Genomic DNA, 72,089 nt, shown 5'->3' with positions numbered 1-72,089 from the left:
GACACCACGTTCAGTCCAACTTTCTAATGGCACAGATGCTCCGCACCTAGGTCCCTGTGTTCTTCTCAGAAGGCTTTTCCTCTATCTAGAAAGACAGGTGATAACCTTCCACAGAGGAATCCTTGGCAAGATCAGCTATGTGAACATTGTAATGCTGAAGGAGTCCCGGCTTATTTGGTATTTCTGGAAACACACCTCATGACAAAATATTGTGAGCAGAGGCTTTATTGATTATTAGAATGTCATGCTGTGCTTCATGCATTCATTTATCCTGTTATATACTCTGCAGTGTCCTAAGGCATATATCCTCAATCCTCTGAATATGATGCAACTCTTGGATCTCAGTGTCCTGTGAATAATCTAGATGATCTGATATCAGGTGATGTGTTCCTATGTCAGAAATTTTGGGCTTCCATCCAGCAGCATTTGAATAGTGTGCTCTTTCAAGGTGGCTTTTCCTCATCCAGAATCCACACTCCACTTTTTTCTTTTTCTTTCTTTCTTTCTTTCTTTCTTTCTTTCTTTCTTTCTTTCTTTCTTTCTTTCTTTCTTTCTTTCTTTCTTTCTTTCCCTTCCTTCCTTCCTTCCTTCCTTCCTTCCTTCCTTCCTTCCTTCCTTCCTTCCTTCCTTCCTTCCTTCCTTCCTTCTTTTCTTTCTTTCTTTCTTTCTTTCTTTCTTTCTTTCTTTCTTTCTTTCTTTCTTTCTTTCTTTCTTTCTTTCTTCCTCTCCTCTCCTCTCCTCTCCTCTCCTCTCCTCTCCTCTCCTCTCCTCTCCTCTCCTCTCCTCTCCCTTCCTCCCTCTCTGTCTCTCTCTCTCTTTCTTTCTTCTTTCTTTCTTTCTTTCTTTCTTTCTTTCTTTCTTTCTTTCTTCCTCTCCTCTCCTCTCCTCTCCTCTCCTCTCCTCTCCTCTCCTCTCCTCTCCTCTCCTCTCCTCTCCTCTCCCTTCCTCCCTCTCTGTCTCTCTCTCTCTTTCTTTCTTTCTTTCTTTCTTTCTTTCTTTCTTTCTTTCTTTCTTTCTTTCTTTCTTTCTTTCTTTCTTTCTTTCTTTCTTTCTTCTTTCTTTCCTTCCTTTCCTCCCTTCCCTTCTCTTCTCCTTCCTTCCTTCCTTCCTTCCTTCCTTCCTTCCTTCCTTCCTTCCTTCCTCCCTCCCTCCCTCCCTCCCTCCCTCCCTCCCTCCCTCCCTTCCTTCCTTCGTTTCTTTCTTTACCACTCTGTTGCCTGGGCTAGAGTGCCGTGGCGTCAGCCTAGCTCACAGCAACCTCAAACTCTTGGGCTCAAGCGATCCCTCTGCCTCAGCCTCCCGAGTAGCTGGGACTATAGGCATGCACCACCATGCCTGGCTAGTTTTTTCTATATATTTCTAGTTGGCCAATTAATTTCTTTCCATTTATAGTAGAGATAGTGTCTCACTCTTTCTCAGGCTGGGACACTCCACTTCTTTAAATGTGATTCACCACATCTTCTGAAAGAGGTTAGTGTAGCTGAAACTGATCTGTAGATATTACGGAACCTGCCTTCCTTGTGCTCAGCTGCCTGTGTTGGCCAGAGTGTCTGCCTAGGTTAGGGACGATGTTTAAGGGCTCAGTAGTTGTTGCCATTCTTAAATGTCAAATTTTAATTATTCAATAGGCACTATAGGAGGATAGGATTGTGAACTCCACAAATCAGGCAGTCCCTTAACATCTCATCTAAACTCCCCACCTGTAGCACTGAAACGGAGAGCAGGCTCTGCAAGATGGAGTGCAATGTTCTCCCTAGGGGGTGAATTCCTGTTGTGCCTTAGCAAACAGCACCTCCCGATGAGCTCCAGACCTGCTTTGCAACTGCCTACTTGGCGTCTCCGCTTGGATGTCTTAGGCCATCTCAAATTTAGTATGGCCAAAACTGAACACTGGATTTACTACCTTCCTCTGGAACTTCTCCAATCTCAGTAAATGGCTCCATTATTCATCCATTGTTCAGGCTAAAAACCTAGAAGTGATCTTGAATTTTCTCTTTTCCTCACATCCGAATCATCATCATGTCCTCTTGTCTCCAGCTACAAAATATATCCCAAACCTCAGCACCCCCGTCCTCTCTTACTTTAACTACCAAATTTCTTTACTTCTAACTTGCTTTCCTGCTACTACCCCTGCTGTCTTCTGTCTATTATTTAACCAGAAGCCGGAGTGATCTTTCTAAAACATTAATCGGACGGTGTCACTCTCCTGCTCAAATCCTCTGATGATTTCTCATCACATTTACAATACAACCAAAACTATGGGCTCTAGCCTACCAGGTTCTGCATACCTTTGTGACTTCATGGATACTGCTTTCCTTCTGAGTCTATTCTTTTTTTTTTTTTTTTTCAAGATAGTGTCTCACTTTGTCACCCCGGCTATCGTGCAATGGGGTCATCACAGCTCACAGCAACCTCAAACTCTTGGGCTCAAGCAATTCTTCTGCCTCAGCCTCCCAAGTAGCTAGGATTACAGGCGCATGCCACCACACCTGGCTAATTTTTCTATTTTTGTGGAGATGGAGTTTTGCTCTTGGTCAGGCCGGTCGCCTGAGTTTGTTCTAACTCGACTGGACTTCTTGTTGTTTTTTAAAATCGCCAAGTTCATTTCTGTCTCAAGGCCACTGCACTTGCTGTTCTTTCTACCTGGAACATCGTTCTTCTCTAGACGTTGGCATGGCTCACCACCTCACTCCTTTCAGGCCTCTGTTTCAATGTCACTTTCTCAGGGAGCCCATCCCTCACCAAACTTATCTAAAATAGCCCTCCTCCATTTTCTCTCCCATAACCTACCATGTTTTATTTTCACTGATAGCAGGTATCACTTCTGACATACTTAAGTTTGTGTTGAATGAATAAATGAATGACTTAGCAACGGTGGTAGACAGTGAATTTTCACCATCTAATGTTGTGCAACTTTCTAATATAATAGGATTGCATCTTTCCCCTCTGAATATTGTATATTTTCCTCAGAACATATTTTCCCCTGGCAGCAAAAAAGAAAACCTCAATGCTTTTGAAACGGACTCCAAACCAATCACAACAACATACAATTTCAATAACATAAAAGTATCAAAACGCCAACCTAGATCTCAGAAGCAGTAAGAATAATAGCACTGAATCACATACTCCCAGAGCATGCAAACGTCTTCCCCCTGCAGCAATGGCATTGCAAAATGTTACATGTAACACAGGTTCAAAAGGACTCAGGACAGAGTTGTAGCGTGGAAAGGGTGAGAATGCTATCAGGTTCCGACCCACAGGACCCGACCTCAATGAGAATAAGGACGCTGAATGCTTTGGATTGCTTTGTCTCGCTAGTTCATTTCCTGGGACGACAACATAGTAATGACTCACAGCTAGAGCCAGGGCTAGCAGCTCTTCCAGTGCTGCCTGCTTCTGAGTAGAACATTGACCCGGCAAGAAAATAGAGAGCAAAGTAGACGACAGGGAGGTGGAGAAGGGAAAGAGAGTGGCAGAGTGGGGAAGGAAGAGCAGAAGAGAGAGAAAGGGATGGGCTGGGGCGAGCTGCAGGGAAGGGTCAGCGTGTTCGTGAGATGCCATCAGAACTCTGCCTGGTGCTGCAGTCAGGTAAATGTAAAGGCTAAATTGAGAAACAGGAGAACTTCAGGGCATGGGGCTCCACCTGATGAGGTCTCTCTTCTTTCCTCTCTGATTGGTTGCTCCCATTTCTCCTTTCCTTTTTTTTTTTTTTTTTTTTTTTGCTTCCTTTGCATTTCCTCCCAACAAACACCCTGTTTATCCATCATTTGTATGGACACACTTATTGCCTGTAAAAGAAACAATAGATTTTCTTGTGCCCCAGGAAGATATAGCTCCAGATGTATGGACATCTGTACTTCTGGAGCAGCTTTGCTGAAGCGGCTGCTACTCTTCTCTAACCCCAGTTGATTGGGACATCCCAAACCACTTCTTGGTGATGTGATAGGGTTGTGAACTTGCTAGAAGGACCTTTCCCCTGGAGCCCTAGTTCCTCTTTCTGTCGGAGACTGATCACTAGGTTTGAGGTTGTTTTCTCTGCCAGGGCATTTCTGTCTGGCATGAGGAGCGAGCAGTAGATGCAAGTCACAGTCAGGGCATGCGTGATGGGATGCAGCATTTAGGAGGCCTTTGCCCAGGACCTGAGAGCCTGTGAGCTCCAAGCAAACTGTCAGTGTCTCCTGCATTAGTCCCACCATCAGGAAGGCGTGGTCTCCTTATGTCCAAGCCCCTTTGCTTGCTGTATTCCAATTCCAGCTCTGCCACTTTCTAACAATATAGGGATTTTATGTAAGCTAATTAAGATCTGTAAGTCTCAGTTTTATCTTCTGGGGGAAAAAAGACACTAATTTCTACCTAGAGAATTGTGAAGATTAAATGGGCTGCTTTCTGTAGAGGGCTTAGCTCTGTTTCTGGCATAGCATCAGCTATTGTTGTTACTACTACTAGGTAAGAGGTCATTGTGAAAAGCCTCTACTACCCATTGTTCTTGACTGCTAGAGGTTGCAGTTCCTATTGTTCTCTTTCAGAGCCTGCGAATTGTAACCTGTTAGAGCTTGGCCTAGCTGGGAATCTAGAGACCCTGTGGTCAGCAGGCTGGTGAATGGTTTGCCTATTGCAAGTCAATGTGAAGAAACAGGGCAAGGCAGTCAGAAGCAACAAACCCAAATTGCTGTTTGTTAGAGGAGTGGGCTTAAGAGTTTTGCCAACTCCGATTGTGGAAGGACTGAGGAAGATGCTGGGGTTTTATAAACAGATGTTTATATAAATTGGTGTTGATAGATCTTTTGAGATGAAAGCACCACATGGTAGAATTAATGCCCTTTTCTGCCCTTTTCCTACACTATCATAGGATTTTATTTTGTTACTTTTCTTCCTCTCAATATTTATCTAATACTACCTTCTACCCCAGGGGTCCTCAAACTTTTTAAACAGGGGGCCAGTTTACTGTCCCTCCGACCATTGGAGGGCCAGACCATCGTTTAAAAAGAACTATGAACAAATTCCTATGCACACTACACATATCTTATTTTGAAGTAAAAAAACAAATGGGCAAAAACACCCGCATTTGGCCCTCAGGCCTTAGTTTGAGGACGCCTGTCCTACCCCCTGAACCAGGTAATGCAGAGCCTAGATAGCTTGGTAAGGGTGTATGGAGTTGATATAATCGTCAACAGGAAGATTCCAGCTGTCTTTGAAATGGCTGAGAATGATATTTGAGGCCTTGTGGGGAAAACTTGTTCTGTTCTGGAGTCAGTGATGTGTTTCTGGACCTTTGGGTCATGCATTAAGGCAAGTGAGGCATCCCTGAGGGTGAGTCATGGGCCTCAGCTATCAGATGCCTCTAGTCTGTATTAGGCTCTTCCCAAGCTCCCAGATCTCATTTATTCAGGCCTCAGAGCAGGGGGCAGTGAGTTCTTCCTACTCCATTTCTAGGGAATGGGCACACACGCCATTGTACAACAGGACTGAGAGCCTCCAGGTCACACAGATTAAAAATTATGTCACAGAGAGGTATGTGCATAAAGGTAAACAGAAATTAGAAAGAAAATTTAGTAGATAATTTTCTTTCTTTTTTATTCTACTCTTACCACTCTGATATTACTTATGCTAAACCACTTAAAACTCAAGAAAAGAAAAAAAAACACACACATTCTGTCATCTATAATGTGTGCTTCTTTTGATTGTATTTGGAGCAGGAACTTTTCCAGAGCTGTTATCTCTGCTACTCTGAGTTATTTAACTAGCGCGTCTTTATTTATTTTTTTTCCTGAGACTTGTGATGTATGTCTTCCTTATCATTGGAAGCCTTAGGGGAAACTTGGTGACATACCAAGGCTAACTAGAGTTACACATTCACAGTTCAGGTTTCATAAATTCCTGGTTCCAAAAATCAAGTCCTGCTGATGAAGCAAGCTCCTGCTGGGGTTCAGAAGGGACATCCCAGAAAGAACATAGGTTTGAGGAGCTGTGGATGAGTCACTGACTTGAAAAATCTAGACAGCTTGTTTACAAAGGTTTTTAAAGGCAGGGTAAAACAACCATTGAGTTGAAGGAGAGTTTTTCCATTTCAAATGATATAGCACTCCGAGATGAAGGGGAACTACCAAAGATTTACTGTTTTCACTGTCCTAAAATGGTATCTTCTAAAGAAAGATTGAGATTTGGAATAGTTCATGAAAATAATCTGAAGGACATCATAATAAATCTGGGAAGTTATTTCCTGTTTTTAAATGGCATGGCCTGAAGTCTTCACTGCTGTAAAACTGAATGGCATGACTAACTTTTTATCTGCTTCTCAGAGTCCATTTATACAATAAATTCATTCCTTTTCTACTCACTCTTACCTAACCTAGATTAGTCACAAGACAGTTTATTGTGTAGTTGATCTGACCATCCACAAATCATTTTTTGCTGTTATCATCTTCTGTTTTTGTTTTACTTACATGCAACCTATATTCTCAAAGGAGCTGGGGCTTTTCCATTTAAGTCTACCATTTAGTTACTATCTGCCTTCTTCTGGTGAGTGTCTGAGACAACTGTGAAGGCAAACTCATTCATTCATTCAACAAACATTGATGAGTAACACTATTCTCAAGGACTGCACACTCTTAGCAAGAAAATAATTACATAAATAATTATACACAGTACACAAACAATTTAAGGCAGGATGTGGCGCAACAAGATAGGGGATCCTTTTCACCCAGGAAATGGAAGAAATGATTTTCAATATAGGAGGGGCATGCTACATAGAAAGAACTGCATGAACAAAGTCAGGGAGGTAGAAAAGCCCAGAATACATCTGGGGTAGGCAGTGAGCCATCAGTGAAGGTTTTAGACGGAGTAAGGTGCATGCTCTGAACTTCCATTTGGAATAGCAACAGTAACTACATTCAGAGAGGCTGCTGTGTCCTAGGCAGTGTTGTAAGCACTGGGAATGCCCAGCAGCAGGCAGAACAAATAGGCAAATCCCTGCCTTCATGGAGCTACCTTCGAGATGAAAATAACAGTCAATAAACAACAAGATAAATCAAATATACAGCATTTTAGATGGTTATAAGTACTTTGGAGAAACAGCTGGGAAGGGAGAGGGAGTGTGTGTTTGTGTGCTGTTTTAAAGAGGGTAGCTAGGTGCCGGGCGTGGTGGCTCACGCTTGTAATCCTAGCACTCTGGGAGGCCGAGGCGGGCGGATTGCTCAAGGTCAGGAGTTCAAAACCAGCCTGAGTGAGACCCTGTCTCTACTATAAAAATAGAAAGAAATTAATTGGCCAACTAATATATATATATAAAATTAGCCGGGCATGGTGGCGCATGCCTGTAGTCCCAGCTAGTCGGGAGGCTGAGGCAGAAGGATTGCTTGAGCCCAGGAGTTTGAGGTTGCTGTGAGCTAGGCTGACACCATGGCACTCACTCTAGCCTGGGCAACAAAGCGAGAGTCTGTCTCAAAAAAAAAAAAAAAGAGGGTAGCTAGGGAAGGCTTCACTCAAAGGTGACGTTCAAGCAAAGGCCTAAATGGAGGGCTTGGACCATGTGGGATAACTGGGGCGTGTACCCAGCAGTGGAAGTAACAAGGCTCAAGGCTCCCAGGTGGGGCTGTGCTGAGAGTGATAGGGGAACAGGGAGGCGGCCAGTGTGGCTGGAGCTGAGTGAGAGAAGGCGAGGAAGAGGAAATAAGGCCAGAGGCATGGAGTGGGGGGAGCCTGATCACAGCAGCCTCAATGGCCACTCTAAGGACTTTTGCTTCTATACTCTAAGATGGGAAACTCCAATGGAGAGTTTGAAGAGAGGGATGACATGATCTGATGTAGGATTTTTCGGCTGACTCCGGCTCACTGGGAGATGATTTACTGTAGAGATTCTGACTTAATCGGCCTAAGAAGGGGCCTGAGTATCCTAGTTTTAAAAGTGCCCCAGGTTAAGAACCATTCTTCTAGAGCTTGCAACGTGTTCTCACATTCATTACCTTAACCTGAACCTCTCAACAACCCTATGCAATGTGCAGAAGAGGAAACTGAGGCTAGGGAAGCTTATGTGACTTTCAAAGGCACACAACCTATAATGGGCATAATTAAGATTTAATCTCAAGTTGTCAACTCTTAGTCTACTGTGCTCTCGCCATCATAACACTGCTATATCAGTGGGACCCTTTCTTCCCATCAGTTTGCCATTAACATAGGAGTTTTGGTGAATTTATCTTATATGCCAAAAATATGCAGGTATTACCTCTACTAATTTTTGATTAATACTATCGTAATTCAGCTTTGATTCCATGGTCTGTCACCTTTACCACCCTCTTGGCATTTGATCATGTTACTCTCCTGCAAAAAAAATGAGATATATACTCAACTGTGTTCTGGCCTTGATATTTGGCCAACATCTGCTTTTCAGCTTCACTTTGAGCCTTGGCCTTTGGAAGGCCAAATTAATCAAATTTCTGTTTCACCTTCTGGTAACGCTAAACTTGGTATACCCTCTCCCAACCCGATCAGGTGATCTCACTGCGTAATCATTATATATAATCAGCATAACTATGCAAGTTATAAGAACAAAGGATGTTAGTGATATGGTTTGGATATTTGTCCCTTCCAAATCTCATGTTGGAATCTGATCTCCAGTGTTGGAGGTGGAGCCCGAGTGGGAGGTGTTTGGCTCATGGGGGTGGATCCCTCATGAATGGCTTGGTCCCCTCCCTGAAGTAATGAGTGAGTTCTCACTTTGTTCACGGGAGAGCTGGTTGTTTAAAGGAGCCTGACATCCTCTCCTCTGTCTCTTGCTCCTTCTCTCACTTTACGACACACCTGCTCTCCCTTTGCCATTTGCCTTGATTGGAAGCCCCAGACGCCCTCACCAGAAGCAGATGCCAGACCCCCATGCTGCTTGTACAGCATGCAGAACCGTGAGCCAAATCAACCTCTTTTCTTTATAAATTACCCAGCCTCAGGTATCCCTGGATAGCAACGCAAAACGGACTAAGACCGTTAGTCAGAGTCAGTGTTGGCATGTGAATATGCACTTTCAAATACAGGTATGCCTTTTGGATGTAACTCCTTATGTTGAAATGCTATTCATAGTTTAAATATCAATTGCAGAAATGATAGTTGTGAAAGTTGTTGATTTTATGCAAAAAGTTATTGAGCACTTTCAAATATTAATAGTTACATAGAGAAATGATTGAAAATGAATAGAATTACAAGAAAAGTTAGGTAAATTTAGGAAGAAAATTACATCCTTTTGAGCCACAAATGTACTTAAAATTTAATTAGTAATAAAAGGCATGAAGAAATAAACACTTATTAAATTTAACACATATTAAAACTCTAAATGAGAGTAATAATCTGAGGTGTGCATCTGAAAATAGTCACAAAGAATCTTCTCCAAGCATAGCACAACCGTCAGTTTCTATGGGGCTTCAGTGAAATTGATTCGTCTCCATTGGCCAAATCTTCAAGGCTAAGAGTTGAGGAGCAGAAAAACTTTACCTTTGTCCATTCCTATAGGAAAGGAAGGGAAGCTTAATAACAGGTGGTGACTATCAGAAGTATTCTACCTACGAGAGCCAGCCAAAAAGTATCTTGTTCCTCATCTGATTTAAGTTGAAAATGGACTTTTATTTTAAATGCAACGTGCAGTATTGTGACTGCAGAAACACCAATAGTACTAAGTTATTCCTGCATGATTTCAAACTTCTGAAGTTTGACTACTGTCAAACAAGAAATGATGTTTAACCTTCTTTGAGTTATATGTTTATTGTTATGTTGTTAATGTGTTCCTAAATTGCATGAGATTCCTAAAATTCTGATATTTCTTGGTATATGTTACCAGTTATAATTATAGTTATTACGACAATCAAATTTCATTGTCATTTGTGTCTTTAACCATGATCATTTTAAGTCTTGTTTCCACAGTTAATTGCTTGATTCTGATGCATTTTCTGAAAGCTCTTTACAAACAAGTAAAATCCTAAAGTGTTGTGTCTTCAAGGAGGTTTTTGGAAAGAGTAGAAAGGATTCTGACAAGCACTATTGAATACCAGGCTTCTGATAACTTTAGGATCATAGCATTTGGACTGGATAAAATTCTAAAAACTCCAACAAAGGGAATGACTGGTTTATAAAACTGCTAACCCAAGCAGGACAAGATAAGAATTATTTGAATACCAAGAAAATACTTTGCCAGATTTTCATGCTAAATCAGCCAGTCCTGAAATTGTTAAGATATATAATTTGAATAAGCTATGGTCCAACTCAAATTACCTATGATAACACATTTAATAAACAGTGCTATGCACCTAAACCAGGCGTCCTCAAACTATGGCCACGGGCCACATGCCGGTGTTTTTGCCTGTTTGTTTTTTTACTTCAAAATAAGATATGTGCAGTGTGCATAGGAATTTGTTCATAGTTTTTTTTTTAAACTATAGTCTGGCCCTCCAACGGTCTGAGGGACAGTGAACTGGCCCCCTGTTTAAAAAGTTTGAGGACCCCTGACCAAAACTGAAGAAACAAAATTGGTATTTAAGAGGATATAAATCCAAAGTTAAGTGGGAACTCGTGGAGAGACTGGATGACCACCTGGTCCTTCCTGAGTCCTTAAAGCTTCCATTATTAAAAGCTCTGTACTCTACAACTCAACATGGAGGAGATAAAATGATCCAAATAAAAAATGTGTGTGTGTGTGTGTGTGTGTGTGTGTGTGTGTGTGTGTGTGTGGTATGATGACTTGTAAATTGTTTAAATGGCTTATGCCCAATGTTTAGTTTGTCAAACCCATAATCCTGGGAAGACAATCAAAACTTTAGGTTTATTGTATAGAAGCTTTTCCATGCAAGCAGGCCAATGCTGTAACAGTAGTTAAAAGGTTATGTAAAACCATGTTTTCCTTATGGGGCATTCTGGAGAAATCTCCAGAGATTGAGGTACTTGTTTCACTGGACAAGTTGTAAAACAGTCAAATAAGGTATTACAGAGGCAAAGCTAACCGAATCAACTGGATTGCCTTGGTCAAAGGTCTTGCAGGCTGATGACAATCAGATTCACTTCCAGCAGAAAACATGTTAAGCCCTCATAAAATAGTCACTGGAATGCCTATGCCCATAATAATAGAACTTCATGTATCTTTTGCTTCTAAACACTGATATGACCAAATGCAGTGAGGCTTCAATGCATTATGCAAAAGTGTATTTTCACCAGGTGAAGGAAGCTTTTCATGACCCACTGCCTGAGGACAATCAAACCCTTCACGATCTAGAACCCGGATATTGGGTCTTCTGGAAACAATGTCAGAGAAAGACTGCCCTCACCACCCACACAGAAGCAAAACTTTGGGGTCTCAAACCTTGAGTCAATAATCTCACAACTCGGAAGGGCCCCTCCAGACTCCTGGAACTGTATATCCATTGGAAACCTTAAAGTAAAGCTAATGAGGGAAGTTTCTTCCCAGAAGCAGGTGGCATCCTAGATGCAGACAACTTTCCCAAGATCATAGATCACAATTTCTCTGCCATCATGCGACTCTAACCTCTCATTTTTTTTCCTTGTTTATGCCTCCGTGAACAATGAAACTAGAAAAGGGGCCGTGTGTGCACCCATGAGTATACTTTTGTGAAGAATTTCACATAAATCTTATGCTTTGATGGATAGAAGATGAAGTGACAATGTGGGCTAGGAATTCTAATGGTACCTTTATTGCTCCATAATCAGTCAAAAACAGAACATTGGACCACTCCTCTTGACATACATCATAGGTTAAAGAGAATATTTCCAGGAGACCTTCATCTTTCTGAATGGGCATCATTGTTAGGTTCCCTTTTCCATGGCATGGAGTAAATATAAATGAGATAATGATTAGCAATTTATCCCTCGTGATAGGCTCTATAGCGGATTCTACCGCAAAGGCTATGGTTGCACAACAGACTTCTTTCAATTCTCTCGCTAAGGTTGTGGTAGATAATAGAATTGCTCTAGATACTAACTGGCTGAACAGAGAAGAATCTTTGTCACTGGTGACACTTCTTTTTGCACTGTGGACAAATACATTTGGTATTATAGAGACTCAGTCACAGAGGATTAACAAATAGGCTGCTTGGTTAAAATGAGTAGACTCTTCATGTGGCTCATTCTTTGATCTATTTGATTTTAATTGGTTTGGTTCATCGGGACCCTGGCTAAGGAGCATACTCCAAACTCTTGGTATTATCCTCCTAATATTCATAATAGTAATTTCTCTGGTGGACTGTATCCTCTCAAAAGTTTTAAATGTTTGAATGAGGCCATCTGCTGAATGTCAAATGGTCACTCTTTGACTGGAACAACAAAAACTCAAAGAAATGTGTGATCATGAGGATACTGTAACCTATGAATGAGACTGGAAACCCCAAATTATGGTAACTGGGAGTAGAGCTAACCCCTAAGTTTGGTCACATTCTCACCTAGGTGAGAACCTGACCAAAAGGGGGAAATTGTTAAACAAAATTAAGAGAGTCTTTTGTTCTGGACTGAGCTCCTGTACTAGGCCCCAGTAGATCAGAGGGGTGGGGAACCTGCAGCCTTCTGATTTCAAGATTGTTCTTTCTTAAGCACCAAAGAAGGCAAGAAAAGCTTCATCTTTCTCTGCTGCACCCATTTCAACAAAAGTTTTGTGTCATGTAAAATTTGTATTCAGTCAAGGCTGCACTTAAGGACCTAGAAGGCAGGGTCACATAATCAAATTGAAACTGTAGGGAAGCAGATAGATCCCAAAACAGACGAACTTTTTATTTTTCCTCCTGAAAATAGGAGATTCTAATAAAAGAGTCCCCTCTGCTCTAACCCTTGACATCAACGCCTAAAGTGTTCGACAACCTCTTAAAATTGAGACATTGAACAAAACGGGGGAATTACTAAATTAAGTTAAAGCTGCCTCCTTTTATACTTTAAATCTGGGTAAGTGTTTCTCCGTACATAGTGAACTGTAATCTAACTGGATGTGTAAACAGACCGTAACTCACCTTTGTGCCAATCACTGAGTTTTGGCCAATCACAGGTGGTCAACTGTTCAAACCATGTTCAAATAAGGCAAATGCGAAGCTGTAAACCAATCCAGCTGTTTGTGTACCTCACTTCGGTTTTCTGTATGTCAAGTTCCTTTTTCCGTCCATAAATATTATCCGACCACGTGGCAGCCCTGCAGTTGTTCTGAACCTATTCTGGTTCACAGGGCTGCCTGATTCATGAATTATTTGTTGTTTGCTCAATTAAACTCTGTTAAATTTAATTTGTCTGAAGCTTTTCTTTTATCACTATGAACATTTTTAATCATAAAATAGTCATAAGTAAATTCTTAAATGAGTATTTAGATTTGTTTTTATATCCCAGAAACATTAATTTTAATATTTGTCATTTCAGCATTCAGACAAAATGTAAATCTAGCACACCTCTTCAAAATCCTGCAAATGGTTTTGACTTAAAATTAAATCCAAACTGCTTACCACAGCCTACAAGTTCTTACACAATCTGGCTTGGTCTAGTTTCCAGTTCCATCTATTGTTCATACTTCTCTCATCCTCCCACCGTTCACTATTCATGTTAGTCTCTCCTATCTGCTCCTCCAATTTAAGATTTTTTCCACTCCTGGGGCTTTTGCTTTGTCTTTCTCCTATCTTTCTGTATTCCTCCAATCTCAGGTCAGATATCGCCTCCTCAGAGGTTAATCCACCTCAGAGGTTAATCCACCACCAGCAGTAATGACATTGGCATGTTTTATTTCCTTCATAGCATTCATCTTTACCTGAAATTATCTTCGTTTTTCAGATGCTCATTATCTGTCTCCCAAATTGTAAATTCCATGAGTCAGGGACTTTGTCTTGCTCACCGTTGTATCCTCACTACCTAAAGCAGTGCCTAGCACATAACAGGTGCTCAAAAATAATTTGTTAAATGAACAAGTAATGTGATATTCAATAAGGATGCTGTCAGTTTTGAGTAGGTTCCCCAAAGGATGACAGATTAGGTGCAAGTACCCTTTCATCCCAAAGCCAAGTGTTACTTTATCATGCGAGAAATGCTAAGAAATTGTGACTTGGCATTACTCATCACTCACCTCCAGTCCATGGGGGAGGAAGGGACTAATGACTCATGAAGAGTATTTCTTTGGAGATATCTTATACTTACCCACACCTCCCACGGAGAAAAAAGAGATGCTTTCTCTTACCTCAAGCTATGTGAGAGGTGCTTTCAGGGAAACTCTTGGAGAACTTGATCCATGTCGCCTGGAGTCTGGGAGAATACAAGGACCTGAGAGAAACATTGGTAACGAGCTGCACTTTTACCAACTGCAGCTACATGAATTTTTCCCAGGGGAAAGTGTACTGAAGTCTGCAATTTACTTTGACAGGCACCAAAAATAAGATGGTTTAATGGGTTTATAAAGGGAGGGATGGATGGACAGTTATGGGATAAATCAAGTGTAGCAAAATGACCCCAGGGTTTGGTGGGAGAGAATTCTGCATGAAGGCATTTAAAAAAAGGGATTCCAGCTAGGAAGACTGCCTGGCTGTTCCCCAAAGGGATCAAGCTGAACCCTCAGAAGCCCAAGCTGTTAGAGAGTGGTTAAGGTGGAGGAGATGGAGATATGAAAGGTAGAAAACAAAACAGAAGTGGACTAAGCCACAGGGTTAGCCACAGGACTAAGTCTGAAGCAGTAATGGGTTAGGGAAAAGGAAAAGCTTTAACTTGGAATGAAGTTTGTGTGACCTTCATGAGGTTTTATCCAGGGCAGAAAAAGAAATAGTCTTGGCCGGGCGCGGTGGCTCACACCTGTAATCCTATCACCCCGGGAGGCCGAGGCAGGAGGATAGCTCAAGATCAGGAGTTCAAAACCAGCCTGAGCAAGAGCAAGACCCCATCTCTACTAAAAATAGAAAGAAATTAATTGGCCAGCTAAAAAATATATATACAGAGAAAAAATTAGCCAGGCATAGTGGTGTATGTCTGTAATCCTAGCTACTCGGGAGGCTGAGGCAGGAGGATTATGTGAGCCCAGGAGATTGAGGTTGCTGTGAGCTAGGCTGACACCACGGCACTCACTCTAGCCTGGGCAACAGAGTGAGACTCTGTCTCCAAAAAAAAAAAAAAAGAAAAGAAATAGTCTTTAGAGATTTTGAAGGGACTGAGCAATAAAAAATAATTTTCTACTTCTACCTTACTGAACCCTCCTCATTCAATAAAATGCACATGCCTAAAAAAACCCAAACCCTGGAAGAAAGGATCATGGTTTAATATATCACATGTTCGTTTATTGAATAAATATTTATTGAGGTGCTACATTTATTTAATAACACCTACTGTGTGCCAGGCATTGGTAGTGAAAATACAATAGTATATAGGACAAGCATTTGACATAAGTAGAAAAGTTTTTTGTTTTTTTTTCTTTTTTTTTTTTTGTTTTTTTCCTTCCTTTGAATTCAGCTGTATATAAGTAGAAAAGTTTTAAAAGTAACTGGGGGTAATAGTAACATTCTGTCTTGATAGAGATTTGGGTTACATAGGTGTATGCTTCTGTTAAGACCAGAGTTCAATATTTGGTTATAGTTTTTTTTCTTTGGATGTAAAATATACATATGACATGTGCAAGTCTTAAATATATGTCTGCTGAGTTTCGACAAATGCAGCAACTTTGCCTCCCTTCATTGTCAGCAGGTAACCTTGCCTCCTACTTCACCGAGGAAATAGAAGCTATTAGATAGGCATTCCGTCAACTCTCAGCACTAAGCATATAAATGTACAGGATTTGCAGCCATATCTATCTTTTCTTCCTTTTCTTCTATTATAGCAGACAACATGTCCCTACTTTCTTCCAAGGCCTATTGCTTCCCCTGGGTTTTTTTGTTCTTCTTTTTTTTATGTTTTATTTTTAGAGATGGGGTCTCACTATGTTGCCCAGGCTGGTCTTGAACTCCTAGCCTCAAGTGATCCTCCCTCCTCAGCTACCCAAAATGCTGAGATTACAGGTGTGAGCCACCATGCCCAGATATTCCCCTGGGTTTTTGTTTTGTTTTGTTTTTTTGAGACAATCTCACTCTGCTGCCGGGGCTAGAGTGCCATGGCGTCAGCTGAACTCAAACTCCTGGGTTCAATCGATCCTCCTGCCTCAGCCTCCTGGGTAGGTGGGACTACAGGCATGCGCCACCATGTCTGGCTTATTTTTTCTATTTTTAGTTGTTTGGCTAATTTCTTTCTATATTTAGTAGAGACGAGTCTCACTCTTGCTCAGGCTGGTCTCGAACTCCTGAGCTCAACCAATCCTCCAGCCTCGGCCTCCCAGAGTGCTAGGATTACAGGTATGAGCCACTGTGCCCAGCCTCCCCTGGTTTTTGTATTTCATCCCCTCCAAACTTCTCAGAGGCCTTTGCACTGTTGGATTATTCATCACATCCTGAACTCTCATCTCAAGGCATGAGCTTGTTCAAGTACTAATGCTGAAATCTCTCATCAGAATCCTAACACATGTCATTTTCTCTTCTTGAAACAACTTGCCTACTACTTCTTTACCAGTCATAACCCTGACCTTCCATTGCTACCATGGTAGAATTGAACTTCCTCTTTCATGACTCTCATCTCACCTGTAATTACTTGTTCTGTGTATGCCTTGCCCAGAAGACAAACTTGGTCTCTGCTCTCACAGTGTCCCATTAACTGCAGTATCTCCAGTATTTGGCACAGTACCTGGCACATTAAATACATTAACTATGTATTGTCGAATGAAATAATTCTAATTCATTCATATCATATGTAAAATGTAGTATTTTTTAAATGTCTTCATTTTCTTCATAGATTTTAATTTTTTTCCCAATAGTTATTGGCACCTTTTTAAGGATTACATTAAATAAGAAGGACATTGTGATATTTTTGTTCTTATCATTTGTTTTGATTCTACTCTTATAATGGATTTATTTACTTATATTAGACAGCCACAGAAGCTGTAACATTCTTATAATTTAAATGGATGTCTTGTAATAGAAGATTCACAATGAAAACTATTTCATCATCATAAAAATCCTATAATGTGGAAAGATCCTTGGAATTCCTATATTTAGATTTCCTTAGATCATTCCTCAGATGACAGAAGAAAAGCCAAAGTACTGTGGTATTTTTATGACTGCATTATTATTATCTTTTTACTCAGATGGGGCATCTTATGGCTAGAGACCACCAGTGGGGAGACAAAAATTCAGAGTTCCTTTTATCTTTCAATTGTGAAGGATAATGTTCATCTGTTAGTTTACATAACTATAATATATATTATAAATAACTTAGTTTTTTTGAGCAACCCTAAATTCATTCAGCATTCACTGAATCCCAACTAAGTATGCAACAGACACTAGGGACATAACATTACATTAATTGCATGTGTACGTAACATTCCAACATACATATACATTTTAAATAGACAGGCATATATAAAATTTGAGGAGGAAGAAGAATTAGTAAATAAAACTAAATGAGAGACCTTTATATATAAGTGTTTCTCCTTACAAACTGTTTCTACTGCCAGCCTTGATATGTCTTGCTGACACAATATAACTCCTTTTAGCAGGCCAATATACAGTATAGGTTGAGTATCTGAAATGACTGGGACTAGAAGTGTTTCAGATTTCAATTTTTTTTTTTTTTACATTTTAGAATATTTGCATTATACTTACTAGTTGAGCATTTCCCATTGGAAAATCTGAAATGCTCAATGAACATTTCCTTTGAGTGTCAAGTCTGTAATCAAAAAAGTTTTGGATTTTAGGGCATTTCAGATTTTGGAGCATTTGGGATTTCGGATTTTCCAATTAAAGATATTCAACCTGTATCAACGTAAGTACATCAACATAAGGTCTTTCCAGACGAGCCTCATCTTGGAGTCTCTCATTCAAATAAAACCAGACTAATAACCTAGACTAACTGAAAAGGTAATTCAGGTCTTTACTGAAAGCTCCTGAAGCAGGACAATGCAAATTTCTTTCTTTCTTTCTTTCTTTTTTTTTGAGATAGAGTCTCACTTTGTTGCCCAGGCTAGAGTGAGTGCCGTGGCGTCAGCCTTGCTCACAGCAACCTCAAACTCCTGGGCTCAAGCGATCCTCCTGCCTCAGCCTCCCGAGTAGCTGTGACTACAGGCATGCACCACCATGCCTGGATAATTTTACTATATATATTAGTTGGCCAATTAATTTCTTTCTGTTGTTAGTAGAGATGGTGTCTCGCTCTTGCTCAGGCTGGTTTCAAACTCCTAACTTCAAGCAATCCACCCGCCTTGGCCTCCCAGAGTGCTAGGATTACAGGCGTGAGCCACAGCGCCCGGCAGACGACGCAAATTTCTTAATATTCTCTTTCCTTTTCCCACCTGTGGATCTCCACACCAGTGCCCCAAACAGCAGCCATCTGTACTTTCTTCCTTCACTTAAGTATTAATAAAATTTAGCTTATACAGTTGTCCATAGGTATCTGCAAGGGGTGTTGGTTCCAGGGACCCTTGTAGATATCAAAATCCAAGAGTGCAAAATCCAGTCCTTTATATAAAATGGCATAATATTTGCATATAACCTATGCACGTCCTCCTATCTATTAATATTTTAAATCATCTCTAAATTACTTATAATACCTAATACAATGTAAATACTATGTAAATAGTTGTTATACTGTATTATTTTTAATTTGTATTTTATTGTTGTAATGTTACTTCTTGTCGTTTTTTTCCCCCCAAATGTTTTCCATCCGCCCTTGGTTGAATCTGGAATGCAGCATGCGTGGATACAGAGGGCTGACAGTACAGCTTTTTATATTTCTTCCTCATCCAGGAGCTGACTAGCAAGCAAGAACTTTTCAGGGAGGGTGTGGGTGTTGGAGGGTGTGTGTGAGGAGATGCCCAGAGGGAATCTGCCATGCTAAAGTAGTGTCTGGTTTCAAGGCAGTTTCTGCCTTCAAGGAGCTAATGATCTGAAGATAAAAGGAATAATCAATAAGTACAGTGGGGAAAGCAACATACTGGCCTATATAATTACCTGTTGGGTGGCATTATGCAGATCCTGGGTAAAATGAGGGGTCATGAGATGGGCGAGGTGAGCCTAGAGGTGGGCCTGGACCTGACAACGAATTCACTAATCAAAAAGTATCTGTGGAGCTTCCTAACGGAGCTTTTTCCAGTCATGCTGTCTGTGCATTTTATATATGCTTTTTTTTTTTCTGGGGCAAGACTCCATTATTTTTATCGTATTCTCATTCCTTTATAGCCATGACTCCCTTTATTTGAGTAACATAAGGAAGGAGCATATGTACAGTGGGCAGCTACAAGCTCTTCCCACATCACTAAGAGGTGGTTTCGGATCCTGAAAAGGTGTCTGAGGTCCTGGGTGTCCAGGGTCCCAAGCGGCCCGATATTCCTCCAGTTCAACAGTCCGGGCGTGGAGTGTGGTTCGGGGCACCTGCTCCCGGGCACTCCCACCTGGCCTCAGCCTCTAGGCCACCCTGGGTTCCTCCTACACTTGCTCAGGCCATTCGCCGTCACTCCGCCCACTGCCCCTCCGTGCCTCCTCCCTCTTCCTTTCCGCTCTGCGCGCTTCCATTTCCGACTACGCCTCTCGCCTATTACGGCTCTTCTCGGCTTCCGTCCCAGATGATCCCTCCCCGAGGCTGCCACCGCCTCCTCCATCTCCCGGAGCTGGAGCCGCCTCTTCGGCCAGTGGCGTAGCCAGCTCGGTGTCGCGACCAGCTAGACAGGGGCGGAGGTCCGGAACCCAATCTGGACCCGAGCGGGGGGCCATGGAGAAAGCGGCCCGAAGCGCTTTCCACACCAACTAGCGCGGGCCCGCTGCGGCTGGAGGCGCCATGGACCGAGCCCCTACAGACCAGGTACGCGGGCTCGGGCAGGGCCGGTCAGTCTGGGGGGCTGGGGGTCGCCGCTTCCTCCCTGGCCGTGCCCATGTCTCCGAGCGCGGCACTCGGGCAGCCAGAGCCCTCGGGTTCCTGCGGTCGCGGACCACCCCCACCCCTTGCCCGGGAGCCTGGCTGCACCCCGCTCTCCTGCATTGTTCCAGCTGCTGCCCTGGGCTTGGGGGCTTTTCCAGCCCTGTTCACCCCTCGGTCTCGAGGCTCACCGTTGGCTCTCTTCCCCTGTTGGGTGAAAAGGGTCAGAAGGCTCCAAGTTGTCCGTGCTCAACCGAGAGGAGGGCCTGTAACTTCCAGCAGATCTGCCCCCCTCCCCCCATTCCTTCCAGTTCTGGAACGTGTTTTCAAGGTGGAGAGGCGTTTTGAAGGCTTCTCACCCAGAAAGACCGTCTGAGAATGTGTGATAACTACATATGAAGGGGGATCATGGGCCTTTTAGATCTACGTTCAGTTGAGCATTGTTTTTGCCGTGGCTTTAGGGAGGTGTTCCTTTTAAGAAATAATGCCACGGTTTCCCCCTTGTCTTGTTTATCCAGTTATTTTGCAAAAACTGTAGTTAGTGTTTTTTAAAAATCGAGCTTATGTTTTAAGGGTGTAGGAGCATGAGTTCATTTCCGAGCCCGTTTTCATGTTTGCAGAGTAGTCCTATTAGTATTCTGTTTTGTTTTTCATTGCATCAGTTTCTTGATTGTCCATATTAGTAAGTGCTGGGAGGCAGGGACAATGATGATGTAAAAAAATATTCAAAATAATAGTTTTTCCCCCCAGTGCTTACCACTCTTAAGATCTCTACGAAATGACTTAATTTCAAATCTAAGTTTATTCGCTCTCTGTTCCCCTCTTTGAAGGGCTTGCACAGTAATGAATTAAGCAAATAGATGAAAGCAGAAGAAAGTTTAGCAATTTTTGCCAGTTAAATTTACAAATGGGTAATTAGCACCTGATTAAATGAGATAAGATTTCCCAAATTCCTGTATATATATGTCCATATTTAGTTGGAACTGGTTTTGATTTTGAAATCCGACTCTTAGCAGGCAAAGCACAGCTTCCTAGTTGTGTGTATTTGATATTACACAAGCTTTAATTAAAAAAAAAAAAAGCTTTATGTGAATATAGCTCTGAAAACACAAACGAGTTTTATGAAACAGTACATGTAATTACTAAAACAAAAATGATGTGGAGCCTTTTGGCCAATACACCCAGGCTTTCCTGTGACCCAGAGTATTCTATATGCAGCTGGTATCGAACTTAATTAAAAAAAACAAAAAAAAAAACTTATGAAGGTATCTATCAAAAATACTTGAGATTTCAAAGCCTGACAGATATTTTCCTTGAATCATTTCCTTGTATGTGCGTTCCTGCTAATGAAGGGGTTCAACATTTTGGTCCTTCACCAAGAAGCCAGAACTGTAACCAGTAATGCTACCATATGTATACTTAAGGTTCCTTTCATCCTAGAGGAAATGTAATTAACTATTTAGACGGTAACTTTTAGCATAGTTATTTGTGTGTGATTATCTTAGCAGCCAGTACTATGAGCGAATTATTTAAACTAGAGAGCCTCTTCCTCTTTCATGCCGTCTTTCCAAAGTCAACAACCTATTAAAACCGTGTAGAAATTTGAGACCTAGAAAAAAATCATGAAAAAGGATTTTCTGGTGAGATTTTTTTTCTTCTAGTACCTTCTGTCTGTTCCACAGCTTTAATCCTAAATGAGAGAATAACTTGAAACTCTTTCACTCTCCATGCACTCAGAAAAGAGATCCAGAAAAGTGATGTGACTTTGCCTAGCTAATGCTTAGGCAGCTAATTCAGGGGTGCATGGATGACCTGGAAGGAGTGTGCTTCATTTTATATATGTGTTTTTCTGGGGCAAGACTCCATTATTTTTATCATATTCTCAAAGGAAGGCTAAGAACCATTAACTTAATGGTAGATTAGGGACTGAGATTTCTCAACTTTGTGGACTTCTTGATTTCCAGTATACCATAATGTGATGGCTATGCTGAATTTCTGTTTTTTTTCTTCACAAAGTATTTGTTTTTTCCTTTTAAATCAGTGTTGACTTATATTCAGAATTTCTAGAAATGCCTACAGCATTAAAACTTACTCTTTATAGTATTGTACTGGTTAGCAGTTCATACAAGTTTGATTTTTAAAAACTACTGCTTAATACAGAAGACCTTTTGCATTTCATCTTAACCCAATTAAATCCTTGGGGTATTTCACAAGTGTAACTTAAAAAAAATCTAACTTTTTTTGGTTGAAGGCATTCCTGTTGCTGTTCTTGCAAATTACCTCTTTTTTATATATTAAATATTTTATAAAAAAGATAAATTTTGTGTATGTTGATCAAAATTTTACAAAGTAAGTTACTGGGAATACAGTAACTGGATAATCTTAATTGTAGTAATGACTATTTGAAAGAATGTTATAACCAGAAGAGAATCTTAGGAATAGTCTCTTTCAGCATACTCTTTTACAGAGTATTCTCTGTATTTAATCAAAACAAGTAGCTTAATTTTAACTGCCAGAATTAGATATTTTAAGAACAGCTATTACTTGGTATAATGCATTTTTTTCCTTAGAAACAAAAGCTTGTGTAAAGGGATGTGAAGAATAAATCATGGAGATCATTTTGTTTATAAGGCTTAGTGTTTCTATTTTTAGGAAATTTAGGACAGTGTTTTGAGATTTTTTTTTTGAAATAAACAATGGGCTTAGAAGTGACAACACTTGAGGTTCAGAATTTCTTTTGTGTTATCACAAGTAATTTAAATGTTGGCTTAATTTTAGTACATTAGCATTAGATAAGTTCTTTTAAAAGAATTTATAAAGTTATAGGTTATTGATCTCTTTAATTCTTAGAAAAACATGTAGTGAATATATATGGTTTCATGCAACTGTGCTGTTCAATAAGATTGAAAAATTGGCTTATTGTTTTCTTTAAATAATTTATAAACATCAAATATCAGTGCTCTAAACTACATGTATTCTAAATAAGTTACTATAGTGTTTATTATTATGTAATACTTATAGTTGGCCTTTATATATGGATATAAGTAAATTACCTATCTTATCAGATTTTAAAAACAATACTTTTAAAGTCAAAAACAAAGTGTAATATATACATGTTCATTTAAAGAAAATACCATTTGGGCATTAAAAAAGACATTTTCAAGCCTTTAGGGCAAAGAAGAAATAAAAAGTAGAATGATACATTATTGAAAAAGTAATAATAAAATATCACATATGAAAACCTATGGGATGTGGCTGAAGCTATACTCTGAGGCAAATGCATAGTCATAAATAACTTCATTGTTAAACAGTTTAAAAGGAAAATAAAAATTAAGCATACAAAGCAAAAACTTAGGGGGGGAACCTCATCAAAGGAAGAGAGAAAATAATAAATATAAAAACAAATTAATAGATTAGATAAACCAGAAACTAATATTAAATCTAGAAAACTGTTTTTTAAAAAAAGTACCATAAGATTTTAACAATATTAGATTTGGTTTGTTTTAAGAAAAAGAGGAAAATGTTTGGATAGAAAGCAAGCAGGCACAGTCTAAGTTAAATACTTTGATTTTTTCTCCTTGGTATTTCTGGAGTCTTGCAAAACTTACACATATAACAACTGCAGTTTGTTTTGGCAAGTGGTTTACTTTATTAATAAATATATGCCATTTTAATCAGAAAACAATATATAACCATCAGTTATTTCTTAAGCATTAATAGGGTTTTCCTTCAGAAGATGTTTTATCTTTGGCCATGAGATATAAAATATCTTAATGTTTTGAGAGAGCATATTTTTACCTTAGCATAAAATGTATGGAGGGTTTCCATGGTCATATTTTTCCTGTGGGTGTGTGGTACATACTCTAGAGTTTCACTGTGGGAGAGTGTCTCATTATGTTCTAACTTCAGTTTTGTTTTTTAAGTGGGTGTCATTTTTTTTTCTACTGCTTAATCTGGGAAAATATATTTGCATTCTTCTGGAGGTTTCATCTCTGAGGAGTTTAGTGTACATTCTCTGCTGTGTGCTTTGTAGTAATGTTTGCCCATTTTCTCCAAATCACTCTAGTACAGTGCTCTTTATGGAACATATGCTCAATGCATATTTGTTGAATTATATAGGCTCTCAATGATCTGAATGCATTTGTTTAATAAATTATTTTAAACAAGTCTTTATAGTTTCATGCTCTGATAAATTCTTGCGTTTTCTAGATTATTCATATAAGAGGTATTTTATTTATTGACATTTGCTTTAATATACCCAAAATTAAAAATAAGTGTGAAACTGTTTAAATATTTTTTCAAAGACATGTTTCTGGGATTATAGTTTTTTCATTAATTTGAAAAATTCTGAAATTTCTGAAAGATAATTTTGCTATTAGATAGTTGCTTTTTTCTTAAGCAAATAATAGTACAAGGATTAGACTTTTTTCAGTGTAATTTAGACTTATTGCATATTTATTTTCTTTATGGAGACAACTCCCTACTATAAATGTCTGATCCCTAAAAAATAGATCTTGGCAAAAGTAGAGATACTAAAACACAGAAATTCAAACTGAAGAATAATGTGTGAAGTAAGTAATCTAATTTTTTAAATTTTAAAAATAATATTTTATTGTCCACTATGTAAGACATGTTTCTTTGATTTCTGTACTAAAATAATTAAAACATTGCCAGAATCTGTTGCTTACTTAACATGTTAACTACATGGGCTTTATTGATTTTATGAATAGTTGGGGATCTTAACATTGCTTTTCAGGGCTGCTGCATTTTGATGTATGATACGGAAGGCCCCAAAGTCACAGTAAACAACTTTTGAAACTATACAGAGTTGTAACTATAGGAGAAAGTTTGCCAGCCTGTTCCTACTAGTGACATCTTCTGTTTGTGCAGCTGTTGATTATAGCAGCTTCGCTCTCTGTCTCTTTTTTTTGTTGTTGCAAAAAACAAAGAGTCATTTCAGTGTTTGAGAGTTTTATTGTTAAACTCTGGTACCTAGAATTGTACTTAGAATAAAACTAATACAAACTTTAATATTTAAAGGTATATACTGTGTATATGTGCAGTCATTAGTTATAAATTATGCATGGCACCTTTTCAACAGTGGGGTTGCCTAAGTTTATAAAACTCTTTTGTGTAAAGTACAGTGAAATTTGTTGCAACTTTTGACCTGAGCAAAAGTTTGAATTTGCTACCAAAGTAATTTATGAGTTGGCATTTGGGGGAGGGGTTGGGAAAAGTGTTATTTAAAAATTATTTATTTATAATTACATTATTATGATCCTTTTTTCGTTTTAGACTGATAATTTGATGTGCCTGTATTTCTTGTATAAAACAAAAACCTAATGTCTCCTAGTCCAGATTTATAAAACTGTTTAGCGAGTTCTCATATGTTCAAAGGGACTTTTTAATTTTTAAAGGAAATAATAAACATTATATTTTTAGTGCAGTTAAAATGGGATTTGAGGTTCTTATCTTCTTATGCATGTGTATGAACTCTAAAAGCACATTTCCATTATCTTTGGGTTATTGTTGAAAGTCAGCTAAATCAGCTTTTCTTTTCGTAATTCGGGAAACATTTATTATTTTGATATATTATGCCTTATGTAAATAAGTTTGTATTCTAATGAATACTACTGAGTGAAAATTACTAACCTGTTATTAGTGGGTGAAGGTGTTTTTGCCCCACTCTGTCTTTTTTTTTTATTTTTGAGACAGAGTCTCACTCTGTTGCCTGGGTTATAGTGCCGAGGCATCAGCCTAGCTCACAAAACCCTCAAATTCCTAGGCTCATGCGATCTTCCTGCCTCAGCCTCCGAAGTAGCTGGGACTACAGGCACATACCAACACACGCAGCTAATTTTTTCTATTTTTAGTAGAGACATAGTCTCATTCTTGCTTAAGCTGTTTTTGAACTCCTGAGTTCAAGCAGTCCTCCCGCCTCAGCCTCCCAAAGTTGCTAGGATAACAGGCGTGAACCACCAGTGCCCGGCCACGCCTCTCATGTTAAAATTCAAGGACCCAACTTCAGTTCACAAATATTTATAGGTATTATTACTACAGTTTGTCTACTTCAGATTTGGTTAATGTACAACTGTAGACTTCAAAGTTAAATCAGGTAGGGAAGAAGGATATTGAATTAATACTGTAGTTCAGATTTCGTCACCCCCCCACCTTTTTAACAAGCATTTCTGATCTACAGGGTACTGTTTAGAGAACCTAATTTTTCGGAATGAGGGTGTATATTGAGCATATCAAGTCTTGTGTTTAGATATTCTTGGATTCCTTACTAACTACTTTTGTGAGAAACATGCCTGAAATTTGTTTTGACAACTATACTTTGGTGGGAGCTTCTAATAAATATCACCCTAGAGGGTTTTTTGGGAAAAAGTTCTGGTTAGGACCATTGCTTTTAAGGTATAATTGTTTTGAATGGTTAAAATGTTGGCTTCCATTTCATTTACTGGTTTTATTAAAAAGTGTTTAATATCGTTTTAGACTATAATATTTATGTAGTTTTTTAATATTCTGCCCTTGCAGAATGTGCCTATAGATTTTTTTTTAAAATAATTTAAAATGTTAAAATGTGTTATTAACTACATGGAAAAGTATGTAAAATCAATGTACAGCTTAATAATCATTGTAAGGTACACACTTTGTAAGTTTTACCCAGTTTGGATATAGAATTTTGCACGGCATCCCAGAAGCTCTCCAGGTGTCTTCTCAATTACAGCTCCCTCTTTCTTAAGAGTAATTCCTATCCTGACTTTTATGGATCGTTTTTACTTTTCTTTATAGTTTTTATCATTCATATATGCATCCCTAAATACTATCTATAGTTTTTATATATGTTTTAACTCTCTATAGATTTTTTATAAGAAGAGATACAAAGTAAACTAAAATGAATTACATATTAATGGATTGTTTTAGTTTGCTGAGATGTCTACTGAGAAACTGAAGTTAATTCTTGTTTTCTTCCCCCAGTTTAACTGTGAACCACAAGTTTTTTCTCCTTAAGTATTTTTCATTTTAGACATTTTTCTTCCTTTTAATTTAATGATACTAATCTAATTTCCTGAAATAGGCAGAAATAGACTATTTTTTAGACTATTCAAATATAATTATCATTCGGAACTCTGAATTTTTCCCCTAACAAAATTAATTAAAACCACATTGTTTTCTCCAAAGAGCTACATTTCTTACTACCAACTTTATTTTTAGGCCCTGAGATATGACTTTTTGTACTCTCAATTGTTTTAACAAAAGCTTTGATAACATAAATGATTTTATTGAAATATAGTAACCTTTGATAAGTTTTTCCTTATTTTATTTGATGGTGTTGTCCAAATAACTTGATCATTCCGTTATTTTACATTGACATTGCTGTTCCTTTTGGATGTTGTTTTGTGAATACTGAGAAGAGACCCAGTTACTGTTTGTAAAGGCTGACTCTTCTGTTGTTAAATTGTAAATTTGTATTAAGTTACTTGCTCATTTGTTGTTAATGTATTCCACTTTCTCTTTGAAGAATGTCAAGCTATCAGCTGAGGTAGAGCCATTTATTCCCCAGAAGAAGAATCCTGATACATTTATGATCCCTATGGCTCTCCCAAATGACAATGGAAGTGTTTCTGGTATAGAACCAACTCCAATTCCCAGCTACCTGATTACTTGTTATCCATTTGTACAGGAAAACCAGTCCAATAGGTAATTTGTTTATTATTTTCTTTTTTTGGGGGGGTGGAGGTTTAGAAGTTGGCAAAGCGCACTTCATTTTAACTTTTAAATGTTAACCGTTTTCTGTTTTTTTAAGAGGAGTAAATAAAACCAACTAATGTACAATTTGAGAATAGTTAACATGAATCATTTTCTCATTCTTTCTAAGAGGAAATGGAGTTCTTTGGATATGTATATCTCCTATATTAAGTCATTGAAATTTATTTGAAATAAATCAACCCAAAGGGAGGAATGAAATATTCAGAAAGAGGTGAACAGAAACTTTTTTTTTTTTTTTTTTAAGACAGGGTCTTGCTCTTTTGTCCAGGCTAGAGTTCAGTGGTGTCCTCATAGCTCACTGTAACCTCAAATTCCTGGGCTCAGGTGTTTCTCCTGCCTCAGCCTCTGGAGTAGCTGGAAGTATAGCATGCACCACCATGCTCAACTATGTTTTTTTTTTTTTTTTTTTTGTAGAAATGGGGACTCACTATGTTGCTCAGGCTGGTCCCGAACACTTGGGCTCAACTGATCCACCTGCCTTGGCCTCCCAAAGTGCTGGGATTATAAGTGTGAGCCACCGTGCCTGGCCCTAGCATTTATTTCTAGACTCTGATTTTAGTTTAAATTTAGTGTCTGTGCCGTGGTCACAGGGTAATTTAGCAAAATACTTGCAGTTCAGGTAATGTGTGACCTAGTGGTTAGGGTATAACTTAGGATAGCCTTTCTAACCCTGCTTAGACTGTTTGAGTGATTAGCACTTCATTGGTGTAATTCATTTTATTGCTGTATAAAAGTACTTTCAGCTTTTTTGAAGAAATTTTATTTCTCTAGCACTACAGGATAAATGGATGAGGCAGCTAGTGGTTCTAGGCTCTGTCCAACTATCTCTGAGAGCTGAGGCAGTCAATATTTCTACACATCTATAACCCATTGTGGCACACTTAGTGTGCCAGCACACATTCTTTGAGAAATTCTGTATGTATGATATATGAGACCACTAAACTACTTTCTCAAATACTGAATATTCAAAATAATATTCTGTGACTCTTAATAAGAGAGTTTTGGGGAAACGAAGGGATCATTTTTAATTGCAGTTAGCATTGTATTAAAAATCTTTGACCTGTATTAGACAATATGTGAGGTGATTCATAAACTAAATTTAATACTATTCTTATACTTGACAAAACAGCCAAGTGTACAGTATGATAAACTTAATTTGTTTTCTGGCTTTACCAAACAGTCTTTGGGAATTCATGAGTAAGCCAGCCAGCCGATATTTTAGAATATTTTTAGGAATATGGTAGTGAATGTTATTCCATTTTGCTTTGTCATTGGAGCAGTGAAGAAAAGTTCTTCACCTCCACTCCCTAGGACCTCATATTCATCAGCAGCAACCTTTCTTGAGGGGGCTGTTGCTGGTGATTTATATGAGCTGCACTAGAAGAAGCTCTCGTGCTGAGGATAGGATGTTAGTGGACAGGCTTGCTTCTTTTCTTTTTTCCCTTGGACCTGGAGCCTGCTTCCATTGCCAAGAAGGGGAGCCAGGAAAAGAGCTAGACTTAGCCCAGTGGTTAGGAGAATATGGGAAGAAGAGTATGAGGCCTGGGAATGAGCTGAAGAATGAGAGGTGGAGGAATTAAATCACCCTATGTAATGATCACCTTACACAACGATCACCTGATTCTGTTTTTTTTGCAGAAGCCTGTCACAGTTGTGAGTATTGGGTGAGAACTTTGGACTACTGTTGTTGGCAGATCCAGCAGTTAGTTGTTTAACTTTTGGGCAGAAATATCTTGAGGAGGTTGAGGACAGAGTTACAGATAATAATGACATGTGGAATGCTGTGAAACCGTTAGCTTGGATTCCTTTATACTGTCACTTAAATTGTTATTTCATGTACATAGTGACCTCTAATAATAGCAGAGATGATACTAGTTTTGTCCCCTTTCCAAAAATCATGCAGCTACTGTTCTGTACTGTTTTTTCTTTTAAGTTAATGAGTTAAGAGATTTTGCTTTAGTATAATTTTTAGACTTGTCAATAGATTTGTTCTTTTTTGATTTGATTTTGCAGACAGTTTCCTTTATATAACAACGATATACGATGGCAGCAACCCAATCCAAACCCCACGGGACCATACCTTGCCTACCCCATTATATCTGCTCAGCCACCTGTTTCTACAGAGTATACATATTATCAGCTGATGCCGGCACCATGTGCACAAGTTATGGGTTTCTATCATCCTTTTCCTACACCATACTCTAATAACTTCCAGACTGCAAATACTGTAAATGCTATAACCACAGAATGCACTGAGCGTCCACATCAGCTTGGACAGGTCTTCCCATTGTCCGGTCATCGAAGCAGAAACAGTAACAGAGGACCTGTGGTACCAAAAGTAAGTGTCTGGTTTTGATTCTGTTGTTAATACTAGTATAAGTAATTTCCTACTTGTATTGGTTGACCTTCAGTGTTGAATTTACTATGCAGCATTTTGTTCAATAATGTAAAATGGTCAAGGCTATATTTTTTGTAAAATAATTTTATCTGTGTTACTTATTGTTACTCATGCTTGATTGGGATATGATTTATAGTCATACTCATGCTCCTTCAGAGAGTTTATATATAAATGTACAGAAATATTTCCAAACTATTTTAATTTAGTGATAAAAATTGCACGGTGACTCCAACATTCATAAAAGTAGTTAGTATGGATCCTATACTAGCCATGTTGAATGGCTATTGCACTTCAGGATACTTCAATCTTCAGAAGTCAGAAGGAGAGATTATGGAAAAGAACATTTGTGGTTCATTAGATCCCTTCAACTTCATTTTTTTCTAGCCTGTAAATTTTTAGTAGGAATAACATTTTGTTATTTAAGAGGTTATGAACGAAGAGTTTCCTAGGGCTAAAGAAAATGAAAGATAAATATGTGAAACTACTTTTATTCAGGACCAGCTTTTTAACTAAAGAAAAAAACGATGGCCTTCAAATCATAAGAACATTAAGATTTCATTTTAGATAACTGTTTTTTACTTAAAAGGCTATTTTGCCATTGAGGCCTTAATTTCAAAGCTAATCAGAATAAAAACCATGTTTCTAGTCAGCACTTTTGAGCTGATAGAAGAATGACTTCTTAGATGCATCTTAATGACTGTATGAGCAAAGAGTTAATGCTTTCCCCGGATTCCATTAGCCTTCAGTGAAAAGTCTGCTGCCTACTGGCATAATTTTTACAAATTAAAATACAAACAAGTAGCAGAGGTTACTTTGAAAAGCTTTTAGTCTTTGTTCATGGAAGTACTCTGGGTCAGGGAAATCCTTTTGGGAATTCTGAGAATGAAAAAAAAAGTATTGGAAATAAGATGACAGTGTATAATTTCCAGATGTTGAAGGAACATGATTTCTCAGAATGCATTTCTAGCGCTTCAACATAGGAAGTTAAAGAAGTTAAATTCAGAGTTCTGTTGTGTGAATTGCTCTTGAGCAATGAATACTCATATTTTGAAAAGTGAACGAAAAGGTCAGCTTTTTAATATTTTCCTTTTGAACTCCAAAGCAGAAATTATTTTCTGTGTCATTGTTTTCATGAAACTAAGATTTAGTATTAGGATAAGTTACCACCCTTTTTATTATCCTTTTAAAAATTTACAACCCTTTATATGATATGATTATGCTCCTGTTATTAATTGAAAAAATAAATGCAAATAACAAAAATGAATTCATATTTTATCAATCATAGCAGTGTTAATAGTTATTTGAAAAATAGTTTATAAATGTATGTATAATATGTTATTTAGCTTATTATGCTTTGCTGCAGATAATTTGATCAAACCCTAATACTGTAATCCTGTTTCCCCATGGATTGGAAGCCACTAATTTGGAACATACATTTAGATGTATTTTATGATAGATGTGTATTTTATAATGGTTAGTATGTTGAATGGGTTCTTTTCTTTTTTATAACCTAGCAACAGCTTTTACAACAGCACATAAAAAGCAAAAGGCCACTGGTGAAAAATGTAGCTACTCAGAAAGAAATAAATGCAGCAGGTCCTGATAATCGATCAAAAATTGTGCTTCTTGTGGATGCTTCCCAGCAAACCGGTACGGCAAGGGTTATTATATATACATCACTGATTTTTATCTGTTTTCATGTGTTGACTTTATAATTGTGGTCTGTATAACTTTATAGGATTCTAGATTTTTTTCAACCTTTCATTTGTCCTGCCACTGTGTGAAATTCTCTAGGAAGGATAAAATAATACATGTCCTAATGTTCTTTCAACTCACTTGCCAGTTTATGTACAACTTTGGGAAGGGTTTAAGGTTTCCTTTTCCCCTTGTACTAGTGGAGCAGTTCAGAAATCAGAAATGGAATTTGGCAGATACTATAGGAATTTGAGAGACTCATTTTGGTTAAAATCAAAATTGTACATGTTTTTATAACTAAATTAAAACCCTTTAATAAAACATCCTAACATTCTGTAACATCTTTATATGAAGAACTTAGCAAGTTATCTGTGCCTTATTTTAGCATAGATCTGAACCAAACCTATGAATGACACCTATATCCTATCAAATGAGTAAAAATTTTGAAATCAGAAATCATTTCAGAAATCAGTCAGAAATCATTTTGTCAAAAATTTTTAGAGGACCATGTAAGTTAAATAAAAAAGCATTTTTCTGATAATAGATAAAAATGAATATTTATATAATATTCTAGCTATTTTCCAGTTTATATCATGAAATTCCAATTTGTATCTCTGATCTCATCTTATGATCTGTAAAATAGAGCTCTACCTCTTCTCACTCACTGTCATTGACACTAGTAAAAAATCCTTTTTAATGATCCAAGACCAAGAATTGGAGCTATTCAAAGGCATAATTGCTTTTTCTCTCTCTCTAGTCTCTGCTCAAATAAGGTCTGAGTTGTGAAATGAATAAGGTGGTTTATGCTTTTTTTCATTTGGGCTATATCTTTTCTTTTGGGCATCTATTCATTTATCCTTTTACAATTGCTTAGATCCAGTAGGAACAGAGAAGGGATCTGAGAATTAGTTAAAAAACAATCTTGCTAATAGTACAGTCATTGTATGGTTAAAACATAAAGACATAAAGCTGTGAGATTAACAGACTGACAAATGCTTGCAATGGCTATGGAAAAGAATCACTATGTAATGTATTACAGAGTTTCCTGGTGTGGTTGTTTTTAGTCCCCATTCATAGTGAGCCATTTCTGCATACTTTTCATCCCTGGGAAGGCTTTTAAAAATGATCCTTACTGGCCAGGCACAGTGGCTCACGCCTGTAATCCCAGCACTTTGGGAGGCCAAGGTGGGAGGATCACTTCAGGTCAGGAGTTTGAGGTTGCAGTGAGCTATGGTGATGCCACTGCACTCTAGCCTAGGAGACAGAGCAAGACCCTGTTTCAAAAAAAAAATTATTCATACTTCTTTAGTTTGCCAAGTAAGTGACCACAAAGACAACTTTCTGAAGCATAAGAATTAGAAAATGACAAGATAAAGACATAATTTGAGTAGAAGATTATACATTCTATCAGTATTTTTATCCTTTAGCTTGTTTATAATTTCTGAGGATTAATCGGTATCAGTCAGAGATAGAATTAAATATTATAGTAGAGGAGGAATGCGCCTCCAATTGTAACATTTTTACTTTTGAACACAAGCTCATATTTAGTAATAATAAGATGGCTAGATATAAGATAATATATAAAAGTTAATTGCATTTGATTGTGCCACCAACAAACAAAATTTAAGAAAAGATGTCATTTACAATAGCAACAAAAATACAGTGTTTCTGGTAATAAATCTTAGAAGATGTGTGAGACATATAGGCAAAAAAAAGGATAAGATTTTATTATAGGACATTAAGAAAAACCTAAATATCATGTTCATGTAGTATGATTTGATATTGCAAGTGTCAGTTTTCCTTAAGTTAGTCTGTAGACTTGATATAGTTCTAATGAAAATTCCTTTGGGAGTTTTTGGGAGAACTTGGCAAATTAATTTAAAAATAAAGGAGTAGTTGTCTGAGAAGAGCCAAGACATCTCTGGAGAAGAACTTTTCCTCTGGATATTAGGACTTATAAAGTCATCCTAGTTCCTACGGGTTTATGTTATCAGTGTAGTATACAAAAATTGAATAGAACAGAGAGCACAGTAACAGGCCCCCACATGTGTGTAAATATGTATATGGAAAATGACAGAGATAGCATTACAGACCCCTAATTTATACCCCACACAAATCTATTTCAGATGGATTAAGGACTTAACTGAGAAAAACGATGGTAGAAGAAAACAGGCAGATATCTTTATGACTGCAGGGAGGGAACTATTTCTAAAATTAAGAATTCATATTTATTAAAAGTGCATGAAAGAACAAGTCACAAACTTGGGAAGGATTTTTACCATGCATATAAGTAACAAAGGATTAGTATTAGATATATAAAGAATTCATATACATCAATAAGAAAATGATCCTACCTTGCCCTTGGGGCCCCTGGGACACAGTGCCGGGGGACTGAAACAATTTTGCAGGACTATAGGAATTTCTTCTTTTGATCCAGTCATCCCACTTCCGTGAATGTATCCAAGTAGAACCTCCCCCTAGAAAGAGAAGGGACTCTTCAACTAAAGATGGATGTTAGTGCAGTGCAACGAAAACACTGAAATCTTAGTGGCCAGTAGCAGGTGACAGGTCATGAAAGGCACAGGTTACCCACTCAGTGGAATAATACAGAGCCATCTTACATTATAATTATGAAGACTTACCATAACATATAACATATATTAGCACAATCAAAATTGTATCAGTGTTAACGTAAAAATTATGAATGGTCAGAAATGTGAAAGAAGGAAAACTTCTAATTTTGGGGAGAAGATTGTAAGAGGTTTTTTAAAAAATGCCTTATTGTGATTATAATTTATGGAATAAAAAGTAAGAAACAGAAAACTCAGTAGAGAAACAGGCAAAAGTCAAATAATCCAAAAGTAAAATTAATAAGAATTTCACAGAAAGGAAAACATTAGTGCCTAAAAGCATCAGAAAAGATGCTCAGCCTCATTATTAAGCAGGAAAATGCAAATTAAAACTCACAGTGAGCTACCTTTTTATACCCTGCATATTGGGTATAAGTCTGGAAGACAGTATCAAGTATTTGGTGAATGTATGGATCAGTGGGGATATTTATAGCCTACTGTTTGAGTGTAAATTGTTTTAACCACTTTTGAAAATGATTTGGCATTATTAAGGCAAGTTGAATTTGTACATCCTCTGAGATCTGGCAGTTTTTGCCTTAGAGAAACTTTCCCATGCATACATGGGTTATACATTCTTATGTCTGTGTGTGAATGTTTACATCAGTATTGTTTTTAATAGCAAAGCCCAAAGCAACCCAAGTGTCCCATCAGTGATACAAAAGGTAAATATGGTATATTCATACAAAGGCATTCTAGATTCCAGTGACATAAAGGAATTACAGCCACATGCACCAGAATTTCAAAACCAGTATTGAGGTTGGGGTTGGGGGGAGCAAGTCACAGAGGAATATGGACAGTATGTTTTTTTTTAAATACAGTTAAAAACTTTCATGATTTATATTTTATTTTAGAAATACAAAAATCCATGGTAATCTGTAAAGAAAAGTAAGGGAATGTTACACGCAGAATTCAGAACAGGTAACCACTGGAGGAAGAAGAGAGCAGTGGTAGAAAGGTGCACACAGTGGCCTTTCAAAGTTTGGTGGTTTTTAAAATGGCTGATGGTGGTTTTACAATTTTAATTATACAAATATTTTTTTCTGTTTGATGATCTTTTCAAAAAGTTGTGACCTTTTTCTCCATTTACAAAGTTTGATATCTTTATTTTCTTACAGTCTTAATGATAATTTAACAAGAATTTATCAATTTGCCCATCACGTGTTGTCACACTTTCCTTGCCTTTGTAGATTTCCCGTCAGATATAGCTAACAAGTCTCTCTCAGAGACCACTGCCACAATGCTCTGGAAGTCCAAAGGCAGGAGGAGGAGAGCGTCCCACCCAACTGCCGAATCTTCCAGTGAGCAAGGGGCCAGTGAAGCCGACATTGACAGCGATAGTGGTTACTGCAGTCCCAAACATAGCAACAACCAGCCTGCAGCAGGGACTCTGAGAACTCCCGATTCTGGGACCATGAATGTATGTAACATTGCCTTGATTTCCTTTTTAGTCATTGACATTAGTCTTATCTTTGCTAAAACTTAAGTGTCTATTTTTGTTAACAAATTCTATAGTAATAGTAGGATAGTTAAAAAATGTATATTGTATATTTTATTGATAACAAAAGTATTCAAGTATTATAAGATTGTAATAAGCACATTTCACACTAGACTAAATTGTGAAATGTTTTGCAAAGTACATAACTAGACTAAATTGTGAAATGTTTTGCAAAGCACATAAATCGTACTCTTGGGTAGAAAATAATTTTTTTGTTTGTTTCTTTTTTTTTAGCATGTGGAATCATCTGTGTGTGCAGGTACTTATTTTCTACATTGTATTTTTGCTGTACCTTTGACTATGTCATAGTTTTCTTTTTAAGCATGAGGCTTGCTGATGCTGCAAAAAAATTAGAAATCTTCCAGAGATTGAAGTTAATCTGAAAGTATAGTTTTCAGATCAAATTGAGAAAATGCCAGCTGGCAGTATTCTGCAGGATGATACCGTATTACTAGGAACTGGAATACCACTTAAAGTTGATAGAATAATTTCCAATATTACATTTATAGTGACTAAATTTCAGTATATGAAATTGGGGGGCAATTTAGGTTTTGGCTTCTTTTATAAGTAAATCATATTTTTAAACTCATTTGTTATAGGTGGTGTAAATTGGTCCAATGTAACTTGCCAGACAACTCAGAAAAAAACTTGGATGGAAAAAAATCAGACATTTTCTAGAGGTGGAAGGCAAACTGAACAAAGAAATAATTCACAGGTAATTTGAATTAGGTTGGACAATATTGATTACAGGTGTGAGATGATTTATTTTAGATTTGCTAGTTATAATAATGGTCTAGTGATTATGAAGGACAGTATCCTTAATTTTTAGAGATGCGTCTTGAGTGATTTAAAAGTGTACTGTCGTGTATTGGTCCTCAGGGTGTTATGAACTGGGCTGCACAGCAGGAGGTGAGTGGCCAAGTGAATGAGCAAAGTTTTATCTGTATTTACAGCTGCTCCCCATTGCTCTCATTCCTGCTCCCCAACCCCTGTCCGTGGAAAAATTGTCTTCCATGAAACCGGTGCCTGGTGCCAAAAAGGTTGGGGGCTGCTGCATAGAATACTAGAACATATTCCTCCTATCTAGCTGTAATTTTGTATCTATTAAAGAACCTTTCTCAGCCCCCACATCTCCCACCACCCCTCCCAGCCTCTACTAACCACTATTCCGCTCTACTTGAGATCAACTTTTTAGCTTTCACATATGAGTGAAAGCATTTTGTGTGTATCTTTCTGTGCCTGGCTTACTCATGTAACGTGATGTCCTCCAGGCTCATTCATGTTGCCACAAATGACAAGATTTCATTCTTTTTTTATGGCGGAATAGTATTCCATTGTGTATATAAACACCACATTTTTCTTTATCCATTCATCTATTGATGGACATTTAGATTGATTCCATATCTTGGTTGTTGTGAACAGTGCTGCAGTAAACATGGGAGTGCAGATATCTCTTTGCCATACTGATTTCCCTTCCTTTGGATGTAGACCTAGTAGTGGCATTGTTAGATCATATGATTGTTCTATTTTTAGTTTTTTGAGAAAGCACCATACTGTTTTCCATAGTGGTTGTACAAATTTACATTCCCACCAATAGTGGATAAGAATTCTCTTTTCTCCGTATCCTTGACAGCATTTGTTATTTTTTGTCATTTTGATAATGGCCATTCTAATTGGGGTGAGAAGATATCTCATTTTGATTTTGGCTTGCATTTTCCTGATGAATGGTGATGTTAAGCATTTTTTCATATGTCTTCTTTTGAGAAATGTCTATTCAGATAATTTGCTAATTTTTTAACTGAAAAATTCAAAACTTTTTGAGCACTCACATGATGCCACATGTGATAAATTCTGCACATAAATACTTAACACAAAATTTATTTTATGTATAAAATTATAAAAATATTGTATAGGTTGGGCATGGTGGCTCATACCTGTAGTCCTAGCACTTAGGGAGGTTGAGGCAGGAGGACCGCTTGAGGCCCCAGGAGTTCAAGACTAGCCTGAGCAATAGCAATACCCCGATCTCTACAAAAAGAATTCAAAATTAGCCAGGTGTGGTGGTGTGCACCTGTAGTCCCAGCTATTTGGGAGGCTGAAGTAGGAGGATTGCTTGAGCCCAGGAGTTTGAGGTTGCAGTGAGCTATGATGATGCCCAGGCAACAGAGCAAGACTTTGTCTCAAAAATAAAATGAAGTGCAGTGAAGTGAACTGAAGTGAAGTGAAGTGAAAAGTTAAAGTAAGTGAAGTGAAAGTAAAGTGAAAAGTTATTTTATACAATAATAAAATTATTGTATAAAATTACCTTCAAGCTATGTGTATATGAAAACATGTGTATTTTATATTTAGATTTGGATCACATCCCCAAGATGCCTCATGATGTATTTGCGGATATTCCAAAATTTGAAAATATCCAATCCGAAATCCTTTGGACCAGAAGCATTTCGGATAATGGGTAGGGAACCTGCACCCTCAAGCCTACATGTGGCCCTCCAGATCCCCAAGTATGGCCTATCGACTGAATCCAAACTTCCCTTTTCAATAAAGGAATTTGTTCTGTGAAGTTTGGATTCAGTTAAAAGGATCCAGAAGGCTACATGTAGCCCTGAGACTCATGAGACAATCTAGTTTTATTTGATTAAAGACAAAAGAGCTAGAACAAGAATCATTTATATAGGATAGATAAACAAAATCTATAAAATGTTTACTTATGTGCTGCAGTTTTCTGCTGAACTCTTAAATGCTAGCCCTGCCAAGTTTGCAGTCTCGCTCTGTTACTTTTGGTAAGGCCACTGGAGAGGAAAGAATACTATCATAAAAACATTTTATCCCTGTCTCAGAACTGATTAGGAGTAGTCCAGAGAACAACAACAAAAAAATTGTGCACATGCATGTGGCATGATAAGTTTTATTTTGTAACTCTCTTTTGTCCATGAGAACTGGAGCCAGATATTAGACAATGTGTGTTTTCTCCTACTTCTGATGCTTTATTATCCTTGTACTTTTCTTAAGTATATATTTGGTGGATTTTTGAAATTTAGAATCTTTTTCATTTAAGTCAAAATGTTTTCCCTGTTTGCAATTTCTGGTTATTTTTAGCCTTTAAAAAAGTCTGTTAGAAATCAAATAAATATTTACTTATATTTTCTGCTACTTTTTATAGTATAATGTCTGAAGATATTTTTATCTGAGATTTATTTGGATTCGTGGTAAAACATAATGGTGTAGATTTTTCAAAGTAGTATACCAATTGTCTTAACATTGTAATCCATTATTTTCTTTGGTTTATGCTTCCATTTTAGTCATTTGCTTATTTGTTAATATGTGCTAGGCGCTGTTTTTGAGCTATTTGTTTTATTCCATTTATCATATTTTTGCATATATGGTCCTATGCAAAAGTACTGTACTGTGCTGTTTGCAGTGCTTTTGAACATTTTTTACTAGTGTTTAGACATTTGATACGGTAGATCATTTCTGTAGTCCAGAGTAGCATTAATTGTAAATGATGGAAAGATTCTCAAAATTAGAAATCTTGTAAAATGGCTTTTTTTATTAATAGGTTGAACAATAAAAGAGATGAAAAAGGCTATACAATGAAAAATCTCATTTTTATCCCTGACTCTCTTTGCCTTCTCCCCTCTTCTATTCCTATCCCAATATGATTAGTTTCTTACATGTTCTCCCAGAGTTTCTTCATGTCGTTATGAGTAAATACCAGTACGCATCTTATGTTTTTGTCCTTTTCTTACACAAAAGATGACATACCCACTCTGTTCCCTGCTCTGCTTTGCTCACTTAACAATGTATCTTGGACACATTTACATAATTTTCATATTACTACATAGAAGGCTTCCTTTTTAAAAAAAAAAAACAACTTCTAAGATGAATATACCCATGTTGATTTCTATAATCCTATTGATGGACACTTGAGTTGTTTTGCAAAGTGTTGCTGTTAAAGACACAGTATAGTGTCATTCATTCATTCATTCATTTATGAGATAGTGTCTTGCTCTGTTGTCCAGGCTAGAGTGCAATGGCACAGTCATAGCTCATTGTAGCCTCAAACTTCTGGACTTAAGTGATCCTCCTGTCTCACTCTCCTGGGTAGCTAGGACTATAGGCATGCACCACCATGCCTAGCTAATGTTTAAAAATTTTTGTGGAGATGAGGTCTCATGTTGCACAGGCTGGTCTCAAACTCCTGACTTCAAGTGATCCTCCTGCCTCAGTCTCCCAAAGTGCTAGGATTACAAGGGTGAGCCAACAGCACCTAGCCTGTAGTGTCATTTGGAATCAATTCCTAGATAGGGGACTGGTGGGTCATAAGTTAAATTCATGTATTGTTTTGGTAAATATCACCAGATTGTACCAATTTGCATTTTCGATAGCAATGTGAAAAGTGCTTGTTTTCAGACAGATTCAGAAATAGTGTGTTTTCAGGATTTTGTATTTGTGCCAGTTAGGTGAAAATGATGTCTTGATGTAGTTGATCATCTTTCCATATGTTTAAGGGCCATTTGTGTTTCTTTTTCTGTGAACTTCTCTGGTCATATCCTTTGCCTATTTTTTGAACCTTGGCTTACTTATTTCCTTTTTGGGGATACATTTTAATATCGGTTTGATCAGTTCTTAACAAATCTTAAAGTGTCTAGGAGCCTTTAATCTGCAATATGAGTTGCAAATATTTTGCTAGGTTTTCATTTTTATTTTTTACTTTGCTCATTATTATTATGATTACCATGCACAAGTTTGTTTTTTAAATAGCATTAAGAAGTTTATTTTTGTAAATTGACTTTATTGGTCCTTTTTTTTAAAATGACTTCTAGGTTTTAAATCATAGTTGGAAAAGTCCTGCCTCCCTGCTTCTAAGTTATAAAAGAATTCGGCTGTGTTTTCCTCTAGTGTGTTTATAGCCTTACTTTTTTACATTTAAATATCTTTATTGCATTTGGAGTTTTTCTGGTGTGAGATATATGTCCTATTTTGTATTTTTCAGGTGGCTGTCCAAATCTCCTAACACCATTTATTGAAAAGTTCATTTCTTCTTCACTGATTTATGATGATAACCATCTTTATCACTTATTAAATTCCCACATATATTAGAATCGTTTCTGGACTTTCTTTTTTTTTAACATTGGTCTCTAATCTATAAACTTAGGGAAAATCAACTACCTTTATGATGTGGCACAGCTTTCTATGCAAAAACATCTTCCTATTTTTGAACCATCTTTTTGTGTTCTTCAGAAGTGTAATTTACCTAAAATATTAATAAGTTTGTATGTATTCTTCATGTCAATTTCTAGTATTTTTACTTTTTTGTTATTATAACTGGGGTTTGAAAACCTAACTCTTTTAAAATTAATTTTGTGCGAGTCATTTAAATATATACATATATTTATTTATGAAGTTGTAGCTTTTGCTTTGCTTTGTTCCATGTGCCCACTTTCTATCAGTAAAACTTTTTCTTAGAAGAGCTAACAAAAAGTATTTAGATTTCATGAGGTTATTGTTTCATTCAGAAGCTTATTGGAATACTTGCAATGCATTTGTTTGACATGAACTTTGTTGGGGCAATTAGTTTGGAGGTTTTATTTTAATCCTGATGCTTTATATTTCCAAGTGTAAGAATCAATTTGCATTTGTTTTTAAAGAAAATTGTTTTAGTGTTTATAACACCATTGATGCATATGTACTAACTCTGGCAAGCTTGGGAAATGCCAGATGGTTCCAGGTCTTTGTGTGTACATGTTTGATTTCAGAGTCCCAGGCCTGTGTACCAACACCTTCTCTCCAGGTCTACTTTATATTCTGTTTATTGTTAGAATTTTTTGGTAGCTGTTAATGAAGATCATACTTTTCACATTTTTTATGTGTCTTGGTTAAGAGAGCCATTTAATATTGGCTGCATTGGGTACTTAAAAGAGGTAACTTGAAATGTCTTAAGATTCTTAGAATGCTTAATATGTTTTTTTCCTTGCCCTTATGACAGTTGAACATTTTGTACATTTGTTAATGGGATGTCCAAATCCATTCAGGCTGCCATAGAAAAGTATCATAGACTGGATGGCTTATAAACAATAGAAATTTATTTCTCACAGTTCAGGAGACTGGGAAGTCTAAGATCAAAGCACTGACAAATTCAGTGTTTGGCGAGGGTCAGGTTGATAGATGGTGATCTAGCTATGTCCTCACATGGTAGAGGGGGTAAGAAAACTCTCTGGGGTTCCTTGTATAAGGTCACTGGTCCCATTCATGATGGTTCTATCCTCATAGCCTAATTACCTCCAAAGGCTCCACCTCTAAATACCATCTTCATAGGGGGGTTAGGATTTCAACATATGAATTTTGGGAGACACACACATTCAGTCCATAACATAGGATACTAATTTATGTGATTGAATGAAAATTTTATTCTCTTAAATCTATTTTCTTGGAAATAAGATTTTTATTAAATAGTTTCTTCTGGGAATTCTGTTCTTGTTTTTTAAAAAATAAACTGCAGGTATCAGAAGACTTACAGTTAAATCAAAAAGTAATATGCACTTTCCTTCCAATGGTAACATCTTGTAAAACTATAATACAATATCACAACCAAGATACTGACATTGATACAGTCAAGATAGAGAACAGATTGATCACCAAAAAGACACTCCTCATGTTGCCCTTTCGTAGGCACACTCTTTCCTTCCCCACCAGCCGCTGTTTATCCCCTAGAATCCACTAATCTATTCTCCCTTTCTGTAATTTTGTTAGGAATGTTGTGTAAGTGCACTCATACAGTCCTTTTGGGATTGGCCTTTTTCACTTAAATGATTCTCTGGAGATCCCTGTAGTTCATTTCTTTTTGTGATGGACTGCTGACCACCATACTGTAGAATGGATATACCACAGTCAGTTTAACTGTTCACCCACTGAAGGCCATCTGGCTTGTTTCCTGTTTTTAGCTTGAATGAATAAAGCTGGTAATAAATGTTGATGTACAGGAAAAAAATAAGTAACATGCATTAATTGTCTCATTTTCATATTTTCCTTATAATTAACTTGTCAGAAGTTTTGACCTTTTAAAATAAACTATGCACTTGGTGAAAATTTATTGAGTTGTATAGTTTTGTGTACTTCTCTGCAAGTATGTTATGCTTGAATAAAATGTTGACTTAAAAATAATTAGATTTTCTTTTTCCCTGTGGGTTTACCTAGGTTGGATTCAGATGCCGAGGACACAGTACTTCCTCAGAAAGAAGACAGAATTTGCAAAAGAGACAAGATAATAAGCATTTAAACCCCAGTCAATCCCATAGAAGCGACCCAAATTCTGAGTCTTTATATTTTGAGGTATTTTTTCAAACTCTATTTGTTAACTGTTATAGCAAATACTTCCTTTAAGAAATTACTTTGTTTCATTATAAACATTATGATGAGTACTTTTTACGTCTTAACACTATCTTAACATGTGACTCCACTATTAGATTATAAATTACTCAGAATTATTGACTCTGTTTGTCTTGGTTATGTATTTAATCTAACATTAATTTTATTAATGTTTATTTTTATAAGTTTTTGTTTTGTGTGCTCATCATTTTGAGGTAATGTATAGAAATAGAACTTGATTTCCTGTGGACTTTATCTAGTATGAAACTTTTTCTCTTAATTTTTGTCGTTGTTGAGTCCATTTGTAAGGCTTTTCACATTTGAATAGTTCAATCCAGTTATCTATGCTGCCAGGTAGGAGGGTTTTGGAGAAGGAAGAAAAAGGGCTATTTTACTTTCCCTATGGTGGCAGACAGTTTATATCCTAATTGCACTGTTTCTGTTGTTCATTCATCTGACTGGCTCTTGTTGGTGGACTATTTGTATATGTAAAGTAATGTGCTCCAAATGATGCATTAAGGTGAATAGACACACTATCCTTAGAAAGGTTGCTGTGTAGTAGGGGAATGTACGCATGTACATACCTAATTGTTGAATGTGGCTTGGAGTTCAGAGGAGAAAAAAATCACTTTGGGTTTGTAGCTGGACAGGAATAACATTTGGAATGGATTTTAAAGAATAAGAATTTGGTTGTTAAGATATTTTTCACAAAACATCCCTGGTAACTCATTTTGGTTGGATTGTAGATTCTATAAAACAGGTTAATAGGTAGAGATTAAACTATAAAACTTGCTTGAGATCAGAGGATAGAACTCAATAATATGTTATATAAGTTTAGTAATTGAGCCTAAGGACTTGAGAGTACAACTCAATTATTTTATCAGGAATAGTTTCAGTATATCCAGACCTGGCAGTTGTATTACATGCATTTAATCATGTGATTAGTTCCATACTTATATTATTAATATTTGGTTAAAGATATGAAATACAGTTTTCAGTGTAAAGGAAGATAGATAGTGGTTAAAAATTCAAATAGAAAAGATTTTTAATTTTTTAATCTTTTTGACAGTTGTGTGTAGTAATGGGAAAGGGAATATATTAATACAATTTATATTAAACTGTGTTAAATCTTTTCCAAATTATCTGAATGCATAAAATTTGGTGTGAATTTCTTTTCAGTTACCTATCCATCTTAGAGTACAATTCTTAACAAAAATAGAATACTACATGCCGAAATCCAAAAGGTGGACATGTATGGATATGCCTCCATCCTTGAATAATCAAATTGGCTATGGTTTAGCATCTAAGAAATGAGATTTCTTTTTTAAGACTGACTTTAAATAGTTCAATAGTAGAATGCAAAAAATTACTTAAATTTTTTATTACTCTTAAACATTATAAAAAGGTGTATTTTTTAAGAGTTTACTTTTAACTCTATTTTACTTAAAATGTGAAACTGTTTCAGGATGAAGATGGGTTTCAAGAACTAAATGAGAATGGAAATACTAAGGATGAAAATATTCAACAGAAACTTTCTTCAAAAGTAGTAAGTGATTTGTTTTAAAAAGAAGCAAACGAGAACATCTTTTGAACTACGCTTATGTTGAAAAGAAATACTAAAGATAAGTACAAAAACATGTAGGCAGCATGGTATATACAAGAGACAGTATTTAGTTCTTACCTTTAATTTTTTTTCTTTTTTTTTTTTTGTGAGACAGAGTCTCCCCTTGTTGCTCAGGCTAGAGTGAGTGCCGTGGCATCAGCCTAGCTCACAGCAACCCCAAACTCCTGGGCTTAAGCGATCCCCCTGCCTCAGCCTCCCAAGTAGCTGGGACTACAGGCATGCACCACCATGCCCAGCTAATTTTTTGTAGATATATTAGTTGGCCAATTAATTTCTTTCTATTTATAGTAGAGACGGGGTCTCACTCTTGCTCAGGCTGGTTTTGAACTCCTGATCTCGAGCAATCCGCCCGCCTTGACCTCCCAGAGTGCTAGGATTACAGGTGTGAGCTACCACGCCGGGCCAGTTCTTACCTTTAATATTTCTTTTCAACACAGCCAGAACAAAGATACTTTCCTGTGAAATCCACACTTCTATTATTAGACAAGAAAATGCCATTAAATGACATCATACAACATAGAGTCTGTACTTAAATTTCCCCAGTTGTTACAAAATTTTATTTTGGAGGTATTTTGTTTTATTTCAGTCAAGGATCCAGACAAGTATTACCCATTGCATTAAGCAGTTTTGCCCTTTTTAAATTTCTCAATCTAAAATGGTCCCACTGTCTCGCTCTATTCTCTATGACATTGAATTTAAGAGTCTAACACATTTAGCTGTTGTTTCCTGTTCAAAAAAAAAAAAAAAAAAGAGTCTAACACAGTTACAAGGTGGAACATCCCACATTCTGGATCTTTTTTTCCTTATGACTAAATTTTAATGGGATCACTAATGAATGTTTTTCTGATTATCATAGTTGGATGATTTACCTGAAAATTCACCAATCAATATAGTTCAGACTCCAATTCCCATTACCACCTCAGTTCCTAAACGTGCAAAAAGTCAGAAGAAGAAAGCATTAGCAGCAGCCCTTGCCACAGCTCAAGAATATTCAGAAATAAGTATGGAGCAAAAAAAATTACAGGTATATATTCATTTTTATGAACAGGTATGATAATTTATTCACTAGATTTGTGGGGGGATGGATTGAAAGAGTGATAAATATAATCATCTTAAATTGCTGCATGTTCATCTGTAACAAAAAAAAAATGTTTTTCTGTTCACCTTGCAGGAAGCTTTATCAAAGGCAGCTGGAAAAAAGAATAAAACACCTGTGCAGCTAGATTTGGGGGACATGTTAGCTGCTTTGGAAAAACAACAACAAGCAATGAAAGCACGGCAAATTACTAACACCAGACCTCTGTCATATACAGGTGATGTAATTAGTCTGAGCAGTTTGCTATTTGGCTTTGGTAATTTTTTTTCCCCATTGTCTTAAAACAAAGAAGTTTATTCTCTCGTGGTTCTGAAGACTAAAAGTCTGAAATCAAGGTGTCAGTGGGACCACTTTCCTCTGATCCGCTAGTGGAGGATCCTTCCTTGCCTCTCTCAGTGTTTGGAGGCTACAGGCCTTCCATGGCTTGTGCTGCTCCAATCTCTGCCTCCTTCCTCACCAGCCTTCTCCTCTGTGTGTCTGTCTCCGGTAATATATTTTGGATATTGTTAATTATAAATTTAGGTTATTAAGTATGAAATGTCCAGTTTCCTTAAGTACTAAGTATGACAGTCGATATCTCTTGATATTTCACTTTGACACTCCTTGTTTTTATTTTTATTGTGAAAGTATATCCTTGCTCTTTCAAATACATGGTTTGGCTTGTGATTATCTTTCAAATTTTTTTTAATAGCAATTTTTGTGAAACCTTGGATAAGGCAAAAATTTGTGTTATTTCAAATATGAGTTCCATTGTGGAACCAGTGCAGTGCAGACAGCTCAAAAATAATTGAAGTGTTTGGGAAGGATGTAGCTAATGAACATACAATATGTTGATGGTTTGAGAAATTCCATTCTGGTGATTTTAATTGTGAAAATGAGCCACGTGGGTGACCGGAGATCAAGGTGGATAATGATGAGGTGAAAGCTGTAGTGGAAGCAAATCCATCTCAACCTTCACGTGAATTAGCAGCAAGGTTCCATGTTACTATTGCAACAATACTGGACCATATGAAACAAATCAGCAAGGTAAAGAAGCTGGATAGATGGGTTCCGCGTCAGTTAAACGAGCATCAGGAGAGGAATCATCTTGAAGTTTGCTTTTCTTTGCTGTCATGACATAAAGGCGAACGATTTTTATACCATATTGTTATGTGTGATGAAAAATGGATTCTTTTTGACAATTCCAGGTGTTTGGCACAATGATTGAATAAAGATGAAGTGCCCAAACACAGTTCAGAACCGAATATTCATCAGAAAAAAACTAATGTCCGTTTGGTGGTCCAGCTCTGGTATTTTCCATTATATCTTCATGAAACCTGGTCAGTCGATTATGGCGGATGTCTGCTGCAACAAATTGCACAAAATGATGAGGATGCTTGCAGTTAAGCAGCCAAGATTGGTCAGCAGAGACAGGCCAATCCTCTTGCAAGACAAAGCTTGACCACATGCACATAAACAATGCTGCTCAAACTACAGAGGCTGGACTTAGAAACTCTCTGTCATCCACCGTATTCACCAGACCTTGCACCAACTGGCTGCCATTTATTCCAGGCTTTGGACCACTTCTTGCAAGGAAAAATATTCATTTCTCAATAAGCTGTGGAAAATGCCTTTGGTGATTTCATTGCTACTTGCTCGTCTCCAGGCTTCTTTACTGCTGACATAAACAAATTACCATTAAGATGGCAAAACTGTGTTGATAGTTTAGGCACATACTTTGATTAATTATACTGCTTCTTGTTTGAAATATAATAAACCTTTTCATTTGAAATTGGGCATTTCATATTGAATGGCCTAATAGTTATATATATTTTTTTTCCAAGTCAGCTCAAACCACAAAATTTGAAATTGTCCATGTGTCTTCTCTTTCCATATCAAGTCCTTCAGCACATGCTGTCAATTGTGTCTTCAAAACATGTTCAAAATCTAACTACTCACCAGATCCTTTCCTGTCAACAAAGTAGCCCCCATCATTACACTACTGTAGTAGCCTCCTAGCTACTATTTGCCTTTCATCATCTCTAACCCCCTGTCTATGTTAAAAGGAATGATTTTTTAGAAATTTAAGTGGGTTACATCACTTCACTGCTCAGAACTCTCTAGTAAGTCTTCATTACACTTGGAGTAAAGCCAGTGTCCTGACTAGAGTTGCATCTTAACTGACCCTGTTTTACCTCCCTGTCCTCGTCACCGTTCTCTCCTGACGCACTCTGTGCTAGCTGCATTAGTTGTCCTCACGCACACCCAGAGTGATCCTAGCTAAGTGTCCTTGGGCTTGCTCTTCTCTTTTCCTGGAATGCTCTTTTCCCAGATGTCAGTATAGTTTGTTCCGTCAGGTTCTTCAGATCTCTGCTTAAATGTCAGTTGGTATACACTTTGAACCAACCAAATTTTTTCTTCACCAAAGGTTGAAATAAAAATCACAAGTAATTCGGCTCTCTTAACTGTTAAATTATCCCTTGTAAAGCTAAATGGCAGATAAGTTTGATGGAATGTTTTGATCAAATTGTGTGTGTATGTGTGTACATGAGAAAATAATCTGGCTTATGTGTGTATATGGGAAAATAATCCGGCTTTCTGTTGATTGAAACAGTAATTTCTATTTTAACAAACCTTGTCAAATTTAGAGCTCAGCAGTTCTTTTGTGCTCCCTCATTTCTTTTCATAGTCTTTTTTTTTTTTTTTTTTAAGGGAATGAGGAATAGGACAAAGAAAAGGGAAAGGCACCGGTAAAAATTACTACTGCTGAGAGGCAGAATTGAATTTTCTGTTTCTTCTGTTACTATGTGAAGGGACTGTTACTTGTTAGACAATAAATAAATAAATAAGTAATTGTGTAACTTTAATCCTTTGTGCAAAGCATTTAAACCTACAGCTAGTTATCCATCTGCTATAAACGTTCGCTTTGAGAAACTTAAGTAAAAATACTATTGGGGGTATACTAAGATTTAGAGTTATATGCTGTTGAGACGGGGAGAATAGCAGCAATGTCTCACTACGAGTAAAAACAGGTAATAAAACTGAGAGTTAGCAGTGTTCTGGAGGTAGTATGGCCTGGTAGCTGCAAGCAGGGGCTTTGGCGTCGAGCTGCCTGGGTTCGAATCCTGTTCTTCCATATATTTCTTTGGCACGGTACTTAACCTTTCTTTTCTTCAGTTTCCTTACATTAAAATGGCAGTAATGATAGTACCTACTTCAGGATTGCCTTGAGGATTAAATAAGATGATACATGTAAAGTGCTTAGAGTATGTGGGTAATAATCACTTAATAAATATTAACTAATATTGTGGAGAAGAGATTATTAACCTGTGATACTTCAAGTGGCTTATTGTCATTAATGCAACTTCATTTATTTACCAAATGTTAATATATACAAATGTAATTCTATGTGCAAACATGCTGTCAGGAACTGTTGGGATTACAGGGGTGATTAAGATATACCTTTGGTCAAGAAGTTTATAGTCTAAATAAGTAATCAAATGGCTGTGTCTTAGGAAAGATACCAGCAAAGTTTTATGAGCTTACAGAAGAAAGTGTGATTTCTTTCAACAAGGTGATATGGGAAAAGTGTTATAATGATTTCATAAAAGATAGCATTTGAAGAGGGAATAGAGTTGTTGACAGATAGAAATAAGGTTAACCTCTCATCTATTACCAGTGTTTAAAATTGGAAAGTGTTGATTACAAAGAAAGCCATTGGGAAGTTTAAGAAAAGGATGAGAGTACAATAGTGATGAAAAAGGATTGAAAGGAATTGGTAGTGTTTGGAAACAGGTCAAAGATGAATCCAAATTCTGGCCTGGAGGATTGTGGTAGTGGTAAGAGCTACGATGATACCACACAAGGTAGGGATCATAGAAGAGGAATTTTGTTGGGAAGAACAGATGGCTGTTCCTATTAATATTTTAGATGCTGGCAATGGAGATCCTGGTGCTTCCTGTTTAGCATTTAGTTATGAATGTGTAGTTCAGGTTAGAAACTTAGTGAGTTTCAAATAGGGATTGTTGAAGCTGTGGAAATAAGGTGGTTGGGGGAAAGAAAAATTAGGGAAAATGTGTTCAAGGATGAAGCCTTTTGGAATGTTCAGATTTAGAAGACAAAAGAGAGAAGAACCAGAAAAATAGGTTTGAGAAAGAGTATGAGTAAGAGAGTGTAATGTCACGGAAGGTGAGAATAGAATTTTGAGGAAAAGGATGTAGTCCTTGTTACTAAACACTGAAGAAAATGAGAATAAAGTGAAGATGCAGTGAATTTTACTAGGCGATTGCAATGTTATATGTGATCTTGACAATAATAAGTTTCAGGAAAGTGGGTAGGGCAGGGGCCAGATGGTAATGATTTTGGGAAATGGCGATGAGAGAAAGAGTGTTCAGAAGTTTCACAGGGAAGGAAAGGGAGTGATGGTACCTTTGCTTGAAGGGAAGCCAGTCAAGGGAAGGGTTTTGTTGGTTGTCCTTTTTTTAACTCTTTTGTTTCTTTTAGATAGGGGAGATTTTGGCTTGTTAGAGGAGGTCAGAGAAAAGAGTCAGAGGTCAGGGAGGAACCTGAAAGATGCAAGGGAATAGGAGAGCAAGATGGTAGAGGAATTGATATGGGATATTAAGAGCAGCAGTAGTTGGTGAGTCTTGGATAGGAGTAAGGATGTCTACCACCTCTTTTCAGGTGGTTTTATAAGTTTATGTTGGATAGCATCTTCTCAGGCAGGAAAGCTCGTTAGAATGAGAGGATTGCGATTGGAGACGTAAGGATGGTAAACGATTGATGGTAGCCACTGGAGAATGAGGTTATCAACCAAGCATAAAAGAATTGTTGCATAGTACTGAGAATGCAGCTGATGAGGGAAAATCATCATTCTTCACTGACGCTGAAATGAGGAGAAGAGTGATAGGCTACATATCTTTTATATAAGGATGAATAGCAAATTAAATAGGAATAAGGAGAGGTGCATAGTTTTGAAATTTCAAAGGAAGGATGATTCTAACTGAGGACCAATTGCAAAAAATGAGTCTTTATCTTACAGAGGCTAAAAGGTAGATGAAAGTTGTATCTGAGGGGCACTGCATAGCCATGTGCTGCTCCTACTTTTATGGTGTCTGTTTTTTCCATGGGAAGAGGATGTTCTTGTTTTTGTAGGTTTATTACTGGAAATTTTGAAAGTATGTGGAATTGGCCATAATAGTAAAACTAATGTTTTTGTTTGTTTTAGTGGTTACTGCAGCTTCTTTTCACACTAAAGACTCTACTAACAGAAAACCTTTAACAAAAAGTCAGCCCTGTTTGACATCCTTTAATTCTGTGGACATTACTTCCTCTAAAGCGAAAAAAGGAAAAGAGAAGGAAATTGCAAAACTAAAACGACCCACAGCACTTAAAAAGGTAAACCAAAATTTGGAGATGTTTATTTTACAGGATAAATAAGGGTTCAAATTTGTTTTGCAAAAGTAGTCGTGGTGTTTTAGCCACAGGCCTAATGCATGTTCATAATGACTACTTAATATGAAGTTCAGGATTATCATCAGCACCATGACTGTCTTTCTGAGTGGAAAAAGGCCCTGGAAAATGAATTCTTTCTATAAGGTTATAAAAAAAACCCAATTAATAAAGGCAACTTAAAGTATTAAAGAAAAAGAAAAAAAATCAGTTAACCATTTAATATTCAGAAACATTAGACCCAAAGAATCAGAAACCCTGGATTTAAGTACTAACTTCAGAGTTTGCTGTATATGTAGTTTTAGGAAATTTTTTTACCCTTATCTTTCTCATCTATAAATTCGGGAAAATATCTGCTTTAACTCATTATTGTTATTAGAGGATAAAAAAGATAATCCATGTTCAAATAATTGAAAACTATAAACCAAATGTAAATGTATGACCTGGTTTCCAAACTTTTGAATTCATCTATTTTTGGGAAAACTCTCTAGTTTGTCACCAGGATTTAGAGAATGAAGCAGATGTGGTTTGATAGTTGTATATTCTGTAACATAATTGCCTTCCTTTGTTTCATATATGGTACTTCCTTCAAATTACAGTACCTAAAATTACAGTTACCTTTTTGCCGGTCAGCTCAACTCCTCATGTCCGTGTTTAACTGAACCATACTACACCTCAGTTATAGTATACAATCGTAATCATTCAGTACTTGGTTGAAGAGTGATCAGTGATTAAAGACTGGTATGACTTTTAGGTTATTTTGAAAGAAAGAGAGGAAAAGAAGGGGCGTTTAACTGTGGACCACAATCTTTTGGGATCTGAGGAACCAACAGAAATGCACTTAGATTTTATTGATGATTTGCCGCAGGAGATTGTTTCCCAGGAAGGTAAGGAAGTCCCCTTTTCCTTCTCATGGGATGGTCCTCCTTTCATGGAATGGTCTGGAGTATTTTAATTTCTAGGTAAGCCATCACTCGTTATACTCCCAATTGGAGGATGTGCTCTCCATAGTTTATATAAATTTCTTTATTTTTGAGAGCAGTTTCTTTTGAAGATGCTTTGATAGGGATAGGTTAAAGGGGATACTATATAGTAGTCTATGACATTTTTCAGGCTTAAATTTGTATAAAACCTCAAAATTAAGATCTCACTAAAACATGATTGTCTCTTCCAAAACTGTCATGATTCTTTTCATTTTGTCTTCTTTTATCTCCAAAACACTATTGGTTATCTTTCTTTATAAGGCTATTTTTCATTGAGTCATTTTTGTTGATTTTCTTTCTTGCTTTTGTGGAATTAATATATACCCCATAATGAACTGAGAATTGCAAAGCAGAGTCCAGTTGGTCAGTAAGATTTAGTTCCATACAGTAAGTATCCAACACATATGATTCTAATTGGTCACTCAGCAAAACTGCAGATTTCTTCTGATATTTATACTAGTATATCCAAACAATATTACTCATGTATCTCTCTTTTCTACTGTTACGTATTTCTCAACTTTTTGCAATATATTTATATCTGATTTACACGTAGATTAAGTGGCAGTTTTCCGTTGTTTTTAGAAAAATGAGTGCATTTCTAAGGATTGTCCACATGGGACATATTTGATTAGGATTTCTCTCTGTTCTCAATGTAATATGATTCTCCTTGTATTTAGGTGTATCCATCCATCCATTCATTCAGCAAATGTTTATTGAACACCTACCACTTGCATTTTAGTAACTAGTGTGGGAGTGGGGAGGTGGGGGGATGCATTAAAGGTACATAGTGGACAGGTCTTGCAGTCAGAGAGCTTACAGTCTGGTAGGGAGATGAGAAGACACATGAGTAACATTGTTTGGATATACAATTATGAACTCATTTCTTGAGTTTAGCTGTTTAGGAAAGAAGCAATAACTGAATGAAGGAGATGGTAGTGTCAAGAGATGGCATATAAATATGTGGCTCCCTGAGCACAGAAGGAAAGACCAAATGATAGAGAAACCATTGTGGTACCTGGAAAGTCAGTAGTGGTATGGAAAGAATGAGCAAGGTAGAATTTGTCATGGCCCACAACAGTGGGAATTTTAGACAATAAAAAAAAATGATTTCTAAGAACTCGGTAGAAAAATAGAAATGAAGGAGATGGGTAACATGATCTCGAAAAAGGTGCAGGTCTTTTTTATTTCGTTTAAATCCTCTAGGAATACATGCTTTAGATTATTTGGTCTTCTCTCATCTCCTCTGTGGAGACATCTGGGCTGTGCTTGATTTTTTTAAGAGTATCTATCTATCTATCTGTATATATCTTTTTAAAGAGACAAGGTCTTGCTAGGTTGCCCAGGCTGGCTTCAAACTCCTGGGCTCCCGTGATCCTCCTTATCTCAGCCTTCTGCATAGCTAAGGCTGTAAGTACATGCCACTGCACCCAACTAAGAGTATATTTTAATAAATAATAGGAAAACTTCATTTTTGTAGCTTATGGAAAATATTTATTGGTGACATGAAAAATGCCCAACTTGTTAGCTTCTGGAGAATTTGGAAATGACCCAGAAAGCAACTGCCATTCTAAATTGTGTTGTTCAATATAGAGCATTTCAGCATTCGAAGTTTCTAAATTCTTTCTCTCACCCCCCCTCTCCACAGATACTGGACTGAGCATGCCCAGTGATACTTCGCTCTCTCCAGCAAGTCAGAACTCTCCGTACTGTATGACACCCGTGTCACAAGGCTCTCCTGCTAGCTCTGGAATAGGCAGTCCAATGGCATCTTCAACAATAACCAAAATCCACAGCAAAAGATTTAGAGAGTAAGTTTTATACTCATTATTGAGGTTGTATAGTTTAAGAATCTTGACTGTAATTCTGAATTTAGTATTGCCATTGTTACACAGTGAGTTGAGCAGAAAAAACACCAAAGATCTTTAAGTTCTTTCAGACTTTATTTAACAGCTGGTTTTATTTCATGTAAAGCATTGCCTTCTGCCAGCTGTCAGTGGTCATATGAAAGTGATTTGACCACGAATATATTCTCTTTACAGCAGCTAGTGTTTCTATTCTAGAAATCTGGACTCATATATAAAATGTCATACCATGAGTTTTCCCCCCTCCAAATGCCTTTTGCCTTTTTGTTTATATTACTGGCCCTTCAAAAAACCACTCTAACTAATTAATAACAGGTTTATGTACCCCATTATGTGAAAGGAGCCTACAATATAAAGCTCTTTGTTTTTAAGCAAATGTTTGTAAGTTTTAGAATCAAGATAATTAGAGGATTACAAAATATAATACCCCATCTATGAATAACTAACAGTTATTGCTGTGCAGGATTTTAACTTTTATGTAGACGAATTAATTTTACCTTTAAAAATGATATATGAAAGAATCCCAGGGTGAAAGTATAATCCGAGTCCAAACCACATTGGTGTGTTTTATTCCTCTTCCTTACCATTATTTTTGAGCAAATACTTCTCGCCTAGCTTTAAGAAGTTAATTAAATATCAAATAACAGATGTGGAGCAAATGAAATGTTTGGGGAATAAAATGTTACATATATATGAAATAAATAGCTTGAAAGAAAAAAAGAATGACGAAAATTGTATTTTTGGATGTTCTCTTCTTTGATTGCATTCTTTAATGTTGTATACTTTATGCTTTCCTCAATCTGTCTGGTATGTCTCACGCTTGTAATTATTTAAGCATTTTCACATAAACATAAAAAAATTCTCCAATTTTTTTGCACTAAAGAAGAGCAGGAATAGATTTTTTCACTATATAATGTTATTTAGAAGTAGAAATTAGCTTACCTGATTATTCCTAGATTAGAAATTATACCAATTCTCCTTGTTGAGTACCTGCTTATGGTAGAGATGACGGATAAAAACTAAAAAAGATGGAGTGTACAAGGAGAAGTGTACTTGGATGATTTCTTTATCCCAGAAATTACCACAATGGTCTCATGCTTACTTCCTTTCTGTGTTTCACATTATAGCCATACATAATGCTACAGAGAGCCTCACTCAGGAGCTTTGTCTGATATAAAGGCATGAGACTTTCACCTCAAGGCCTTTCATTTTGGCTTCAGTTTATTTATTGAGGTCATCTTAACTAACTCATTTTTATGGTTGAGAAAGCCAGTGTCTAGAGCAGGGGTCCTCAAACTTTTTAAACAGGGGGCCAGTTTACTATCTCTCAGACTGTTAGACTCTCTAACAGTGGGCCCGGGACGAGTTGGCCGCTAAGCAGGACAGACAGCATCTGCAAAAACACCCCGAGGGCCGGATAAATATGCTAGGCGGCCTGCATGTGGCCTGCTGGCCATAGTTTGAGGATGCTTGATCTAGAGAGTTTCTGAGCTCAGAGGATGAATTGTTATTAGGATATTCTGTTAGAAATTATATTTGTTTCCTACTAGAAGCATCTAGAGTTTTCATTGGAATTAGATACCTTTATATTTCTTTACCAAAAATGTCTGTTTTTATCTAATAGTAGGCTAACATTTGATACATATCCTCAGGAATTTAACAATTGGGGGTTTAGATAGCACTTTCCTGAGATTAACCTATCCTTTACATAAAAGCCAGTCTGTTGAAATTCGGAAACAACGACAGTTTATATCACTGTTATGTTTTTCCTACTGACTGAAGGATTTAAGAAGTTTTAAAGACCTGACTTTTTATGAAAACTTCTTCCTGGATATATTTTCTCTTAAAGGTATTTTCTTAAGGTAGTTTTAAAACTATAGGATAAAGTTACCCATTTTTGGTTTCCTTCACAGGTATTGTAATCAGGTTCTTTGTAAAGAGATTGATGAATGTGTGACTCTTCTTCTCCAAGAGCTTGTCAGTTTCCAGGAACGTATCTACCAAAAGGACCCTGTAAGAGCAAAAGCAAGGAGACGGCTGGTTATGGGTCTAAGAGAGGTGACCAAACATATGAAGTTAAACAAGATCAAGTGTGTTATAATTTCTCCAAACTGTGAAAAAATCCAGTCAAAAGGTATGTACTTTTTGCTTTTGAAGTGTTTTGGTATTTTTTTTTTTAATACTTATAGGATATACAGTGAAGATAAAGTATAAGCCATGTTTCTTTCTCAGCAGAGTTTAGGTATGAAACAAAATATTGAGCATGAGAAAAGAAAATGAAATCTTTTGCTACCTGAACTTAAGTAGTATAATAGAGATTGGGTTGTAAAGAAAAGCCTCACGTATGGACTCTTAGTGAAGGATTTCAGTTGAGCTCCTGTCTGTTGTGATCAGAGTGGGGACTAATCAGAGTACATTTCTTTAACTCTGCAAATACATTCTGCTTTTAAAATTTTTGTATTACCTTCATTTGATGTGTCTCTCTTCCTAAAAAAAATTAGAAAAAAGATAAAGGGTTCTACTCATGCTTATGGTGGAGATTTGTCTCTCAGAAACCAGTAGTTACATATAGAGGCTCTTGGGTAAGCCGGCACACAGGTTCTTTTAACTATCTCCTACATCCTTATTTGCTCTTTTTGATGGACAGGTTTAGGTGATTGGAGTAGACCAATGCATCAGGTAGCAATGGTAGAAATATACAAAGCAGAGGAATACTGGTAAAACCTGTAATGTATAATCTATCTCATTGCATTGTGATAAGTCACTACATGAGCTCAAAGACTGAGAAAAGGAATCAGCCACTAATTAATTTCCTTATAATAAATGTTTGTTAAAATGAATTTGGTTATTACTGTGTTAATCCCTGTGGAGAGAAAAATAGACCAGGTTTGAGGTAATTTGGAATTTAATTGGGGAGAAAGAAAATACATGTATATATCCATATGTAGTACACATTCAAACAGGATGATGCATGTAACAGCTTAGTGCTCCAAGCATTCATAAAATACTTTGCTGTGATGTTTTATGCTATAGCCGTTGGGCACTAGATTAGCTCCATTTAGGAAATAACTAAATTAAACCTCTACATGTGTTGATTTTCTCAGGTGGCCTGGATGAGGCTCTCTATAATGTTATAGCCATGGCACGGGAACAAGAAATTCCTTTTGTGTTTGCCCTTGGAAGAAAAGCTCTAGGTCGTTGTGTGAACAAGCTGGTTCCTGTTAGCGTAGTGGGGATCTTCAACTACTTTGGTGCTGAGGTAAGACTTTAGAAGACACACTCTGTCACTCTCCCACACGTTCCCCAAATAGCGCATTTTCTGTTGACATATGCCAGTGTTATGTTTAAGCATTCGAAGGAGTAAGTTGATGACTTTTGAGTATTGCATTTCCTTTTTAGCAGTGAAAAAACATTTACGTAGGTTGATCCTACAGCATTTTGAAAAGTGTTTAGTTCCTATTTTTGCCCGAGGTGTTTTTTTTTCTTCCGGGCTCAACTATATAGGACTTGATAATGTATTTTACTGCTGGTTAAAGATATCTGCTATTATGCAAGGTAAAATAATTTCTTCAGTCTATGATGGGTATTATAGCTATCAAGAGAGAAAAGAATCCTTTAATTGGATGGGATTTTCTTTTAGAAAATGAAATTCCTTAATCAGTTGTCACAATGGTTCTGTACCCATGATACTTTCCTCTCTTTCTGGAAGCCTGCTAATACAGAGCTTTGTCTATAGGAGCTGATAATAGAAAGGTTATTCATTTAGAGGCTCTTGGGTAAGCCAGCAAACAAGTTCTTTGAACCATGTCAGACATCCTTATTTGCCCTTTTTGATGGACAACTTTAGGTCATTGGAGTAGACAGATGCATCGGGCAGCAATGGTAGGCATATACAAAGGAGAAGAATACTGGTAAAACCTGTAATGTATAATCTTTCTCATTGCATTGTGATAAATCACTACATCAGCTGAAATTTAGGGTAATGCTCATCAGCTATGACATTTTAAGACTTTTTTATGAAGTTAATTCCCAAGTACTTTGTGGTATCATTGATGAACTATTTTCTCTCTTCCTATCCATACCACTTTTATAAATTAAAGTGGCCTTACTTGTCCAGTCACCATGTCTGCATACACCCCCTGCCATCCATTCAGCTTCTCTCCCACCATCCATGAAATTATCTATCCACCTACTCTTCTATGAGTATATAACTATATGAGTATATGAGTATATAACTATGAGTATATAACTAATATCTGCTTCTGCAATAGCACATGCTTTTCGTGAGCATGGCACACTGCCTTGCAGTAGTTCATGTATATTTCTTTCCCTTTAACTGTCAATTCTTTGGTGGCAGGCCCCTTGTCTTTGTATCCCTGATACCTCTCACATTACTTGAGAGTATGCAGGTGAAAAATGTTTTTTTGTTTGTTTTTTTGAGACAGGATCTTATTCTGTTGCCCAGGCATCATCTAGCTCACTGCAACTTCAAACTCCTGGGCTCAAGCTGTCCTCCTGCCTCAGCCTTCTGAGAGGATGAGACTACAAGCATGCACCATCATGCCCAGCTAATTTTTCTATTTTTTTTATAGAGGTGGGGTCTAGCTATTGCCCAGGCTGTTTTCAAAGTCCTGGCCTCAGATGTTCCTCCCCACCTCAGCCTACCTAAGTGCTAGGATTACAGGCATGAGCCATTGCACCCAGCCCATGTTTTTGAGTGAATTGTGTGATACATGTATATCTACCTTCTGTGTCAAACTATACATGAGAATTTTGGTGATAAATACTTTGGTGGAAAAGAAGGGTCGTATGTAAAGACACCTAATAAAAATGTACTTCCTTTTTGTTCACTATTAATGGGATCAGGATCAGTAAGAGTGGACACATGTTTGTTTTTAATTGTATTGGCTTCTTCCTGAATTGTGTATGTTAGTTTCTTTGTATGGTTTTATATTATAAATTGCTTGCCAGTTTTATTTGCACATTTTTAAACTTGCTCTCTATTGTTTGAGGTAGGTAAATTATTATTTAAATCAAAATACATCCTTAAAATGGAAATTTTAAAAATAGTGATTTATTATCAAGTGTCTCCATTCACAATAATGTGGTAGTATATCTAAGTTATTTTACCTTCTGATAAAACTAACCTTAGAATTAGGCTTCCTATCCTTATTCTCACATTCAAGGCTTTTTATTCCCTGATCCTACCCTTTCCCTTCAATTTTTTTCTTCACCTCCCTTATATTCTTTTATTCCTAACAATTTCTCTCTTATTTATATTGTAAAACCAATGTTAATCTTAAAATTACATACATATCTATATGCTTATCTTCTTTTTATTGGTTTCACTTAAATGCGTAATTTGTTAAACACTGCAAACAAGTATTTGTAGGTTATATGTAACACAGAGGGACTGTTTTTAACAGAATCTACTCTCCTCCTTTTAAAAATAAATAAATCCTGAATATATTTTTGATACTACTAGTAGTCAGTACCCACCCCTCTTCAAAAGTCAACACAATTTGCAACATTTTTTATTGTGCCTGCTACTTTAAACAATTTTAAACTGCAGCTGGATAAAGGATGTTACTTACGTTTTTTTCTCTTGAGATTAATTTTCAGACACATGTTATTCCATAGGAATGTGGTACTTTTTGCCATGCTTTCATCTTAAGGTTTATACTTAGCCACTTCGGGACCAGTATCAACTATAGTCCATAGCCACAGATGAATGCGCACGGCAACTTTAGCCAACAGCCGTGATATGACTTTTCTAATTTTTCATTTATCAGAATAAAATTGTGAACATTTAAATAATAACGTAATGAAAACATATATGTCTATGTTATCTATTCTGATTTACACTCCAAGTAAAGCTGCCTGTAAAGTAAAATAAGCTTTCAGTGCTTTAAAGCTTTCCTCATCACACAAGAGCAAAACGGACCCGTCGTCAATGCACAGCACAAACTATCGGGCGGACTGTGAGTGCCGGCTGTGGGCAAGGTTTCTTGGCCAGTGAGCGCGGTCCCGAAGTGGTTTAATGACAATGTCTTGGTAAGAAGAAACAAAATTGTGCTGTATTTTTCTTCCATTGACTGAAAACATAATTTTATATATAAAATTAAACAAATTCTTACAGTCATGTTTACCAGTTGAAATTCTTTACTTGATGTTGTGGGTGTGTTGCATTGTGGTACTAAGTCAAGACATTTAATAGCATTGGAATACTGTTGAATGATGACATAGGAGCCACTAAAAGTATTGTTGTAAAGTCCTTCAGGTGGCTGTGTAAACTTAAATTTTCTTCGGTCATTGTTAGATATCATAGTCACTGAAGTACAACTTTAATGTGAATTTTGCCATTTTATTAAACATGAGTATGCTTAATATACCCATAGCACTGAAATTATTTATTTCATATTTTTTGTTTCACTGACAGAGGAACTTCTGGTTACTTAGCTCAACATTTTACTTCCAGTCTCTATGTTCTGTTTTTATAATTTGCCTTTGGCTTAATATCCATGCTTCTTGTCTATCTTGTGCTCTATTTTCATCACCTTCAAGGACCTAGCTCTCCATCACAGCACTGACTTCATTTTGGTTGTCTTCAAGTTCTTCCAGCAAGTGAACATTACAGAGAACTTTTAATTCCTTTGGAGACTGCCATCTTCCCCATCCCCCCTGGACATCATCCTGCATATACTCCTTCTCTTATGTTGTAACCCAAATAAGATCATTCACTGCTCCCCAAATAAGCCTGTACTTTTCTTACGTTTATACCATTATTTATGGTTTTGCATGTCTAGCTAAGAATGCCCTGTCTTCACCCCTCAGAACTGTACCTTTTTCAAGATTTATATCGGGCGTCATCTTCCTTCATGAATTTCTCAGTGATGATGCCCAGCAGTTTAGATTTGATGCCGTATTTAAAAGCCATTAACACTTTGTACCTCTCAAGGCATTTAAGGTATTATGTCTTGAATTACAGCTGTCTCCTTTCTTCTCCTTCTGGTCACATAGAAGTTTCCTTGAAAACAGAGTTGGTGTTCCAGTCGTCTTTATACCATCTGTAGTGCCAGACACTACAGGAGGGTGCATTTGTCAAATCGATAAACTTTGCAAGAGCTTTTAATATGTCACGTTTAGTGACTAGTGTTAGAATCAAGAAATTCCCTCAGACTTTTGAGAATTAAGTAAACAATATATGTAAGTGATAGAGTATCTTAGAAGATTCTGTGGTTTGGATACAACTTGGATTTTGTCCTGATTGAAGCGCAGCTGCCCCTGAAGCAAACAGTAGACAGATGTATTGCTAATAATAGGAATAAAAAGTGTAACAAAACATAGACTAATCAAAATCTCTCTTTCTTTTTAGAGCCTGTTTAATAAGTTAGTAGAACTCACGGAGGAAGCCAGAAAGGCGTATAAGGATATGGTTGCCGCAATGGAACAAGAGCAGGCGGAGGAAGCTTTAAAGAATGTGAAAAAGGTACCACACCACATGGGACATTCTCGGAATCCCTCTGCAGCAAGTGCCATTTCTTTCTGCAGTGTTATTTCTGAGCCCATCTCTGAAGTAAATGAAAAGGAATATGGTAAGTCATTAAATACCATTTTAAACGACTTAAACTATGAAATAATTTAAATGATTGAAATTATTTTAGAAATGATTTTCCATTCTACCCTTTGTTTTTATCTTTATTCTTGATTATTCAAGCCCTGCTCAAAATTTTGGTATAAAACATTGCATTAAAGATGTCCATTAAAAATTAGGAGAATATTTGGGACTAAGACTTCTTGTGAGAACCTGGAATTTAATCACATTTCCAAAATCTTAAAATAAAAAAAGTCTCAAGGGATTTAAAAAGCAAAACACACTATACTTGGGACCTAACACTAAGTAAATACTAGAAAGTTCTAATACTTATTTAGTATTTAGTTATTAGTTATTAATAAAATTAAAACTTTATTATTTATTATCTATTATTATAATCTATTATAATTATAATATAATCTATATTATTATAATCTATCATTATAATCTATAATATATAATAATCTATTATTAGAATAAAGTTCTAATACTTTAGTATTTAGTACTTAGTTATTAAAATTTTATATTTACTAAGTAAAAACCTGTACACTATTCAGTCTAAGCTTGTAAAACCTACACATGTGCCATTTGCTTTGAGTTAAATCTGATTGTAGTCAAAAAGAGATACAGACTTAAAAACAGTATTTATGTTTAATGTTTAACATTTACTGCAGTCTACATTTTAGTAGTTTCCTTGCCTTGTTTCTGTAAAACTTTGAACTCTTAGTTCTCCTCTTTCTTGATCTAGATTCTGATTCATTCATTCATTCATTCATTCTGATTCCTTCCTTCCTTCCTTCCTTCCTTCCTTCCTTCCTTCCTTCCTTCCTTCCTTCCTTCCTTCCTTCCTTCCTTCCTTCCTTCCTTCCTTCCTTCCTTCCTTCCTTCCTTCCCTCCCTCCCTCCCTCCCTCCCTCCCTCCCTCCCTTCCTTCCTCTTCTTTTTTCTTCCTTTCTTCCCTCCCTCTCTCCCTCCCTCTTTCTGTCTTTCTTGTTTTTTTTATTATTATTATTGTTGTTGTTTAAATAGCATAGCCACCTCCTTTGGCTCCTTGTTCCTTTCTCTTTTTAAACTGAAAGTTTGCCAAATAGCTTCTTGCTACCTAAAATTTAACATGTAAAAACAGTGAGTCCTCATTTTCTTCCTACACTCCCTTTCCTGGCCTTCCTGCCTGTGATTGTAATTAGATGTTTGGAATGCTTCTGATAAAGCTCTAGACCAGAGGCAATTAAAAGGTTGTCATGGGCCTTTAGGAAATTGTTGGTCGTGGAAGTGGAAAGATGGTACTGGCTTAGAGGTAGGTATGTTTCTTTTGCTGAAATGATACTAGTTGAAAATAAAGAAGATCAAGAGAAAGTGCTAACTATGTAAATGAGATCAATCCTCTCTCTATATAGTGAAGTACTAGGTCTCAAAGGCAAAATGTAAGATAAATCCATAAAGCTGTGGGTTTGGGCGAACGACAGAGTGACAGATAATCTTCATTTGGGCACATATAAAGGAAAGTAGTACGAAAAGAAGCTCTCATACTTTTAAAAGATGTTTTCAAAAGGCACCAGATCTCAAGTGTTCAAAGATTAAAGCCTTGGTGTTTCCATACTCTGCTTTGGGGTTTTAGATATAATTTATTAATCTCTGGGCCTCAGATTTCTCTTTAGAAAAAAACTAGAAAAAAATGTAAATGCATATACAATCTGTAAAAATTTTTCTGCAAAATTTTAGCAGGTTTTTTTTTTTGCATAATTATATGTATGAAAAATTTCACTTAATAGTCTTTTTCCCCCTGGCACTTAACTATATACCAATCATAGGGAAATAGAGATGAGCTGTAGTGGGAGTGAGGAGGGATGATGGGGTGAAGCAGCAAACACAAAGCAAGTGCTTTTGAACTATATATGTAAAAATTACTGTGGGAGTTTAGGTTAGGGAGGATTGCTTGAGGCCAGTAGTTTAAGACCCAGTCTCTACAAAAAAATGTTAAAATTAGCCATGCATGGTGACGTGCACCTGTATCCCCAGATACTTGGGAGGCCAAGGCAGGTGGATAACTTGAGCCCAGGAGTTCAAGGTTACAGTGAGCTACGATTGTGCCATTGTATTCTAGCCTGGGTGACAGAGCGAGGCCTTGTCTCTAAAAAGAAAAAAAGGGTGGTTATCAAGATGAGATGAGTAGGAATCTGAAGGACAAAGGAGGAAAACATTTCTTACACAGAGAGCATAACTTATGCTATGACTTCAGGGAGCAGTGAGAATTCAGAGTGACACCGAGCATGGAATGCATAGCTGGTGGTTGGAATGAAATAGGACCAGAAAGACAGATAAGGAAAAAAAAAAAGAAAGAAAGAAAGAAAGAAAGAAAGACAGATAAGGGCCAGATCATGAACATCTTGGCTGTGCCAAGCTGTGGAGTTTGGATCCTGTCTCAGGGTGATAGAGAGCCAGTTAGACAAAGGTGTGATTAATTCACAAAACCAGTTAGGAAGATACTACAAATGTACAACAAGAAAAAGAAGGCCTGAGCTAAGGCTGTAGTACCCAGATTTAATAATTTTTGAGCTAGAGGTGATATGGTATAGTGATGACTTCAGTGTAATAAAGGAGTATAGTAAGGGAGAAAGATAAGATCAAGGATTACTATAAGGTTTCTTCTGCTTTGAGACTATGCTAATTTAGAATGAGAACATAGGAGGAGGAGATTTTCTTCCATGAGGTATGAATGAGAGTGGGAAGGACTTGTTCCACAAGTCCCTCCACAAGTCCTGAAGAATAACTATAAGAAAGAAAAATTTTTTCCAAACCATGTGTCCTGACTTGAAGTGCCCAAAATATGGTCTGTATCAGTATATAGTCCATGGGTTATAATCTAGTTGAATATATTAGTGTGAATAGGTTTGCTACAACTTGATAAAAATATTATATCTATAAAATACAAATAGTAGCTACAATGTAAATAAAATGGGATTTTTATTTTTAAAACATCAAAAAATAGAGGGGTAGGAGAGCTGTATTTACTGATTCCTTTTTTACGCTCAACTGATTTTCTATCATTAAAAATAATTTAGAGTATCATCATTGTATTATATAATACATTTTTTTGCCCTTTTTTTGGCCATTTCACTCTGCCTTTTCTTAAGAGTATATTCTGCTTTTGATAAATCTTTCTACTTTTGCCTTAAAAAACATAATACACAGAAATATCCCATTGCAGGTCAAAAGATAACTCAGATAACTTGCTGAGTGAGCGTGGTACAAACCCATGAACTATTTTTGTGGGACATCTTTGTTCTGCCATCTGTAAGTTGTGGGATCTAGTACACCTCTAGGGCACAAAGAAGTTAGACAATTCATTGATTTTCATGCATACACAGATTTTTCTATATGAACACCATTGAGTTCCTATTGGTGTAAGATCTTTTGGTTTCTTTGGTTTCTTTCTTTTGGTTTCTGAAGCATACTTATTTTTGCCTCCTTGATTCTTTATCTTGACTGTACATTTTTTTTTTTTTTTTTTTTTTTTTGAGACAGAGTCTCGCTTTGTTGCCCAGGCTAGAGTGAGTGCCGTGGCGTCAGCCTAGCTCACAGCAACCTCAAACTCCTGGGCTCGAGTGATCCTTCTGCCTCAGCCTCCCGGGTATTGACTGTACATTTTTTGAGAATTGTTTTTCCCTTTATAACATTTAAACTAGTACTAAATAAACTAAATTTTTAGTTTTTCCAATCAGTGGCTAAGCCAACAAATTTCTGTGTTTTGTTTCTTCCCTCTTACTCTGGAGCTTTTTAAGATTTGCTTGATTCTGAAACAGTGTTCTGGTTTTTTAAAAAAATCTGTCTCGTGTTTGTAGAAACAAATTGGAGAAACATGGTGGAAACTTCAGATGGACTGGAAACATCAGAAAATGAGAGGGAGATTTCCTGTAAGCACAGCACTTCTGAAAAACCCAGTAAACTTCCACTTGACACAACCCCTGTTGGTAAGCAGCCATGCGTAGTGGCTACAGGCAGTACTACCTCAGCTGCAAATGCTGGGAAATCCACAGCAAGCGACAAAGAGGAAGTGAAGCCAGACGACTTGGAATGGGCCTCACAGCAGAGCACGGAGACTGGCTCTTTGGATGGCAGCTGCCGAGATCTCTTGAATTCCTCCATCACCAGCACCACCAGCACTCTTGTCCCTGGCATGCTTGAAGAAGAGGACGATGAAGATGAGGAGGAGGAGGAAGATTATACTCATGAACCCATATCTGTAGAAGTGCAGCTCAATAGTAGAATTGAGTCTTGGGTCTCAGAGACCCAGAGAACTATGGAAACCCTTCAGCTTGGAAAAACCCTCAATGGTTCCGAGGAAGACAATGCAGAGCAGAGTGGAGAAGAGGAAGCAGAGGCGCCCGAGGTGCGGGAGCCGGGGGTGAACAGCGAGGCCTGGACCGCTGACCCGCAGGCCAGTCCCGAGCAGCAGAAGCCCAGCAGCTGCAGCTCGGTGGACAAGGAGCACTCTGATTCTAATTTTACACCCCAAAATATATAACTCAGGAAACATCCACTGTCCATCTCCAACTGTGTAAGGGTTGCAGCCATTACCTTTGATGCTTCATCTCAACATTTTGCACTGTCCAGTATTTAATATATGTATTTAATTCCTGACAGAAATATTTTTGTAGCTTTTACGTGTTTTGTTATGATCTATATAGCTTAACTTTTAATTAGCTTCTAAGTGTCTTTCTAAGAACTGTTGAAAATCTAGATCTGTTTCAACTTATTTTATAATGGAAAATAATGATTAAAAAAAAAAGACCAAGTTTTAAAGAAAATAAATTGTAAATGCCTACTTAAAATCATTTTGAAAGCTAAAGATCAAGGTTCTATGGGGATAGAAACAGTTACCAATGTTTGCTTCAAGACTGTACCTCCTTCACTCTAATTTGACCAAAAAATTGTTTGGTCCTTATAAAAGAACTGGGGGTGGAATCAGAAAACAAAAGGCTAAGGGTAACTAAGTCCACAGAGTGTTTTATGTTAAAAAATTGATACAACTTTGATTTGGTCCACAAATACTTATTTCAGAAGTCACTGATCATTGTAAACCATAAATGTTGTGATGGGCTAAAACAGAGCCTCAAAAACCTAGGCTAGCCACTATGATAGATTAGAGCTGGCTGGCCTCATTTATGGAAAGGGTACACGTTGTCTATAATAGTGAACAGTCACCCATGATAGGACCTTCCACGTTCTGTCTCATATTTGCTTCTTACTTACCTCAGGAATGCTCTTGTACATAGACTTATTTACATAAAGTTAGGCACATTTCGACAGGTGAATAACTAACCAATTGTATGACTGCCGCACTTACATGTAAACTATCCAGAAACAAAGTCTTATGCTGATGTGTTCTCTTGCATGCTTCTGGTTCAGGACCCTCTTGATTTGAGATAAGGATTTGATTGGCTTTCCAAACTTGTCCTGAGTGCAAAATTGTTTCACTTTTTAAAAAATATATATGTTTTGCTCCTAGCCTTGAGCACCTTCCATGTAGCAACAGTCATAATTACTGTCAGGAGGTCAGGGAAAGGAACTTTGCACAACTTGAAATGTGTATCTTGATAATCAAGGCTTAGAAGAGGAAATTTTAGAAGAAAAGAGAAAGTTGTTCTAATTGTGCTGATACTATTAGATGATTTAGAGTATGCAGATTATACAGGTATTAATTCTCTATTCACCATTATTTATCCCTGCCCTTCTCTAGGAATGTGTGTATCTGCTTGGGAGACATTAAACTTACTGAGCTAAATGTTTTATTTGCTAGTCAGTCACTCCCTGGATTTGAGTAACCTCTACAAGTTTATGTAATGGTGGGAGAATGACAGATTATCTAATTTTCTATCTTCCCTCCAATTTCCCCCCACAACTGGCCAACACACTCACACACGTGTGTATATGCCAGCTTTCCACTTACAGGCTCCCATAAGCAGGCACAAAAATGAGAAGGGAGGGGTATTTTCCCTGCCCTGGTAAATGGGGCAGGCCTTTGCCTCACCGAGGCAGGGGAGAATAATTGGGCTGATTCTTTACTGAACTCAGTTGGGACTACTGTGCTAGTTTTGATGTTTGTAATGCTGGCATTTAATTACTGGAGAGATTAGATTCTTGGTTGATGATTTTGTATTTGTGAATTGTGAAAATTTAGGAGCATTGCTGTGTAGAAAATGTCAGTTTATCAACTTTATTACTGTGCCAAAAGGGGACATTATTATACTGTCCTGTCTAAACTGTTCTCCAGTATAGACTTCCTAGGCACTAATTATCCATTTCTTAAAGGAACACAGCATGTAAGGAATGAAGCCTCTAAAATAATAATCATGGGTTTATATGTGGCAGATCTTACTGTCTCTACACATTTGGAAGTGTTAGTTGGTTTAAAGAAATGATAGAGGTTTTGAACTACTGACAATCTTAAAATGAATTTAAAAACTTTTCATACTTTTTATGGTGTAAATTTCCTTTGCTTGATGTCAGTGATTCAGATAACTCTTGACCTTGAGGTAATGGCTTTTCAAAGGTTTCTTATATTTTTTATCTCTTCTGAACATGAATCGTCCTTTTAGATTTTTGACATTTGTATCAAAAGAGAAGTTGAGGAATCTTCAAAACACCAATAAATTAATTTTGCTATAGACTTCAGAAATGTCCATTTATATGTTCAATAAATGCCCTCATATATGCAGTACCTCTTCTGCCAGCAAATCCAAGGGACCATGGCCTTTTTTTATATGAGACAGGTCACCTCTAGAGGACAACCCAAGATTTATTAAAGGAAATGCTACTATTTTGAGAATATGCTTGAATAAGTATTAATATCTTTATAATGTGTTTCCTTTAAATAAATTTTAGAATTTGTTTATATTGAATTACAGGCTTTGGAGGAATTGTGAAAATTAGCAAAGTGTTTTTGGGGGTATTTTTTTTGTTTTTGTTTTTTCTGGAAGTAGGTGTGGTTGGCTCTTTGGATACCTAGAAAGAGATTCGATGGTAAGAGTAATGGTTCATCACAAGAAATAAAAACCTTAGTGAATTTTTTTTTGTTAGTGTGTAGAGGTTGTTTTACTGGCAATAATAATAGATTTCTATTTCAGTATATAAGTATATGAATTACACTCAAAATTAGATTTCTGCTTCAGTAGATTTGTTTGCTGTGAAGATTACTTCTCAAAAGACACATGTTCATATTAGCTTAATTTTTGGTTTAAATGTTTATAAATGATGTAATATATTTCTTTTGACTAAACATGGAAAAATAATGTGTGTTATACATTGAAAGTTTTTACAGGCTTTGACTGGAGGTCATTTTTGCAGAGATGGTATTTTATATGCTTCCAGTATTTGGAAAAGAATTAGTCAAAAGGAATTCACATAGTTTAAATATTGAGAAATTAATATCCAAATAATGTACTTGATGATTTCGTAATAAGCTGGGGGTGGAGGGGGGTGGGAATTGCAATGTGCAAATGAATAGTGAAGTCTACATTCATTTTCAACTCTTTAACATAAAACTGTTAAATCTTAACACATTGTTACTTTAATGTGTGTATAAAGAAGTATTACTGTTTGTAAAGCTGCTGTTTGCTTTAAAAAAAACCACCCTTGTCATGTAAGTACTTTCTGTACGTTGTGCCAACAGGTTAGAACATTAATCCATTTAAAAACTTAATTATCTTTATTTGATTTAAAAAATTTTCTGTGAAATAATTTATTTACAGATACCTTCCTCCTCTCTTGTCCCTTCCAACCTTTACACACATCACAGAATCAACCAAACTGTTTGCCTAATCTGAAATCTGAATCCTAATTGATAAAAATTTAAACTGTTGGCACATCACACCTTAAAAGTATTTGTATTATTTTATAATTTAATTTCTAAATATACCACATGGATTTATAGTTTAATGTCTTGATTGTAATGCTCTAATAAAAAACTAGCAAAATTAGTATGAGTTATAACATGAAGGGATTTTCATCTTGTCCTTTTGCTGTATGAAGGATAATTGTTATATCACATTTGGGGGGTAATAACAGCTTTTTTGCACTATGTAAATACTAGTGGGGATTCTTCTGTACTAATAAAATGATTATTGAAATGAAGTCTGTCATTTCAGAATAGATATTTAAAGAATTCATGATTTGCCCAATGTGTGGGATAGAGAAAAAAGAAAAGTCTAGCTCCTAGTATTGCACCGTACTCGCATAGGTTTACTAAAAAGAATGTAAAATCTGCAGGAGGGAGTTATGAATAAAAATCCCCATCTGGGATGGTGGTTGTGATCTGCAGCATGGGCCTAGGCATCTAGCTAGAGACCATCCTGGCATTAGGAGAAGGCTCCTATAGGTTCCTTCTTTTTATGCTAGTTCCTTTCAGCCAGGAACTGTTCTAAGGCATTTCCCAAATGGTAACTCATTTAATCCTCACAACAGCCCTATGAGGAGGATTCTGTTACTATATCTCACTTTTCAGATGATGAAACAGATGTTAAGTAACTTGCCCAAGATCCCACAAATGGCAAGTGGCAGAACTGGGATTCAAAATTGGTACCATTTCAAAGTCCATGCTTCTGATCACGTTATTTTGTTGTCTTGGCAGAAAGTGCTCAGGGTGTGCAAACCAGACTGCTTCCTTCACCTTCAGGTGTCTTCTGCAATGTGCAGCATGAGAATTGAACTGATGGTCTTAGGGAATGGATTTAGTGGTCATCACCTCATCACTGTTTTCCTGGAGTAGTCTGAGACTTTTTCACTATGTCATGATGAAATGTAGGGAATATGAATAGACTCCTCTGTTAGAAGATAGTAGGACACTGATTTTTATAATAAAGAGGGGTTTTGGTAATCAGAAAGAGAAAGGAGGGATACCAACATTATCAGATATTTCCGTTTTCTTAACCAGTGCCCTGTAGTTCTTTTCCCAGTAGTGGTCAGTTTTTCTCCTAACTGACCAGAAGAGGGTGTGCATGGCACCTGAAAATGGTCAAAAGTACCGTGTAATATTAATAATTTTTTGAAGCAGGGCGAGAATGAAGGGAAGCATCCTGAGCTATGAGCCTTGCCATTAAATTTCTGAGTCCAAGCCCAGAACTCGGAACCATTCCCACAGATATTTCATTTTAGAAAACATCATCAAAAGATTTAGACCACATTTTGAGTAGTTAAGTCATCTGAAATTTCTAAATTAGCAATTCAATCAGTAGTTTTGGCTTGACTTGGGTTCTTCTGATGTTACTGACATAAGAAATATGACACCTGGCTTATTACATATTAAGCACCAGTGACAGCCTTGCAGATCACAGGTCCAAAGCGTGCTCCACTGGAACTCCCACGGGGCAGGGTTTGGAGAAACAGGAGATCTTTCAGTTCTGGACCCAGCCTCAATCCCTGTATTCCTCCACTTCTATCCCACTCTTTCTATCTTGACACTGAGTAATTATTTGGCAATATGTGCCAAGCAAAACGTTGTTTATTCTTATAGAAATGGGTTGGGTAATTGTGTGGCTGTAACCTGACCTTGCCTGTATCCAAGGATCCAGCCGGGAAGCAGAGGGTTCCGAGTAAGATGAGTTGCATGAAATTTGGAGCTCCTAGCTGAGCATGGTGTTCCTTACCCAATTGCCAAGGAACCAAACAGAGAATGAAATTGTGAGTTGGTGAGCTGTGGTTTCAGAGGCCAGAATAGTATAGGTTTCTGTGGAAGGAATGAGGGCTGCTTCTGGCCATGGCCTTGAATTACCTGGAGAGAACAGGTAATAGCCACAGGCTTCCCACGACAGAACTCGGATTTGAGGCAGTGTCAGTCGGATCCTTATCTCTTGGGGTACAAGTGAGGTGAGTAAAAAAAAGTACTACCTACTTAAGCACACAGATATCCCCCAGGTTCTGTCTTCACCCTTTGCTTCTCAGTCTTCTCTCTTGTTTACCTGAGTTGGAGAATTTCATTGCTTTAGAAACCCTCAGCTTGAGAATGGGGTAACGAATTGAAATTTAAGCAGTTGCTTTTGTTTGTTGGCTCTGGTTAAAGAGAAATGAGACGAATTTGAAAATACTGGCTTCTCAATCTTAGGAGAAATGTCATCGTCCCTGTCACTGTTCTTTTTCCTTGCTTGCCCCTTGCTAATACCAATGTGGTAAGGCACATGGTGAGTTTCTAACAAATTGCTGTCATATTTATAATCAGGAGTGTAAG

General features: G+C 37.0%; 1 protein-coding gene across 1 annotated transcript; it reads left to right on the top strand.

Annotated features, from left to right (window-relative positions):
• The first annotated feature begins 19,609 nt into the window (after nucleotides 1-19,609).
• SECISBP2L (SECIS binding protein 2 like) lies at nucleotides 19,610-70,000 on the top strand. The gene is made up of 18 exons (XM_012763527.2): nucleotides 19,610-19,866; nucleotides 27,446-27,624; nucleotides 29,707-30,031; nucleotides 31,606-31,741; nucleotides 35,604-35,833; nucleotides 36,146-36,170; nucleotides 36,511-36,626; nucleotides 43,109-43,243; nucleotides 44,745-44,825; nucleotides 45,760-45,927; nucleotides 46,075-46,216; nucleotides 51,206-51,375; nucleotides 52,184-52,316; nucleotides 54,058-54,220; nucleotides 56,188-56,408; nucleotides 57,379-57,533; nucleotides 61,650-61,869; nucleotides 65,710-70,000. Exons 1-18 carry the CDS (start codon nucleotides 19,843-19,845, stop codon nucleotides 66,390-66,392), a joined length of 3,306 nt encoding a protein of 1,101 aa, XP_012618981.1. The 5' UTR covers nucleotides 19,610-19,842; the 3' UTR covers nucleotides 66,393-70,000.
• The last annotated feature ends 2,089 nt before the right edge of the window (nucleotides 70,001-72,089 follow it).

Source organism: Microcebus murinus, chromosome 6 (genome assembly GCF_040939455.1).
Source record: "Microcebus murinus isolate Inina chromosome 6, M.murinus_Inina_mat1.0, whole genome shotgun sequence".
In the NCBI taxonomy this organism is placed as follows: Eukaryota; Metazoa; Chordata; class Mammalia; order Primates; family Cheirogaleidae; genus Microcebus; species Microcebus murinus.
The sequence above is the reverse complement of the archived record's forward strand: the minus strand, read 5'-3'. Positions and strand labels throughout refer to the sequence as shown.

What these genes read in the sequence shown, in the direction of transcription:
- SECISBP2L (XM_012763527.2), top strand. Translation starts at nt 19,843, where the DNA reads ATGGACCGAGCCCCTACAGACCAG. An exon ending in CAGGAAAACCAGTCCAATAG is followed by an intron (nt 27,625 to 29,706) that starts GTAATTTGTTTA and finishes TTGATTTTGCAG; the next exon opens with ACAGTTTCCTTTATATAACA. An exon ending in TGGAGCAAAAAAAATTACAG is followed by an intron (nt 45,928 to 46,074) that starts GTATATATTCAT and finishes TTCACCTTGCAG; the next exon opens with GAAGCTTTATCAAAGGCAGC.